Source organism: Oncorhynchus kisutch, unplaced genomic scaffold, assembly GCF_002021735.2.
Source record: "Oncorhynchus kisutch isolate 150728-3 unplaced genomic scaffold, Okis_V2 scaffold978, whole genome shotgun sequence".
Classification (NCBI taxonomy): Eukaryota; Metazoa; Chordata; class Actinopteri; order Salmoniformes; family Salmonidae; genus Oncorhynchus; species Oncorhynchus kisutch.
Window position 1 is genome coordinate 8,694 of NW_022262923.1, and position 71,850 is coordinate 80,543.

At 41.4% G+C, this 71,850-nt stretch overlaps 5 protein-coding genes across 9 annotated transcripts in view; 1 reads left to right on the forward strand and 4 right to left on the reverse strand.

Annotated features, from left to right (window-relative positions):
• Positions 1–1,341: 1,341 nt before the first annotated feature.
• LOC109884071 (type-2 ice-structuring protein-like) lies at positions 1,342–9,886 on the reverse strand. The gene is made up of 6 exons (XM_020476067.2): positions 9,573–9,886; positions 8,624–8,719; positions 8,043–8,321; positions 6,828–7,024; positions 5,689–5,801; positions 1,342–3,231 (listed from the first exon to the last, which is right to left on the reverse strand). The coding sequence occupies exons 1-6, from the start codon at positions 9,673–9,675 to the stop codon at positions 3,084–3,086; spliced, it is 936 nt and encodes a 311-aa protein (XP_020331656.2). The 5' UTR covers positions 9,676–9,886; the 3' UTR covers positions 1,342–3,083.
• Positions 9,887–12,987: 3,101 nt separating this feature from the next.
• On the reverse strand, positions 12,988–15,258 carry LOC116363972 (CD209 antigen-like protein A). The gene is made up of 3 exons (XM_031817293.1): positions 14,862–15,258; positions 14,602–14,705; positions 12,988–13,760 (listed from the first exon to the last, which is right to left on the reverse strand). Exons 1-3 carry the CDS (start codon positions 15,045–15,047, stop codon positions 13,619–13,621), a joined length of 432 nt encoding a protein of 143 aa, XP_031673153.1. The 5' UTR covers positions 15,048–15,258; the 3' UTR covers positions 12,988–13,618.
• Positions 15,259–22,432: 7,174 nt separating this feature from the next.
• LOC109876712 (C-type lectin domain family 4 member M) lies at positions 22,433–37,855 on the forward strand. Its single transcript, XM_020469111.2, has 6 exons — positions 22,433–22,821; positions 23,886–23,981; positions 31,265–31,759; positions 32,442–32,608; positions 32,749–32,852; positions 37,078–37,855. The coding sequence occupies exons 1-6, from the start codon at positions 22,719–22,721 to the stop codon at positions 37,235–37,237; spliced, it is 1,125 nt and encodes a 374-aa protein (XP_020324700.2). The 5' UTR covers positions 22,433–22,718; the 3' UTR covers positions 37,238–37,855.
• Positions 37,856–48,796: 10,941 nt separating this feature from the next.
• On the reverse strand, positions 48,797–69,705 carry LOC109876711 (C-type lectin domain family 4 member F). Of its 4 annotated transcripts, none has more exons than XR_004207914.1 (7): positions 57,565–57,954; positions 56,408–56,503; positions 55,605–55,739; positions 55,130–55,175; positions 54,778–54,974; positions 53,267–53,379; positions 48,797–50,445 (listed from the first exon to the last, which is right to left on the reverse strand). XR_004207914.1 is itself a non-coding variant. In XM_031817292.1 (7 exons), the coding sequence occupies exons 2-7, from the start codon at positions 57,665–57,667 to the stop codon at positions 50,298–50,300; spliced, it is 777 nt and encodes a 258-aa protein (XP_031673152.1). In that variant the 5' UTR covers positions 57,668–57,848; positions 68,857–69,705; the 3' UTR covers positions 48,797–50,297. The 4 variants fall into 4 exon arrangements, 3 of the variants coding, with proteins under 3 accessions (XP_031673152.1, XP_031673151.1, XP_031673150.1); XM_031817292.1 differs by lacking the exon at positions 55,130–55,175 and adding an exon at positions 68,857–69,705 and having other exon boundaries at positions 53,267–53,364; positions 57,565–57,848; XM_031817291.1 differs by lacking the exon at positions 55,130–55,175 and adding an exon at positions 68,857–69,705 and having other exon boundaries at positions 53,267–53,376; positions 57,565–57,848.
• Positions 69,706–69,830: 125 nt separating this feature from the next.
• Positions 69,831–71,850, reverse strand: part of LOC109877341 (CD209 antigen-like protein C) — a 13,555-nt gene continuing 11,535 nt past the window's right edge. For both annotated transcript variants that reach the window (XM_031817288.1, XM_031817289.1), the window contains exon 6: positions 69,831–70,387. In XM_031817288.1, the coding sequence (XP_031673148.1) occupies positions 70,228–70,387 (160 nt within the window). In that variant the 3' untranslated portion in view covers positions 69,831–70,227. The remainder of the gene's footprint in view (positions 70,388–71,850) is intronic.

Consider the following 71,850-nt stretch of genomic DNA (forward strand, 5'->3'; position numbering starts at 1 on the left):
GGAGTATTTTAAACAGACTAGTCTCAGTGTTGTTATCCCCACAGAGGGAGGGTGATGGAGTATTTTAAACAGACTAGTCTCAGTGTTGTTATCCCCACAGAGGGAGGGTGCTGGAGTATTTTAAACAGACTAGTCTCAGTGTTGTTATCCCCACAGAGGGAGGGTGATGGAGTATTTTAAACAGACTAGTCTCAGTGTTGTTATCCCCACAGAGGGAGGGTGATGGAGTATTTTAAACAGACTAGTCTCAGTGTTGTTATCCTCACAGAGGGAGGGTGATGGAGTATTTTAAACAGACTAGTCTCAGTGTTGTTATCCTCACAGAGGGAGGGTGATGGAGTATTTTAAACAGACTAGTCTCAGTGTTGTTATCCTTGCAGAGGGAGGGTGATGGAGTATTTTAAACAGACTAGTCTCAGTGTTGTTATCCCCACAGAGGGAGGGTGATGGAGTATTTTAAACAGACTAGTCTCAGTGTTGTTATCCCCACAGAGGGAGGGTGATGGAGTATTTTAAACAGACTAGTCTCAGTGTTGTTATCCCCACAGAGGGAGGGTGATGGAGTATTTTAAACAGACTAGTCTCAGTGTTGTTATCCCCACAGAGGGAGGGTGATGGAGTATTTTAAACAGACTAGTCTCAGTGTTGTTATCCCCACAGAGGGAGGGTGATGGAGTATTTTAAACAGACTAGTCTCAGTGTTGTTATCCCCACAGAGGGAGGGTGATGGAGTATTTTAAACAGACTAGTCTCAGTGTTGTTATCCTCACAGAGGGAGGGTGATGGAGTATTTTAAACAGACCAGTCTCAGTGTTGTTATCCTTGCAGAGGGAGGGTGATGGAGTATTTTAAACAGACTAGTCTCAGTGTTGTTATCCTCACAGAGGGAGGGTGATGGAGTATTTTAAACAGACTAGTCTCAGTGTTGTTATCCTCACAGAGGGAGGGTGATGGAGTATTTTAAACAGACTAGTCTCAGTGTTGTTATCCCCACAGAGGGAGGGTGATGGAGTATTTTAAACAGACTAGTCTCAGTGTTGTTATCCCCACAGAGGGAGGGTGATGGAGTATTTTTAAACAGAGGTGACAATAATGTTGACCCTTTTATCTTCTTGCGATTTATATTTATTTAGATGTTTTATTTTTTTCAAAGTATTTTGGCAAAATTTGGATGTGACTTTATATACCTCTTGGTAAAGGTAGGCTAAGAGTGATGGTATGGCTCAGACCATGTGGGGGTAAAGTACAGTAATTGTGTCTGTGACTAGACCTACCTTCTGTATGCTTAGTACCAGATCAACAAGTTTGAAAGCCTAAATGGTAATTCACTGAGTTCACATGTTAAAAAATACATATTTTTAATCAAAGTATATTTCTTTAAGTAATTTTTTCAATGTTAAAAAACATACAACCACATTTTGTCATTAATTTTACAAATACTTCCTGGAGAGATACCCTCCAGTAAGTTTTAACGCCAACCATGTTCTTGGAGACCTACCCTCCAGTAGGTTTTAACTCCAACCCTATTCCTGGGGAGATACCCCTTTACGTTTGAACTCCAAACCTGTTCCTGGAGAGATACCCCTTTAGGTTTTAACTCCAACCCTATTCCTGGAGAGATACACCTTTAGGTTTTAACTCCAACCCTGTTCCTGGAGAGATACCTCTTTAGGTTTTAACTCCAACCCTGTTCCTGGAGAGATACCCCTTTAGGTTTTAACTCCAACCTTGTTCCTGGAGAGCAACCAGGTCTCCGCTGCAACCTCAGTTTTAATTGACCTGATTCATTTTTTCATCAGCTAATTATTGTAGTCAGGTGCTCTACATTATTAGGATTGGAGCTAAAACCTACAGGACAGTAGCTCTCCAGGAACAGGGTTGGAGTGAGAACCTACAGGACGGTAGCTCTCCAGGAACAGGGTTGGAGTGAGAACCTACAGGACAGTAGCTCTTCAGGAACAGGGTTGGAGTGAGAACCTACAGGACAGTAGCTCTCCAGGAACAGGGTTGGAGTGAGAACCTACAGGACAGTAGCTCTCCAGGAACAGGGTTGGGGTGAGAACCTACAGGACAGTAGCTCTCCAGGAACAGGGTTGGAGTGAGAACCTACAGGACGGTAGCTCTCCAGGAACAGGGTTGGAGTGAGAACCTACAGGACAGTAGCTCTCCAGGAACAGGGTTGGAGTGAGAACCTACAGGACAGTAGCTCTCCGGGAACAGGGTTGGAGTGTGAACCTACAGGACAGTAGCTCTCCGGGAACAGGGTTGGAGTGTGAACCTACAGGACGGTAGCTCTCCAGGAACAGGGTTGGAGTGAGAACCTACAGGACAGTAGCTCTCCGGGAACAGGGTTGGAGTGTGAACCTACAGGACGGTACTTCTACAGGATTAGGGTTGGAGAGCTCTGCTCCACAGCAGGGGTAGTCAATTCTTACCCTTACTAGGTCTGGAATCTGCTGGTTTTCTTTTCTACCTGATAATTAATTGCACCCACCTGGTGTGCCAGGTCTAAATCAGTCCCTAATTAGAAGGGAACAATGAAAAATTGCAGTGGAACTGGCTTCGACATCCAGAGTTGAGTTTGAAGGCTCTTCAGAAAAATGATTGGGCAACCCTGGCATAGATGCTGCTATAAAACTGAAACTTTACTGAGGTTTAAATGCGTGCGTGCATGCTTGTGTGCGTGTCTGATTGCGTACATGTGTTTGTGTGTGTCGGGCCGATTCCAGGCATAAGCAACATAAGCAGTAGATCTGTCTTATGCTCTTTTACTTTCGGTTTTGGACACCAGATTGAAACAGATGAAAATAGATCTCACAGTGGATTAGATGGTACAATACCATTTCATAGAAGTAATATGGATAAATTGTTTAGAGGGAAAAGGACAAAGCTGAAAACAATACAGTATTGTGACTGATCCAAAAGGTTGCCAATAATATATTGCCAAAAATGAATTACAGCTGAAAGACAGAAAGATAATACCATGTACCATGCAAATGCATGTGCTCAGTTAATTACACAATCTTAGGGAAAATGTTAATGTGCAAACACATTTAAACAAGATGTGGATTTGACCTATGTAGCTATTTCTGTAATTTCTCACAGATCCAATGCAGCATGTGGCTGCATGGTGCATCGTTCCAGTTGGCCAAAACGTTGTCCCGATGGTTGACCTCGACACAATCCTTGTTGTTGGTACCACCATGGTCCGGTTTACCACTCTTCCAGTACCTAGAAACAACACACACAAGCTGTGTTCGACTACTCATACTAACAGCACCATTATTGGTCATAGTATGGATAGAGTTAGTATGCCAAAAGTTCCCGGAAGTCGTACTAAATTCGCCAAAATACGTAGAATACAATCTGTTTCTCTACTTTTAGGGCCCATAATGCAATTCTTTAGAAAATGGTCGTGGCTTCACAACGTTTTCAGATAAGAAAAAATGGCAGAAAATATTTAGCCAATGTCCGAAGAGAGTAGATACTAATTCATTACTTTAACTAATTATGAAAAATGTTAAGAAAATGTTGAGCAATGTATTAAAGTAATGACTTTTCAAATAAGTTACGTTACACGTTATGTTGGCTGACAATTTATTTGCTACGCTATCCTTACATATCGCATAGCAATACAGCAGTATGTACCGGTATGTTAGCTATCTAAATAACGTTAGTTTGCCACTAGTACATCGAACTTACCAGTCAGTATAATCACTATCTGACTACCCAACGTTTATTGACTTGATTATTCACATCATTCTTAAATAAGTGGTATAATCGTTGTGCGTTTCAATGGACCTTGTTAATTCTAATTTATCTACTCTGATTTTAGAGCACTCTCGCGCAGAATAACTGATGAATTTATGTAAAAACGCTCAACACCCTTTGAATATGGCCGGTTGTCAGTAAACGTTGGCAAAAAGCGTAATTAAATTGTTACGATCAGTCACCAACACTCTGGATAACATGAAAACAGCCTAACCAGTTCTGCTAGGGCGAGTAAAACGGTCAAAGTGAGGTGTTTCTCATAGCTAGCCAATGTTAGCCAGTTAGCTTGGGTGCTTGACTGCCGTTGAACGCTCGGATCAACCCTAGTCCTTTGCCAGAGCAACCAGTGTGCGCTTTGAACTCTCCGAGAGCGAAACGTTCTGGATTTACGAATGCCCAGAGCACACGTTGCCATTCCAAATGTAATTTACGAACACACCAAAAATCGTAAAAAGTTTAGCTACTCATTAGTTATGCTAATAAGCTAGCAAGAGGTTGCATAGCAACAGCCTCAACTTCCGATAAACAGACAACGCTCTGTCTAGTACGCTCAACTGAAACGATACTGTTCGTTTACAGTATACTACAATTAACTACTAGTATATAGTATATACTCATTAAGTATGTAGTATACAGTATGTTAGTATGGGTATTCGAACACAGTTACAGTGTCCGCTATATTGGTTTTTCAAATATTCAGATCTGAGTTGCGTTCCAATAATCTCTCCTTTCTCCTGAAGTGTGAGCTCTTCCACAACTTCCTACAAATCTAAAATAATTGGGTTGGTGTAGGGATGCGCACTAGAGGGAACTTCCATGTTCCAGGTATACAGGTGTTTCAGCATAGCTCAGGGCTTTCTGTGGTGGAGGGGCAGCCAGCGGAATATACCGGGTGTAGGGGTTGGTAGAGTTCTTTAATTGTGCCGTGATTGGCTCAGTGTTCTGTCACTCATGGGGACACTACCTCACAGCAGAATCTACAGAGAAAGCTTGGCAGTTCAAGCCCCCTTGGATGCTGCCTTAGATTTACATTAAAGTGCCCATCCAAGATAGCTCAAGGTCATTGGCCACAGATAAATGACAAATCACATTACATCTACCGTAGCTTTGATTGGACATCATACTTTCAAAATCTTATCTATCAAGCTGGACAAGCAGTCATCATCATGAATCACGTCCACAATCTACTGGCAATTCCTTTTCAATCCTTGTCATACGAAGAGAAATTATAGATAAAACGTATCGGTGATCATCGGCCATTGGACATAAACATTCCACAGCAAATCAGAAATCGCAAATTCAACAAGGAGTGGTTTGTAAGGAAACAATGGCTAACTGCAAGCGTTGCAAAGCAATCCCTATTTTGTGACCGCTGCCTGCTATTCGGTGGAGAGGGTGTGAAAAATGTCTTATATGGTGCTGCATAAATGATGTAATATGCCAGGGAGATGTGTAGAATGAAGCTAAGAAAGTAATACTACGTGGGTGTTCTGTAGTAAGCTGTTAGTAGTCCATGTGTCACATCCTAATACTTTGGTCCCTTTCCCCCTCATAATTTAGCCTACTGTTCTGACTTGGTGATGCACATGTAGCCTATAGCTTGTTTTAGAGAAATGTCATCATTGAATATTGTAAGAGTTTTCATTGTCTGCTTGAATGCTTATTTGATTATATGCCCCCGGTTCTGACTTGGTGTACAGGGAGAATACTGTAATAATGTCCCATGCCAGCATTGCTGGCATTCATCCCAAAATAATTTTTGAGTTTTCCCCACCAAGATTTACATGCTAAAATCACCACTGAGAACAGGACACATAAGTGAAATTGTCAGACACTGTCAGATACTGTGGTAGAAACATCATCCTAAATGCTATCCAGATGTTAGAGCCGTATTATAAAAGTAGTAATTTCTCTTACGATGTGGTCAGTGGTGTGCCGTCCACCCATTTCCAGGTCCCCTCATTAACGGTGTCAGTCAGACCAATCCAGACCAGGAGATCTGCATCACCATGCAGCTGGTACAACAACTTCTGTTAGGATTGAATAAAGTTATTCTAAACATCATGACACACACACACTCTCTCTCACAATCTCTATCAATCACTCTCTCTCTCACAACCCCCCCCCTCTCTCTCTCTCCCTCTCTCACAATCTCACAATCTCTCTCTCACAATCGCACAATCTCTCTCTCACAATCTCACAATCTCTCTCTCACAATCTCACAATCTCTCTCTCACAATCTCACAATCTCTCTCTCACAATCTCACAATCTCTCTCTCACAATCTCTCTCACAATCTCTCTCTCTCTCACAATCTCTCTCTCTCACAATCTCTCTCTCTCTCACAATCTCTCTCTCTCACAATCTCTCTCTCTCTCACAATCTCTCACAATCTCTCTCTCTCTCACAATCTCTCACAATCTCTCTCTCTCTCACAATCTCCCACAATCTCTCTCTCTCTCACAATCTCCCACAATCTCTCTCTCTCTCTCTCTCTCTCTCACAATCTCTCACAATCTCTCTCACAATCTCTCTCTCTCTCTCTCTCTCACAATCTCTCACAATCTCTCTCTCTCTCTCACAATCTCACAATCTCTCTCTCATAATCTCTCTCACAATCTCTCACAATCTCTCTCTCACAATCTCTCACAATCTCTCTCTCTCTCACAATCTCTCACAATCTCTCACAATCTCTCTCTCTCTCTCTCTCTCTCTCTCTCTCTCTTTTCTCTTCTCTTCTCTTCTGTCTCTAACTGAGCAAACCAGAAACCTTACAATATATACATTTAACCAATACTTTAAACCATTTAAATATAATACATAGGGAAGTTGTGCAGGACTATGGTAGATGAGGAATCAATCTATCTTTTTAGACTGTTACAGTATTTATCTGGTCAATATGTTAGTGTATTATGTCTGTTTGTAACAACGTGTTATATGTGAAAATGTGATCGTAATATAAATGGTAATTTCATGTTTAAGGACTCTTGGAAGATTAGTCCAAATGAAGACTAAAAGAGATCCACATCAAATCTCTCCCCCCCTCCCCTCTCTCACCTGTTCCTGTCTGCTGTTTATGATCACCAGGTCTGCTCCTCTCGCCAGACAATCCAGTTTGCTCTCCTCCCAGGTTTTCCTCTCAGTAGACAGGAAGTAACAGTTGGATCCCAACATCCTCCATCGTTTAGGACACTTTAACACAGTCCTCATCGTTTGGACTGCCATGCCACTCCCTTCCACCACTCTTCCAGTACCTAGAGACAACACAGGCAGTGTCCGCAATATTGTTTTTCAAATATTCAGATCTGGGTTGCGTTCCAAAAATCTCTTCTTTCTCTTGAAGTGTGCGCTCGTTCCCTACATCATACAAATCTAAAAGCAGTGTTGTAGACATGGGTGCTAGAGAGAATTCCCATATACCAGTGTTGGATTCAACATTTTGAACATCGAGATCTTAAAGACATGATAGATCAGACACATAGTATAATAAAAGAGACTGGGTCTCTGTAGAAAGACAGATAGCTGTGGAATGTGTTGGATGGAGAAGAGGAGAGCAACATGTTGATACGGGGGAGACAGATGGACATCTGTGGATTAGATGAAGGAGGGGTTGAGGTCAGGAGGTGAGGACAGATTCTCATAATGGAGTAATAAAGGTTTGGTATCCTGTTACCCTCTTTACTCTCTTCCTGTTGGACCATAAAATGTAAGGATTGGAGAGAGGGAGTGTCTTAAGTGAGATATAAATATCTGGATGGAACAAATGTTGGTTTGTCTGAATACAGCTGTACAGAACCTTTGGGAAGAATTAAACTTGGTTGAAGCTTCTCTAGTATCCGTGGGTTATTTAGCCTGAAAAATAAGAACCTTACACCAGTCATTTATTTTAAATCCATGAAGGGAAGTGAACAAGTGCACACATCTGGAGAAAGGAGAGATTATTGGGACAGATTTCCTTCAAGTCAGGTTTTCCAGATTTTCTGATAAATGTTTAGCTCTGTCAGAGAAATACTGTACAGTATACTGTATGTAACAAGTCTTAAACAACACATTCTAACATTGTCATTAACTATTTGTAAATCCATAACGAGGGTGCACACAGGGGTTAAATTCCAATGCTAAACCCTTCTCCTGAAGTGTACACTTCCACATCGATTTAAATGAATATGCTTGCACCAATGCATTTAAATTCATGACTGAACAAGTATACACTTCAGGAGAAGGAAGGGTAGAGAATGGGACGCAGCCCTAGTGACTGACTTGACAACTTACCACAGATAGAGAGCACCACCTTCTCATTGGTCAGAAGACTGACCCTTTTTCTCAACCTGTCCCGTTCTGTAGTCAGGGCAGTGTAACGCTCCAGTAACTGTTTTTTGTCCATTTTCTCTTTGTCTCTCTCCCTCTCTAGCTGGTTTCTGTTCATCCGGCACTGGTCTCTCTCTGTACACAGATCCATGATAGTACTGGTATCTGGCTGGTCTCCAACCTGCGCCAAGCCAGTGGTGTTGTAACAGCCGTTTAACTGCTCTCTCTCTCTGTTGGAGTGGACTGAAAGACAGGGAATTGGGTCCCAAATGACAACCTATTCCTTCCTTAGTGCCCTATGTGCCCTGGTCAAAGAACATAGGACGCCATTTGGGACATAATGGTTGTGGTGTTGTCATTCTTTTAGTTTGTGTCAACAATACTGTCAAACTACGGGTCCCATAAGCTATGGGCTAATGTCTGTACGTCTGAATTGTGATCCTTGTTTTGTGAGAACAGAAAGATGGTGTGACAATGACATTCATATCTGTCCTATCGGCCCTGTTCAAATGTAGTGCATTATAAAAGAGGATAGCCTGACTCACAGAAATCCAGTCTCAGGAAGATGTTGAGAGTGACTTGTAGAACACACAGCACTCCAAAACACACAGCAGCCAGCCTGTAGAGTCTTAGTCTTCCATCTGCAGAGGAACACACACACGGCAACAGACACACACGCACACACACACACACACACAAACACCATCGTCATTAATGATTCAGATTTAAACAGAACACACATCATCCCACAGATCCCTTACTAATTCTGAGAACCAAACATTTCCAACGTGTCATTGGTTTTTCAGCAGCAGTTTGCTCAAGAGTGTCTCACATCAGACAAACAGGAAGCTACTGTATGAAGAAATGACTAAAGTTACACAATATAGACGTAGCATGATTTAAAGGGTCAATCTGTGATTTTTATATCCATTTTTTAAACATTAATTTAAATGAATGATATTTACCAAATTGATTCTTGAAAAATGTAACACAGAAATACCTCATGATCTTAGTTGAACTGTCTAACCCCATCAGAACCCAAATATATACTTGTTTTACCATGGAATTATAAACTATGTAAATGTAAACTAACACTGTGTAGCCTCAAATGGTTCAAACTATCATTTTTTATCATGAATGGTCACTCCTTGCAGACATACTGTAGCTCTCTCTATGAATTTGAGAGTGATTACATTTCTCCAGCTTTTCAGGCTGGAGAAATAATATCATCAATCTTATTTAAATAGTTCCAAATAGTTCTAAAAACTGAAGTAAAAAAATACATTGAATTGATACATTTTGGTGTACGTGACCCCAGCAGGTTTTGAACACCCTGCTCCATTCTAACTGAGCCACCCAGAAGACAGAACAATACAAATGTACAAGTGTTTTTCTAGTGTGTGGTATTAGTGTGTGAATGCGTTCAGTTTGTACGTGCAGACCTGCCTGCGTGCCTCAGCTACTGTGTGAGACACTAAGATACTTAGTTCTTACCTGAGAGATGGGTCTCAGTCTTCACGCTCCTCGATAATCTGTTCCGGTTTTCTTCAGTAACTTCATTCAATTCAATCACCTGTTTGTTGACGTAGTTTGCCATCTTAACTAACCGTACCGAATATCAATGATTACCCCAATCAATGAATGAATCAACTAATTCAGTCTGTCTGACCTCTTATTGTAATATGTATGATTCTAAGTTACTTTTACTTACTGTATTAACTTACTGTATGATTACCTTTCTAACTGACTCAGTAGTTGGTCTAATGTGTCTAAATCCTGTACTTCTCTGTTCTCTGTCTGTGGGCCCACAGCTGGTGACAGGATGTGTCAAGTCTCTATCCACCAATAAGAAGGCTGTAGGTGTTATAATGTGTCAAGTCTCTATCCACCAATAAGAAGGAGACTATTGCGATGTGAAACAAATGGCACCATATTCTCTTTTTCTGCACTACATAGGGAATAGGATGCCATTTGGGATTCAGCCTTGTGGACCAGACAGTTGTGTGTAACTTCCTCTTCATTCCTTGTTCATTCTGTTCTGTGCTTTATTTCTTCCTCTCATTCATGTTTTTTTGGCCTAATAATATACGTGATTTGTCAACCCAAACACAAGTTATTATTGGTCGACAGTAGGTCTAGATATGAATAAATTAACTAATATGATGCTGTTTACTATGTTTATGGATTTGGGTCAAAAACAAGACGTCTAAATACATTTTCAAATAGAAGAATTAAACAAATTAAACTTTTTACAATGAAACATTTTCAGAAATCTCTCCTATTTGTCATCACGTGTGTTCTGAGCCCTCTCCTGTACTCCCTGTTCACCCACGACTGCATGGCCATGCACGCCTCCAACTCAATCATCAAGTTTGCGGATGGCACTACAGTGGTAGGCTTGATTACCAACAACGACGAGACGGCCTACAGGGAGGAGGTGAGGGCCCTCGGAGTGTGGTGTCAGGAAAATAACCTCACGCTCAACGTCAACAAAACAAAGGAGATGATTGTGGACTTCAGGAAACAGCAGAGGGAGCACCCCCCTATCCACATCGATGGGACAGTAGTGGAGAGGGTAGTAAGTTTTAAGTTCCTCTGCGTACACATCACGGACAAACTGAATTGGTCCACCCACACAGACAGCGTCGTGAAGAAGGCGCAGCAGCACCTCTTCAAGCTCAGGAGGCTGAAGAAATTTGGCTTCTACAGATGCACAATCGAGAGCATCCTGTCGGGCTGTATCACCACCTGGTAGGCAACTGCTCCGCCCATAACCGTAAGGCTCTCCAGAGGGTAAGGAGTGTAAGGAGTTATTCAGAAGTGTGTGACATCAGTGTAAGGAGTTATTCAGAAGTGTAAGGAGTTATTCAGAAGTGTGTGACGTTAGTGTGAAGAGTTATTCAGAAGTGTGTGGGGTAAATCTATGTCAGCATCTTTCTCCGAATTTTAGTGTGTGTGTGTGTGTGCTCTCAGTACTGTTCCGCCTTCTGTGTGTGTGTGTGTGTGTGTGTGTGTGTGTGTGCTCTCAGTACTGTTCCGCCTTCTCTGTGTGTGTCCAACTGCAAGTCACACTGTTTTATGAAAACATTTATTTTTAACTAAGCATAAGCTGATGGCGATGTTGCTAATAAATATAATGAAGAAGCATTTTCCAGAGTACAGTATGACTACACACTCTCCTCTAAATCTAAACACAACTATTATTTGTATTTTTTTTCCTCCTTTCCTCATTCTCCTAAAATTATTATTTTTCCTCGATGTCTCTCTCTGAAACTAAGGCTCTATCTCAATTAGTCTTTTCTAGATTCCTCTCCTCCTATCTCCTCTCTTCCTATCTCCTCTGCTATATCTTCTACTCCTTCTCCAGCTGATCTATCTCTTTAATTTGGTTGTTGTAATAGGTCTGTAGCATGTCTCTCCCTTTAGTCAGGGTGTTGTAATTATTCTATTTTTTTTTAAAATACATTTTTACTCCGTTTTTCTCCCCAATTTCGTGGTATCCAATTGTTTAGTAGCTACTATCTTGTCTCATCGCTACAACTTCCGTACGGACTCCGGAGAGACGAAGGTTGAAAGTCATGCGTCCTTCGATACACAACCCAACCAAGCCGCACTGCTTCTTAACACAGCGCGCATCCGACCCGCACCTGGCAACCTTGGTTAGCGAGCACTGCGCACGGCCCGCCACAGGAGTCGCTGGTGCGCGATGAGACAAGGATATCCCTACCGGCCAACCCCTCCCTAACCCGGACAACGCTAGGCCAATTGTGCGTCGCCCCACAGACCTCCCGGTCGCGCCCGGTTACGACAGAGCCTGGGTGCGAACCCAGAGTCTTTGGTGGCACAGCTGGCGCTGCAGTACAGCGCCCTTAACCACTGCGCCACCCGGGAGGCCCAGGGTGTTGTAATTGTTGTGTAAAAGGTCTCTCTCTTTAGTCAGGTTGTTGTAATTGGTCTGTAGCTGGTTTCTCTCGTTAATCAGGTTTTTGGAACTGGTCTGTAGCTGGTCATTCTCCTCAGTCAGGTTGTTGTTACTGGTCTGTAACTGATCTCTCTCTTTAGTCAGGTTGCTGTAATTGGTCTGTAACTGTTCTGTCTCCTCAGTCATGTTGTTGTAATTGGTCTGCAGCTGGCCTCTCCTCAGTCAGGTTTTTGTAATTGGTCTGTAGCTGGTCACCTTCTGCTACTTCTTTTCACCTTTTTTCTGATTCCTGAGAAACTTCCTGGTGTACTTGGGGAAGTGACTCCTCATGGTAAAATCTACTGTATGATTACCTTTCTAACTGACTCCTAATGGAAATATCTACTGTATGATTACATTTCTGACTCCTAATGGTAATATCTACTGTATGATTACCTTTCTAACTGACTCCTAATGGTAATATCTACTGTATGATTACTAGTAGTTGAGTAGTTACTCTGATGTGTGTCTCCACTGGTACCTCTCTGATGTCTGTCTGTCTGTAGTGCACTTCAGTTGATAGAATGTCTTAAGTATCCAATCACCTTCAAGCAGGATGTCATATTTTGCAAGTCCTGCTTGTGTCGTTGTTCATAAGGAAGACACGTTATGGCTTGCACTCCGTGACTGGCCATCGATGGCCATATAGGGGCCTTTTGTCCTATCTATGCTGTGTGTGTGTGAAATCAGTGTGAGAAAATATTCAGAAGTGTGTGTAAGAAATCTGTCTGCATCTTTATCAGAGGTTTAAAAGGGGAACTTCACAGCGTGCGTTCGTGCATGTGTGCGTGTCTGCCTGCACACAGAGTGTGTCCTCTAAGTCCTGTTCTGTCATCTGTGTCCAACTGCAGGTCACACTTAAACGATCCAATCACATTCAATCAGGAAGCTGGTAGACGTCAGGGGACATTGTTCATTTATTTATTAATCTGTGCCTTTGTTCTTCTCATTATAAAAGGGATTGATGATAATAATCGAAAAATGATTAATGAACTTAGCGGAAGCATGGCAAATCACATGACATGTTGCTAATAAAAACAATGAATACAAGCATTTTAGAGTGTGGTGTGTCTACACACTCATCTAAATCTTAACATAAAATCCTCTCCTCCTCACCAGTATTAGAGGAGAAGGTCCCTCCCCGAGGAATGTATTCTCCAATGTGTTTTGAGAAGGAGGGGAGGAGAGAGGATGCGAGGAGTAATCGAGGAAGGATGAATTGAGGAAAAGCCAGTAGGCCAGTCTGTAATACCACTTTTTCAACTCTATGGTGAGTCCATCTCTCACGTTAACCACTAGGTGGAATCATCACGTAACCTTTCAACAGTGTAAACAACCATCATCATGAGAAAGGTAGCGGTAGAGAGAGAGAATTGTGTACAACCTACATGCAATGCTGCATAATGAACTGTACATTTAAACATTGACAGCAGCTATTGGGTGATATATACCTCATTTGTTTTGTATGTGTTCATGCTTGTGTGTGTGTGTGTGTGTGCCTTTCTTTCCAACGTCTAGTTCAGAGTGCCATTCTAACAAAATATAGAATCCGTCTTCAGAGTTCCTTAAACAGCAGTACCTACAAGAGGCCTTTTTCACAGATCCAGAACTGTGGATTTGAACACTGATAGTCCGACCGTTTTCTGTATCCTGATGACCAGTAACGTACCACCACACAGTTCTCCACTCCACCACCATAAGGGCCTCCACTCCTCCAATAGCTGCAGTAGAAACAACAGAGTTACACTGATCACTCTCTCAGAACCCAGAGTATGAACACCACAGAGTTAGACTGGCCTCTCTCTCAGAACCTAGAGTATGAACACAGAGAATCAGTCCAACTCCTTAAACTGTGGTCAGTGTTATCAGAGAGCAGTAGTCTGTATCACATCCGGCCGAGATTGGGAGTCCCATAGGGCGGCGCATAATTGGCCCAGCGTCATCCTGGTTTGGCCGGGGTAGGTCATCATTGTAGATAAGAATTTGTTCTTAACTGACTTGCCTGGTAAGTGTTATTATAGAGTAGTAGTCTCTTACCTTGGGGTGGTCAGTGTTATTATAGAGCAGTAGTCTCTTACCTTGGTGTGGTCAGTGTTATTATAGAGCAGTAGTCTCTTACCTTGGGGTAGTCAGTGTTATTATAGAGCAGTAGTCTCTTACCTTGGGGTGGTCAGTGTTATTATAGAGTAGTAGTCTCTTACCTTGGGGTGGTCAGTGTTATTATAGAGCAGTAGTCTCTTACCTTGGAGTGGTCAGTGTTATTATATATCAGTAGTCTCTTACCTTGGGGTGGTCAGTGTTATTAGAGCAGTAGTCTCTTACCTTGTGGTGGTCAGTGTTATTATAGATCAGTAGTCTCTTACCTTGGGGTCGTCAGTGTTATTATAGAGCAGTAGTCTCTTACCTTGGGGTGGTCAGTGTTATTAGAGCTGTAGTCTCTTACCTTGGGGTTGTCAGTGTTATTATAGAGTTGTAGTCTCTTACCTTGAGGTGGTCAGTGTTATTAGAGCATTAGACTCTTACCTTGGGGTGGTCAGTGTTATTAGAGCATTAGACTCTTACCTTGCCGTGGTCAGTGGTGTGCCATGCATCCATTTCCGTGTCCTCCCAGTAACGGAGTCAGTCAGACCAATCCAGACAATCTTGTTGAGGCCACAGAGAAACTTCTGTTGTTGAGAAAGATACTGATATTGTCAAATACTATAGACTGCTTGTGTTAAGTACTGGAAGATACATTACTGACCAGTTACATTGATTCTCACTCACTCACTCACTCACTCACTCACTCACTCACTCACTCACTCACTCACTCACTCACTCACTCGTTCCTCCTCGCTGTTTATGATCATCAGGTCTGCTCCTCTGTTCAGACAGTCCAGTCTGCTCTGTTCCCAGGTTTTCCTCTGAGTCGACAGGAAGTAACAGCTGGATCCCAACAGCATCCAACCCTCCGGACAACAATTGCAGATTTTCGGACAAATATTTAGCTCTGTTGAAGGAATGTACATAATATGTGATATATAGAACACGTGTTTATTGTACTGAATATTTTCATTCACATTGTCATTTAACTATTGGTGAATCCATGATTGTGTGCACAGCACACAGTGTTGTTCCACCCTGATCTCAGCAACAAATGTAACATGGTAAACGTTAGTATGATATGTAAAATCTCACATAGTATGTATTAATTTGTAGATGTCCATCGTCAATTTTGTATGATATGTTATGAATTTCACTTTGTTGTGGCTAATGTTAGCTATGTGGGTCGGATGCTAACATTATCTAGGCTAGGTTTTAGGGATTAAGTTTAGTGTTAGGGGTTACATTAAGGTTATGGGAATGGTTAGCTCACATGTTAAGTTTATAGTTACAAAGTAGATAAAAAGTAGTAAGTAGTTGCAAAGTTGCTAATAAGTAAAAAATACTGATGTCGTCCATGATGTGATTCGAACACACAATCTTTGAGTTGATAGACAGTTCCATCATATGGCCACCCATCTTCCCTTGTCACGTTCTGACCTTTATTTCCTTTGTTTAGTCATTATTTAGTATGGTCAGGGCGTGAGTTGGGGTGGGCAGTCTATGCTTGTTTTTTCTATGATTTGGGGATTTCTATGTTTCGGCCTAGTATGGTTCTCAATCAGAGGCAGGTGTCATTAGTTGTCTCTGATTGAGAATCATACTTAGGTAGCCTGGGTTTCACTGTTTGTTTGTGGGTGTTTGTTTCCGTGTCTGTGTTTTTCACCACACGGTACTGTTTTGGTTTTCGTTCGTTTCACGTTTATTGTTCTTTGTATCAGTTGTGTTCATGTTGAGTATTTCTCATTAAAATAACCATGGACACTTACCATGCCGCATATTGGTCCTTCGATACTTCTCGCCTCTCCTCTTCAGAGGAAGAGGAGGAAAACCTTTACATCCCTTCTTTTTTTGCCTTAAGTAACCTTCTCTCTTTTGTAACTATACCAAACGTAACATATCACAGTAATTTGAGTGCCACAGATTTACTTTTACTATGTTACGTCTAGTATTTGAGGTCAGACTGTAAATTCACCCTTCAGGAGAATGAAGGGTAGAGAAGAGGGATGCATCCCTAGTGTCTGACTTGACTACTTACCACTCACAGAGAGCCTCTTCTCCAGCGCCACCTTCTCATTGGTCAGAACACTGACACTGTCTCTCAACATGTCCCTGTCTTTAGTCAGGGCATTATTACGCTCCTGTAACTGTATTTTGTCATCTGTTTTCTCTGACTGGTCTCTCTCACTCTGTAACTGGACTCTCTCACTCTGTAACTGGTCTCTCTCACTCTGTAACTGGTCTCTCTCACTCTGTAACTGGTCTCTCTCCTTAAGTAACTGGTCTCTCTCCTTTAGTAACTGGTCTCTCTCACTCTGTAACTGGTCTCTCTCCTTTAGTAACTGGTCTCTCTCCCTCAGTAACTGGCCTCTCATCCTCTCTAGCTGGTTCATGTTCTTCCGGCACTGGACTCTCTCCTTCTGCAGCTGGTCTCTTTCTGTACACAGGTCAATGACACGACTACTGGTATCTGACTGGTCTCTGTCTTGCGGCAGGCTGGTGGTGTTGTAACAGGTCTCTAACTGGTTTCTCTCGTCATTAGAGCCGGCTGAAAAACAAAGACGTTCCTGCATGTGATGCATCCCAAATGACACCCTATTCCTTCTATAGTGCAGTACCGAGGACCAAAGCCCTATGTACCCTGGTCAAAAGGAGTGCCCTTTAAAGAGGATAGGGTGCTATTTGGACCACAGACCTGGTTGTGGTGTTTACATTGTTCACCATTTTCAGTGACGTACACAAGGCCAAGTGTACCAGTTACAGTAGATACTACTTTTTCCATGGACCATGTCAACATAATTGTTTTGTGTCAACAATATTGAAAACTACCATTCCCACAAGTTATGTATCATCAAGTCTGAATTGTGATCCTTGCACTGTAAGTACAGAACTATGCTGTGATAATAAAATACATATCTGTCCTATGGGCCCTGGTCAAAAGTAATGCACTACACATGGAATAGTGTCCCAAATGGGAATAGTGTCCCAAATGGGAATAGTGTCCCAAATGAGATAGAGTCCCAAATGGCACCCTATACCCTATATAGTGCACTACGTTTGACCAGAGTGCTAATAGGGTGTCATTTGAGACACAGCCTCACTCACAGAAAGCCAGCCTCAGGGAGATGTTGAGAGTGACTTGTAGAACACACAGCACTCCTAAACACCCAGCAGCCAGCCTGTAGAGTCTTAGTCTTCCATCTGAAACACAGGCAGACACGCACACACACACACACACACACACACACACACACACACATACACACACGCCGACAGACACACACACACCATCATCACTAATGATTCAAATTAAAAGAGAACACACATCCCTAACTAAACATTTCCAATGTGTCATTGGTTTTCCCCCAATTTGAGGGTTGGCAGCAACAGTTTACTCAACCTTGCGGTCATCTCCAATCTGATAAACAGGAAGCAAATGTATGAAGAAATTACCAAAGTAACACAATATAGTCATAGCATGATTTAAAGGGTCAATTTGCGATTTCTGTATTTACAATATTTTACACATTTAAATTTATAATATTTACTGAATTGATTCCTTAAAAATGTAACTTAGAAATACCTCATGAGCTTAGTTTAATTGTCTAGCCCCATCAGAACCCAAATATAAACTTGTTTTACCATGGAATTATAAAACATGGAATTGTAAACAAACACTGCACAGCCTCAAATGGTTCAAACTATCATTTTGATCATGGATGGTCACTCCTTGCAGACACACTGGGGTGGCAGGTTAGCCTAGTGGTTAGAGCGTTGGACTAATAACTAAAAGGCTGCATGTTCAAATCCCTGAGCTGACAAGGTACAAATCTGTTGTTCTGTCCCTGAACAGGCAGTTCCTAAGCCATCATTGAAAATGTGTTCTAAACTTGCCTTGCCTAGGTAAATAAAGGTGAAATACTGTAGCTCTCTCTTTGATTTTGAGAGTGATTATATTTCTCCAGCTCCTCAGTCTGGGTTTCCAATGTGTTGTTGTTTAAAAAGGTTTTTTTCAATGAATCATATTTAAATAGTTCCTAATACTTTCAATAGCTGAAGAAAACAAATACATTGAATTGATACATTTTAGTGTACGTGACCCCAGCAGGTTTTGAACATCTTATTGTAATATTTATGATTCTTACTTACTTTTACTTACTGTATTAACTTACTGTATGATTACCTTTCTACCTGACTCCTAATGGTAATATCTACTGTATGATTACCTTTCTACCTGACTCCTAATGGTAATATCTACTGTATGATTACCTTTCTAACTGACTGAGCAGTAGTTGGTCTGATGTGTCTAAATCCTGTACTTTTCTGTTTTCTGGGAAATCACTCTGTCTGTGGCCCACAGCTGATGACAGGATGTTTCAAGGCTCTATCCACCAATAAGAAGGAGACTATTGGGATGTGAATCAAATGGCACCATATTCTCTTTATCTGCACTACATAGGGAGTAGGATGCCATTTGGGATTCAGTCTTGTGGACCAGACAGTTGTGTGTAACTTCCTCTTCATTCCTTGTTCATTCTGTTCTGTGCTTTATTTCTTCCTCTTTTTCATGTTTTTTTTACCCAATAATATAAGTTATTTGTCAACCCAAACACACGTTATTATTGGTAAACAGTAGGTCTAGTAAATTAATAAATGAACTAAGATGATGCTGTTTACTATGTTTATTGATTTGGGTCGAAAACAAGACATCTAAATACATTTTCCAATAGAAGAATTAAACAAAATAAACGTTTTACAATAAACAAATATTCACACTCTCTCCTATTTATCATCATGTCAATTATCAATCTATTACACACTGCTTCAGCATACCATAGTGATTCATTAGTCCTTTATCAACTAGATGTTACTCCATACCATAGTGATTCATTAGTCCTTTAACAACTAGATGTTACTCCATACCATAGTGATTCATTAGTCCTTTAACAACTAGATGTTACTACATACCATAGTGATTCATTAGTCCTTTATCAACTAGATGTTACTCCATACCATAGTGATTCATTAGTCCTTTAACAATTAGATGTTACTCCATACCATAGTGATTCATTAGTCCTTTAACAACTAGATGTTACTACATACCACAGTGATTCATTAGTCCTTTAACAACTAGATGTTACTACATACCACAGTGATTCATTAGTCCTTTAACAACTAGATGTTACTACATACCATAGTGATTCATTAGACCTTTATCAACTAGATGTTAGTCCATTCCATAGTGATTCATTAGTCCTTTAACAACTAGATATTACTCCATACCATAGTGATTCATTAGTCGTTTAACAACTAGATGTTACTACATACCATAGTGATTCATTAGTCCTTTATCAACTAGATGTTACTCCATACCATAGTGATTCATTAGTCCTTTAACAACTAGATGTTACTACATACCATAGTGATTCATTAGTCATTTAACAACTAGATGTTACTACATACCATAGTGATTCATTAGTCCTTTATCAACTAGATGTTACTCCATACCATAGTGATTCATTGGTCCTTTATCAACTAGATGTTACTACATACCATAGTGATTCATTAGTCGTTTAACAACTAGATGTTACTACATACCATAGTGATTCATTAGTCCTTTAACAACTAGATGTCCTTAATGTTAAATTACAACATACTGTATTACAGTAACTGGTCTGTAGCTGGTCTCTCTCCTCAGTCAGGTTGTAGTAACTGGCCAATAACTGGTGTGTGTGTGTGTGTTTGTGCGTGTGTGTTCGTGCGTGTGTGTGTATGTGTGTGTGTGTGTGTGTGTGTGTGTTTGTGCGTGTGTGTGTGTGTATGTGTGTGAAACTTACTCCTCAGCCTGAAGTGTCCTCACTTGCGCCAGCGAATAGCTAACTTTTCACGTGGCATTGACTGGTAAGACTCTTCAGGAGGGCTCAGTATAAATGTGCTCAGACATTTCCAACAACATACTGTGTTTCAGTCTAACAGCTCTAAGTTAAGACTACCCAGGTTCTTGTGACATCATTACCTCTGTCCTGTGTCTGTCCCTGTGCCTTAATGTAAGTGACATTGTTTTAACAGAAACTGTCAAATCAACTCATCACTTTTCACCACCTGACTTCCCACACTTTAGCTTCAAACGAAAACATTTTTGTTTCCCACCGTGCATATGATTTAAACATATGATTCAGGTAATATTTGAAGTAATATTTTTGTGGATAAAATAAATGTGACCCTCTGAGGTCACATCTAGATCATATAGTATTACTGAGGCTTTGACACCCCGACCTTCAAACTGAGGTCACGTCATGGCTTGTATTCTGTGGCCAGCCACCTATTTCATCACATACATCACCAATGGCCTGATGACATATAGGGGGGCCTTTTGTCTTTCTATACTGTCTGTGTGTGACGTCAATGGGAAGAGTTATTCAGAAGTGTGTGACATCAGTGTAAGGAGTTATTCAGAAGTGTGTGGGGGAAATCTACGTCGGCATCTTTCTCAGAATTTTCAAAGGGAAGTGTTTATATGTGTGTGTGTGTGTGTGTGTGTATGTGTGCTCTCAGTCCTGTTCTGCCTTCTGTGTGTGTGTGTGTGTGTGTGTGTATGCTCTCAGTCCTGTTCTGCCTTCTGTGTGTGTCCAACTGCAAGTCACACTGTTTTATGAAAACATTTCTTTTTAACTAAGCATAAGCTGATGGCGATGTTGCTAATAAATATAATGAAGAAGCATTTTACAGAGTACAGTATGACTACACACTCTCCTCTAAATCTAAACACAACTATTATTTGTCTTTTTTCCCTCCCTTCCTCAATCTCTTAATGCTCTTCTACCTCCTCTATGTCTCTCTCTGACACTAAGGCTCTATCTCAATTAGTCTTTCCTAGATTCCTCTCCTCTTATCTCCTCTACTATCTCCTCTCCCCCTATCTCCTCTGCTATCTCTTCTACTCCTTCTCCAGCTGATCTCTCTCTTTAGTCAGGTTGTTGTAATTGTTCCGTAGCTAGTCTCTCTCCTTAGTCAGGTTGTTGTAATTGTTCTGTAGCTGGTCTCTCTCCTTAGTCAGGTTGTTGTAATTGGTCTGTAGCTGGTCACCTTCTTCTACTTCTTTTCACCTTTTTATGATTCCTGAGTAACTTCCTGGTCTACTGTTGGAAGTTTGTCATGGAAATTCAGTACTTAGAGACACTTAATTGAATAAGTGATTTATTCAAACAATTTATTCAAACAATCATCTTAATTTAATATTGATTAATTATTGCAATAATGAAACCGTCAGCCCAACAGTCTTGACTGACTTTCAGAATGAGAGCTTATCCGTTACAGACAATGCACAGTTTATATAGCGAATACCTAGAATGCTTGGATCCACCCCCCCCATATAGATTGAGGGGCACCATAAACCACTTTGGGCTCATCCTGTCTTTATCTGCACCTGGTGTCTTGTAGACCAAACCTGTCCTGAAGGCTGGCAGAAGTTTGAATCCAGTTGGTACTTCCTGTCTACTGAGACTGAAACCTGGAAGGAGAGCAGACAGGACTGTCTGGAGAGAGGAGCAGACCTGGTGATCATAAACAGTGATATGGAACAGGTGACAGAGAGAGAATTTGAACAAAAGCACAGATTAATAAATAAAGGAACACTGTCCTTTAACATGGTCTACCAGATTCCTGATCAAATGTGATTGGATCTTTAAAATGTGACCTGCAGTTGGACAGAACAGAACGCTGCACAGACAGAGCTGCACGCTGCACACAGGCAGATCCGCACGCTGCACACAGGCAGATCCGCACGCTGCACACAGGCAGATCCGCATGCTGCACACAGGCAGATCCGCACGCTGCACACAGGCAGATCCGCACGCTGCACACAGGCAGATCCGCACGCTGCACACAGGCAGATCCGCACGCTGCACACGGGCAGATCCGCACGCTGCACACAGGTAGATCCGCACGCTGCACACAGGCAGATCCGCACGCTGCACACAGGCAGAGCCGCAAGCTGCACACAGGCAGATCCGCAAGCTGCACAAAGGCAGATCCGCACGCACGCACAAACGCACGCACGTCTGTAAAGTTCCACTTTTAAACCTCTGATAAAGATGCAGACAGATTTCTTACAAACTTCTGAATATTTCCTCAAACTGATGTCACTCACAGACAACATAGAGAGGAAAATAATCCCCTATATGGGCATCGATTGCCAGTCATGGAGTATAAGCCATAATATCAGTTCCTTATGAACAATGCCACAAACAGGCCTTGCGAAATACGACGTCCTGCTTGAAAGTGATTGGGTACTTACAACATTCTCTCAACTGTAGTGGACCACAGACAGAGAGGTACCAGTGGAGATGCATATCAAAGCAACTACTCAACTACTAGTAATCATACAGTAGATATTACCGTTAGGAGTCAGTTAGAAAGGTAATCATGCAGTAGATATTACCATTAGGAGTCAGTTAGAAGGGTAATCATAAGTAAGTTAATACTATATGTAAATGCTACAATAATTTATATTACAATAAGAGGTCAGACAGACTGAATTTGAAGTTGATTCATTGATTGATTTGGGTAATCATTGATATTCGGTACGGTTAGTTAAGATGGCAAACTACGTCAACGAACAGGTGATTGAATTAAATGAAGTTACTGAAGAAAACAGGAACAAAGCAACGAGGAGCGTGAAGAGTGAGACCCAACTCTCAGGTAAGGACAAAGAATTCTGTGTATCTTATTCTCTCTCACACACACTGTAACACACACCTAACAATGCAAACACACACTGTAACACACACCTAACAATGCAAACACACACTAATACCACATAATAGAAAAACACTTCTTCTTCTTCTTCTTCTGGGTGGTTCAGTTGGTACGGAGCTTCGGGTTCAAAACCTGCTGTTGACCACAACAGCAGGTTTTGAACCCGAAGCTCCGTACCAACTGAACCACCCAGAAGAAGAAGAATAAGTGTTTTTCTATTATGTGGTATTAGTGTGTGTTTCACCAAAATGTATCAATTCAATGTATTTTTCACTTCAGTTTTAAAAATGAGGAACTATTTATGTACGAATATTTGAAAAGAACCATTTTTAAACAACAGCACAGTGGACACCCGCCGGGGTTGTAAAAATGTAACCACTCTCAAATTCATAGACAGAGCTCTCATAGACAGAGTTTTCAAGGACTGATCACCCTGGAGACTAAAATTATCGTTTCAAACATCTGAGGCTACACAGTGTTTGTTTACAATTCCATGGTAGAACAAACTTATATTTTGGGTCCTGATGGGTTTAGAAAGTTAAACTAAGTTCATAGAGCATTTACGTTTTAAGTTACATTCTTCAGAATCAATGGGGAAATATAATTCATTTAAATGTTAAAAAAAGAAGTGATTTACGCAGATTGCCCATGTAAACCATGCTACAGCAATCGCAGATTGCCCCTTTAAATCATGCTACAACAATCGCAGATTGCCCCTTTAAATCATGCTAAAGCTGCATGTAATTTCTTCACACAGTAGCTTCCTGTTTTCAGAATTGAGATGACAGCACTCTTGAGGAAACACTTGCTGCCAACCCTAAATCAAGGAAAAACCAATGGCGCAATGGAAATGTTTGTTTCTCAAAGTTCGAATCATAATCGTTAGTGATGTAGGAGGATGTGTGTTGTGTTTTAATCATAGTCATTAGTGATGTAGGATGTTGTGTGTTGTGTTTTAATCATATTCATTAGTGAAGTGGGACAATGGTGTGCGTGTTCCTTTGCAGATGGAAGAACAAGACTCTACAGGATGGCTGCTGTTTGTTTAGGAGTGCTGTGTGTTCTACAAGTCATTCTCAACATCTCCCTGAGACTGGCTTTCTGTGAGTGAGGTTGTATCCAAAAAGACACCCTACTAGGGGAATGGTCAATAGCAATGCTTTTAATAGTGATTTGGGATGCATTTGGAAAGTATTCAGACCCCTTGACTTTTTCCACATTTTGTTACGTTACAGCTTTTCTCTAAAGATGTATTTTTATCCTCATCAATCCACAAAACAACACAATAGCCAAAAATGACAAAGAAAAAGCCAAAAATGACAAAGAAAAAACATGTTATTAGAATGTTTTACAATTTATTAACAATGAAAAACTGAAGCACCTTTGGCAGCGATTACATCATCAAGTCTTCTTTGGTATGGCATTCAGGCCAAAAAGTTCATTCTTGGTTTTATCAGAGCAGAGAATCTTGTTTCTCATTGTCTGAGAGTCCTTCAGTTGTCTTATGGCAAACTCCAAAAGGGCTGTCAAGTACGTTTTACTGAGGAGTGGCTTCAGTCTGGCCACTCTACCATAAAGGCCTGATTGGTGGAGCGCTGCAGAGATGATTGTCTTTCTGGAAGCTTCAAAAGAGGAACTATGGAGCTCTGTCAGAGTGACCATTGGGTTCTTGGTCACCTCCCTGACAAAGGCCATTCTCCCCCGATTGCTCAGTTTGGCCGGGGGGCCAGCTCTAGGAAGAGTCTTGGTGGTTCTAAACTTAATCCATTTAAGAATGATGGAGGCCACTGTGTTCTTGGGGACCTTCAGTGCCGCAGAAATGTTTTGGTACCCTTCCCCAGATCTGTTCCTCGACACAATGCTGTCTGGGAGTTCTAATAATTCCTTTGACCTCATGGCTTGGTTTTTGCTCTGACATGCACTCTCAACTGTGGGACCTTATATAGACAGGTGTGTGCCTTTACAAATCATGTCCAATCAATTGACTTTACCACAAGTGGAGTCCATTCCAGTTGTAGAAACATCTCAAGGATGAACAATGGAAACAGCATGCACCTGAGCTCAATTTCGAGTCTTATAGCAAAGGGTCTGAATACTTTTTTTTTCTATTTTATTTTAAGTTAAATTAAATTAAACAAAATTGTGTTAGTCACATGCGTTGAATATACAACAAGTGTAGACCTTACAGTGATATATGCTTACTTACGAGCCCCTAACCAACAGGGCAGTTAAAAAAAATACAGATAAGAATAAGAGATAACAAGTAATTAAAGAGCAGCAGTAAAAAAATAACAATATATGCAGGTGTGTGCCGGTACAGAGTCAATTCACAGGGGCACCGGTTAGTTGAGGTAGTATTTACATGTAGGTAGAGTTAATTAAGTGACTATGCATAGATGACAACAGAGAGTGGCAGTGGTGTGGAGAGGGGTGGGGTGGGGGGAGGGGGGCAATGCAAATAGTCTGGGAGGTCATTTGACTTGATGTTCAGGAGTCTTATGGCTTGGGGGTAGAAGCTGTTTAGAAACCTCTTGGACCTAGACTTGGTGCTCCGGTACCGCTTGCAGTATGGTAGCAGAGAGAACAGTCTATGACTAGGGTGGCTGGAGTCTTTGACAATTTTTAGGTCCTTCCTCTGACACCGCCTGGAGGTCATGGATGGCAGGAAGCTTGGCCCCAGTGATGTACTAGTCTGGTCGCACTACACTCTGTAGTGCCTTGCGGTCGGAGGCCGAGCAGTTGTCACACCAGGCAGTGATGCAACCAGTCAGGATGCTCTCGATAGTGCAGCTGGCCCCCGTGTTGAGGATCAGCGTGGCAGATGTGTAGTTGCCTACCCTCACCACCTGGGGGAGGCCCGTCAGGAAGTCCAGGATCCAGTTGCAGAGAGAGGTGTTTAGTCCCAGGGTCCTTTGCTTATTGATGAGCTTTGAGGGCACAATGGTGTTGAACGCTGAGCTGGGGTCAATGAATAGCATTCTCACATGGGTGTTCCTTTGTCTAGGTGGGAAAGGGCCGTGTGGAGCATCATCTGTGGATCTGTTGGGGCAGTATGCAAATTGGAGTGGGTCTAGGGTTTCTGGAATGATGGTGTGTATATGAGCCATGACCAGCCTTTCAAAGCACTTCATGGCTTCAGCAGGATGGAATTATGGTCAGATTTGCCAAATGGAGGGTGAGGGAGAGCTTTGTATGCATCTCTGTGTGTGGAGTATAGGTGGTCCAGAGTTCTTTTCCCTCTGGTTACACATTTAACATGCTGATAGAAATTTGGTTAAGTTTGCCTGCATTCAAGTTCCCGGGTACTAGGAGCACATTCTCTGGATGAGTGTTTTCTCGTTTGCTTATGGCGGAATACAGCTCAGTCAATGCTATCTTAGTGCCAGCCTCTGACTGTGGTGGTATGTAAACAGCTACAAAGAATATAGATGAAAACTCTCTCGGTAGGTAATGTGGCCTGCAGCTTATCGTGAGAAACTTTACCTCAGGCCAGCAATAGCTCGAGACTTCCTTAGATATATTGCACCAGTTGTTGTTTTGCAAAATACATAGACCGCCGCCCCTTGCCTTACCAGATTCCGCAGTTCTATCCTGCTGGTACATCGTATAGCCAGCCAGCTGTATGTTGATATTGTCTTCATTCAGCCACGACTCCGTGAAGCATAAGATGTTATACATTTACAAAAATGTACAAAACCTGTTTTTGTTTGTCATTATGAGAATTGTGTGTAGATTGATGAGGAAAATTTTAGCAAAAGGCTGTAACAAAATGTGGAAAAATGAAACGGTTCTGAATACTTTCCGAATGCACTGTACTGCACTACGTTTGACCAGGACCCATAGGACAGATATGTTTTTCATTATCACACCATAGATCTGTACTCACAAAGCAATGACTTTACAAAACATGTGGGACCAGTAGTTTGACAATATTGTTGACACACAAAAAAAATATTGATTTCATTATTACTGAAACAGGATCCAAGTGGTGTATATAAAGATCCAGTAGATTTGGAAAATTGGAGGCCTATTACACTTCAGTGTTGTGATGCAAATATTCTAGCTAACTGCTTGGCGCATAGAAATAAAAAAGGTTTTGACAGTTACTATTCATCCTAATCAGACAGGTTTTTTACATGGACGATACATTGGAGATAATATAAGACCAGTGCTGGAAACAATAGAATACTATGAAATGTCGGAAAAACCAGGTGTGCTTTTCATAGCTGATTTTGAAAATTCTTTTGAAAAAGTACGACCGGAGATTTTATATAAATGCATGGAATATTTTGATTTTGGAGAATAAAATGGGTTAAAGTTATGTATAGTAACCCTAGGTGTAAAAGAGTAAATAATGGCTACATCTCAGAAAGTTTTAAACTGTCAAGAGTAAAACAGGGTTGTCCACTATCGAGCATATCTATTTATTATTGCCATCAAAATGTTAGCTGTTAAAATGAGATTCAACAACAGGGATTAGAAATTCATGGCTTAAAAACAAAGGTGTCATTGTATGCTGATGATTCATGCTTTATTTTAAAACCAGAAATAGAATCCTTCCACAGCCTCATAAACAATCTAGACACTGTTTCTTTCCTCTCTGTATTAAAACCAAATGATGATAAGTGTACTATATTATGTATTGGATCACTAAAAAATTCAACTTTTATATTACCGTGTAGTTTACCAATAAAATGGTCTGACGGGGATGTGGACATACTCGGTACACAAAACCCAAAAGAAAGAAATCTCACTCCAATCAATAGGAAATTAATAGAAAGTTAGCAAAAATAGATAAGATCTTGTTATCATGGAAAGGAAAATACCTGTCTATTTGTGGAAAAATCATCCTGATGAACTCTTTAGTCATATCACAGTTTAACTATGATATTTTATTTGGAATGGCAAGCCAGACAAAATTAAAAGGGCCTATTTATATCACGAACATCAATTTGGAGGGCAGAAATGATTAAATACAAAAGTTATACTTAAATCTGAAATGGTTGTCCAGCAAATTACTGTAGTAACAATGTCTCACCCCATGTTCAAGAATGGCCTTTTCCCTTTATTCAGATAGCAGCTGCTCACTTCCGGTTATATTAAAGTGTAATCATCTCCAAATGATCATTATTTTTTAATTAAGCCTTAGAAGGTTGGTTGCAATTTCAGTTTAATCCATCTGAAAAGAAAGACAAATAAATCAAGCAATATTGAGGTTAAATTCAAATATACTAACTAATTTAAAAAAACATATTTTTTGATAAAATGTTAAAAAAAGGTATAATCTTTGTAAATGCCGTCATGAATAGGACTGGTGGAGTTATGTCACACATGCAGATAACACAGACATATGGAAATGTCTGCTCTAACCAAATGTACATACCAACTGATTGCAGCATTGCCACAAAAATGGAAGAGGTAAGTTGAAGGGGGAAAAAGTACAGAACTTGTCTGTCGGCCCTGGATTAAAAACACAAAAATGGTTAAAGAAGTTTGTGATAAATAAAGTAAAAGGACCAAAAAACAGCTGTGCATATAAATGACAAAATAGTGGGGAAGAGACTTTCAATGTACCGATTCCATGGCACACGGTTAATGAATTGACAAACAAAACAATGCTGGATTCAAAACTCTACTGTTTCAATTTAAATGATGATACAACATTTTTGCAACCAATATAATGTTATTTATATGGGGGATACAATCTTCCCAGCTCTGCAGATTTTGCTGCAAGGAGGCAGAGTCATTAGATCATTTATTTTGGTACTGTCCATATGTAGCTTGTTTTTGGTCACAGGTCCAGGAATGGCTGAAGAATGGCAAAATGTACCTAGAACTAACGCTGCAGATAGCAATACTGGGTAATTTGAATCGATTGAGTCAATCGATCAATACTATAATTATAATTTTAGAAAAAATGTTTCTTTAATTTACAATCTCTAGAAACTATGAGAATAGAAAGGTTCCGTACTTTTGTGAAGCATCACAGCACAGTTGAAAAATATATTGCAAATAGAAATCCCTAATGGATGGTTTTAAGAGATTGATGGGAGAAGTTGAATGGAGCTGAAGGGTGGGACCAATAACAACAAGATAACAAACGTAAAACATACAGGGTCTGTAAAATGTAAATAGGTTCAGAAATGTTGTGAAATAGAGCAGGTACAAATATACAGTGGGGCAAAAAAGTATTTAGTCAGCCACTAATTGTGCAAGTTCTTCCACTTAAAAAGATGAGGCCTGTAATTTTCATCACATCATAGGTACACTTCAACTATGACAGACAAAATTAGAAGAAGAAAAATCCAGAAAATCACATTGTAGGATTTTTTATTTATTTTCAAATTATGGTGGAAAATAAGTATTTGGTCACCTACAAACAAGCAAGATTTCTGGCTCTCACAGACCTGTAACTTCTTCTTTAAGAGGCTCCTCTGTCCTCCTCTCGTTACCTGTATTAATGGCACTTGTTTGAACTTGTTATCAGTATAAAAGACACCTGTCTACAACCTCAAACAGTCACACTCCAAACTCCACTATGGCCAAGACCAAAGAGCTGTCAAAGGACACCAGAAACAAAATTGTAGACCTGCACCAGGCTGGGAAGACTGAATCTGCAATAGGTAAGCAGATTGGTTTGAAGAAATCTACTGTGGGAGCAATTATTAGGAAATGGAAGACATACAAGACCACTGATAATCTCCCTCGATCTGGGGCTCCACGCAAGATCTCACCCCGTGGGGTCAAAATGATCACAAGAACGGTGAGCAAAAATCCCAGAACCACACGGGGGGGACCTAGTGAATGACCTGCAGAGAGCTGGGACCAAAGTAACAAAGCCTACCATCAGTAACACACTACGCTGCCAGGGACTCAAATCCTGCAGTGCCAGACGTGTCCCCCTGCTTAAGCCAGTACATGTCCAGGCCGGTCTAAAGTTTTTGGAGAGCATTTGGATGATCCATAAGAAGATTGGGAGAATGTCATATGGTCAGATGAAACCAAAATATAACTTTTTGGTAAAAACTCAACTCGTCGTGTTTGGAGGAAGCATGGGGGTGGAGGGTGGAAACGTCATGCTTTGGGGCTGTTTTTCTGCAAAGGAAGCAGGACGACTGATCCGTGTAAAGGAAAGAATGAATGGGGTCATGTATCGTGAGATTTTGAGTGAAAACCTCCTTCCATCAGCAAGGGCATTGAAGACGAAACGTGGCTGGGTCTTTCAGCATGACAATGATCCCAAACACACCACCCGGGCAACGGAGGAGTGGCTTTGTAAGATGCATTTCAAGGTCCTGGAGTGGCCTAGCCAGTCTCCAGATCTCAACCCCATAGAAAATCTTTGGAAGGAGTTGAAAGTCTGTGTTGCCCAGCAACAGCCCCAAAACATCACTGCTCTAGAGGAGATCTGCATGGAGGAATGGGCCAAAATACCAGCAATAGTGTGTGAAAACCTTGTGAAGACTTACAGAAAACGTTTGACCTCTGTCATTGCCAACAAAGGGTATATAACAAAGTATTGAGATAAACTTTTGTTATTGACCAAATACTTATTTTCCACCATAATTTGCAAATAAATTCATAAAAGATCCTACAATGTGATTTTCTGGATTTTTTTTCTCATTTTGTCTGTCATAGTTGATGTGTACCTATGATGAAAATTACAGGGCTCTCTCATCTTTTTAAGTGGGAGAACTTGCACAATTGGTGGCTGACTAAATACTTTTTTGCCCCACTGTAAATCTAACTGGATGGACATCAGAAATAGAGGAAGGACTGAAAACAAACTAAATATAACTTTTGTCAAATAGATTGTGTCTGTAAAATATGTAGAAACTTAAGGTAGAAACCTACGTGTTAATGTGTATTAGTTTACTCCAATTGGGGGAGGGGTGATAGGATCTGTGGGGAATAATAAAGGTGTATTCTACAATGTGTATATGTATGTACACATGTTTGAATGTTTATGTATATTTTTATACGTGTATATGGGCATGTGTTTGTATATATGTAGATAGGTGTATATTTACCAAAAACATATATGGCGGATTGGAAATGATGCAGACAATTGCATTGATGGAAGCAATTATCTGTCCTCAATAAAAAAGCTGATCCCCCCCCCAAAAGTATTATAATAATGTTGACATTGTCCACAGAGATTTGAGTAACTATAGTAACTGGTGCCCTTGGCCTTGTATAAGTCACTGAACATGGTGAACAATGTAAACACCACAACCAGTACTGTGTTCCAAATAGGACCCTATCCTCTTTAAAGGGCACTACTTTTGACCAGGGTACATAGGTCTTTGGTCCTCAGTTCTGCACTACAAAAGGAATAGTGTGGTATTTGGGACGCATTACATGCAGGATCCTCTTTGTTTTTCAGCTGACTATAACGAAAAGAGGAACCAGTTAGAGAACTGTTACAACACCACTGGTCTGGTGCAAGACAGAAACCAGCCAGATACCAGTAGTGGTATCATTGACCTGTGTACAGACAGAGACCAGCTGCAGAAGGAGAGAGACCAGTGTCAGACGAACATGAACCAGCTAGAGAGGGAGAGAGACCAGTTACTGAGGGAGAGAAACCAGTTGCTGAGGGGCAGAGACCAGTCAGTTAGCAGTAGTGGTATCATTGACCTGTGTACAGACAGAGACCAGTTGCAGGAGGAGATAGACCAGTGTAAAAATAACATGAACCAGCTAGAGATGGAGAGAACCCAGTTATTGAGGAACAGAGACCAGGCACAGAATACAGATAGCAAAAACCAGTTACAGGAGCGTTATAATGCCCTGACTAGAGACAGGGACATTTTGAGAAACAGGGTCAGTGTTCTGACCAATGAGAAGGTGGCACTGGAGAAGAGGCTCTCTGAGCATGGTAAGTAGTCAAGTCAGTCACTAGGGCTGTATCCCTCTTCTCTACCTTTCATTCTCCAGTCTGACTTCAAAGATAGTAAATGTAAATCTGTGACACTCAGAATAGTATGATATGTTACGTTTGGTATGTTTACATAAGATAGAAGGTTACTTACTTGCAAAAACAAAAGGAGGAAGGATGGGTGGCCATATTATATTATGCAACCGTCTAGCAACCCAAAGGTTGCGTGTTCGAATCACATCATGGACGACTTCAGTACCTGCAACTTATTAGCAACTGTGCAACTACTTGACACTTTTGAACTACTTTGCCATAATATACTTAGCATGTCAGCTAACCATTCCCTTAACTCTAACCCTAACCCCGAACCCTAACCTTTTTATCTTACCTAGTTTAGGTTAGCAACCTAGCCACATAGCTAACATTAGCTACAACAAAGTGAAAACATTTCATAAGTAACTGATGATTGACATCAACAAAATAAAACACACCATGTGAAATGTAACATATCATACTAAATGGAAGGAGACAGATTTATGTTTACCATGTTACGTCCAGGGTGGAACCTGCAGTGCACACCAATCAAGGATTCACCAATAGTTAAATGACAATGTAAAAAAAATATTCAATACAATAAACAAGTGTTTATATATTTCACATATTATTTACATTTCTTCATCAGGGATAAACATTTGTCAGAAAATCAGAAAAACCTGTCCAGACGGTTGGAGGCTGTGGGGATCCAGCTGTTACTTCCTGTCTACTGAGATGAAAACCTGGGAAGAGAGCAGACTGGACTGTCTGAACAGAGGAGCAAACCTGGTGATCATAAACAGCAAGGAGGAACAGGTGAGTGAGTGAGTGAGTGAGTGAGTGAGTGAGTGAGTGAGTGAGGGAATCAAACATCTCTTGGTCAGTAATGTATCTTACAGTATTTAACACATGTGGTCTTTAGTAGTTGACAATATCAGTATCTTTCTCACGAACAGGAGTTTCTCTTTGGCCTCAATAAAGGAGCCTGGATTGGTCTGTCTGACTCTGTTACTGAAGGGACCTGGAAATGGGTGGACGGCACCCCACTGACCACCCCAAGGTAAGAGACTACTGTTCTATAATAACACTGACCACCCCAAGGTAAGAGACAAATGCTCTAACAACACTGACCACCCCAAGGTAAGAGACTACTGCTCTAGTAACACTGACCACCCCAAGGTAAGAGACTACTGCTCTAATAACACTGACCAGAACAAGGTAAGAGACTACTGCCTATAATAACACTGACCACCCCAAGGTAAGAGACTACTGCTCTAATAACACTGACCAGAACAAGGTAAGAGACTACTGCTCTATAATAACACTGACCACCCCAAGGTAAGAGACTACTGCTCTGGTAACACTGACCACAGTGTAAGGAGTTCAAGGTGAGATTTGATCCTCCAGATGTTGAGACTTTTAACAAATGACATATTGCCTCAAATCATATTTCCATTCATAGATGTCATTCCACGAGCACTGAAGATATATCATAGAAACCAAGTACTATTTGCACATGAACATTTTATACAAAATAATACAAATAAAGTTGTGTTTGGTTCCAAGCTTGACTGTTTACTTTGACCTCTTTTTTTGTTGATTTTTGCTCTGACTATAAGCAATGGCTCTCTTGCACTGGTTGTATGTACACACTCAATAAACACTACCCACACACTCACTAGAATCTACCCACACTCACTAGAATCTACCCACACTCACTAGAATCTACCCACACACACTAGAATCTACCCACACACACTCGCTAGAATCTACCCACACACTCACTAGAATCTACCCACACTCACTAGAATCTACCCACACTCACTAGAATCTACCCACACTCACTAGAATCTACCCACACTCGCTAGAATCTACCCAAACACTCAATAAACACTACCCACACACTCACTAGAATCTACCCACACACTCAATAAACACTACCCACACACTCAATAAACACTACCCACACTCAATAAACACTACCCACACACTCAATAAACACTACCCACACACTCACTAGAATCTACCCACACACTCAAAACACTACCCACACACTCGCTAGAATCTACCCACACACTCAATAAACACTACCCACACACTCACTAGAATCTACCCACACTCACTAGAATCTACCCACACACTCGCTAGAATCTACCCACACACTCAATAAACGCTAGCCATTCACTCACTAGAATCTACCCACATTCTCAATAAACGCTACCCACACACTCTCGCTAGAATCTACCTACACACACACTCGCTAGAATCTACCCAAACACTCGCTAGACTCTACCAACACACACACACTAACATCCACCCACACACTCACTAACATCTACCCACACACTTGTTAGAATCTACCCACACACTCACTAGAATCTACCCACACACTCACTAGAATCCACCCACACACTCACTAGAATCCACCCACACTCACTAGAATCCACCCACACTCACTCGCTAGAATATACCCACACATTCACTAGAGTCTACCCACATTCTCAATAAACGCTACCCACAGACTCACTAGAATCCACCCACACACTCACATCTACCCACAATCTCGCTAGAATATACCCACACTCAATAAACGCTACCCACACACTCACTAACATCTACCCCACACACTCGCTAGAATCTACCCACACACTCACATCTACCCACAATCTCGCTAGAATATACCCACACTCAATAAACGCTACCCACACACTCACTAACATCTACCCCACACACTCGCTAGAATCTACCCACACACTCGCTAGAGTCTACCCACACACTCGCTAGAGTCTACCCACACACTCAATAAACGCTACCCACACACTCACTAGAATCTACCCACACTCGCTAGACTCTACCAACACACACACTAGAATCTACCCACACTCGCTAGAATCCACCCACACACTCGCTAACATCTACCCACACACTTGTTAGAATCTACCCACACACACTCGCTAGACTCTACCCACACACACTCGCTAGACTCTACCCACACACACTCGCTAGACTCTACCCACACACACTCGCTAGACTCTACCCACACACACTCGCTAGACTCTACCCACACACACACGCTAGAGTCTACCCACACACACACGCTAGTCTACCCACATTCTCAATAAACGCTACCCACAGACTCACTAGAATCTACCCCCACACTCACTAGAATCTACCCACACACAATCTCGTTAGAATATACCCACACTCACTAGAATCTACCCAAACACTCGCTAGAATCTACCCACATTCTCAATAAACGCTACCCACAGACTCACTAGAATCTACCCACACACTCGCTAGAATCCACCCACACACTCGCTAACATCTACCCACACACTCGCTAACATCTACCCACACACTCGCTAACATCTACCCACACACTCGCTAACATCTACCCACACACTCGCTAACATCTACCCACACACTCGCTAACATCTACCCACACACTCTGTAACGGTTTTGACTTGAGGTTATTATTTATAGGGGTGCCAGGTAGGTTGTGCCTACCAGAGAAAACATTGGTTTCTCCTTTTAGTTTGGGTGGGAATGAGTCCCATCTGGTCCGTCAAGTCTACACCAATACAAAGGACTTATGTAAAAGTCAGGATGGAAATAAACTTTTCATAAACCCTTAAAACATTGGAAAGAACTTCAAAAACAACTATATTCTTTTGCGTGGGTTGTATTAGCAACAACAATGATTACACACACACACATAATAATATCACAATGAGTTCTGGTTCCTCCAGAAATGTCCTGTACCTCGGGCCTAAAAAGAGTCCAGCCCGGTAAAGGAGTTCAGTGAACTCAAGTGACTTTTGTCACGCAATGATTGTCCGTTCATTCCGTGTAGCGTAAACCCAGTATTAAACATACAATCAATATAACAATTATTTTACCACAGAACTTTAAAGCGTATCGACTCTACTAAGTCCTCAACTACAACTAACTACATAAATCACAGTATACATCACATCAAAACAAATGAAATACCGTATACAAAAAAGGTGGTAGTCAGTCGGTCAGTCAGACAATCCAATCCGCCAATAGATCTCCAGCGGAGAAAGGCAACGAAGAACGGAGAGGTGTAGTCCACGGACGCAAAGAGTGGATACGATCCTGGGTAAACTCTCTTAGGCTACAAAACACACGTTTAACGGCAACAAAACAAACGGAATAGAGAAGTTTCGGCACTGAGGGTTAAACACATCCTCATTCACGTCTCCATCACAACCCCACTTTTGCGCAGCTGATGCTGGCTATTTAATTGGGAATTAAAGGGAAAGCGCCCTATTGGAAGGAGCTGCACTGAGACGGTTCAGAATAATTCAGGGCCGTCACAACTCGCTAGAATCTACCCACACACTCGCTAGAGTCTACCCACATTCTCACTAGAATCTACCCACACACTCGCTAGAATCTACCCACACACTCACTAGACTCTACCCACACACACACACTAGAATCCACCCACACACTCACTAACATCTACCCACACACTCGCTAGAATCTACCCACACACTCGCTAGAATCTACCCACACACTCGCTAGAATCTACCCACACACTCGCTAGAATCTACCCACACACTCGCTAGAATCTACCCACACACTCGCTAGAATCTACCCACACACTCGCTAGAATCTACCCACACACTCGCTAGAATCTACCCACACACTCGCTAGAATCTACCCACACACTCGCTAGAATCTACCCACACACTCGCTAGAATCTACCCACACACTCGCTAGAATCTACCCACACACTCGCTAGAATCTACCCACACACTCGCTAGAATCTACCCACACACTCGCTAGAATCTACCCACACACTCACTAGACTCCACCCACACACTCACTAGACTCTACCCACACACTCAAACACTCAGACATCCTACATTGATACTCCCACACACACACACTACACACACACACACTCAAAACACACACGCATATTGATGCCACACACTCACACATACACAGCTTCACACTTTTCACATGCAGTGCTGCTACTCTGTTTATTATCTATCCTGATTGCCTAGTCCCCCTTAATGACCTCAACTACCTCGTACCCCTGCACATAGACTCGGTATTCCTTGTTGTTGTTATTTTATTGTGTTACTATTTCCTTTTTCTATTTAGCTTTTTATCTCACATTTTAACTCTGCATTGTTGGGAAAGGACCCCTAAGTAAGCATTTTACATTCAAGTCTACACCTGTTGTATTCAGAGCATGTGACAAATCAAAATGTTTATTCATTATTTTCTCTGTCTTCTTTACCCTGTAGTTACTGGTACTCACAGCAACCTGATAATGGTGGTGACAACCCAGCAAATGGGGAGGAGGACTGTGTTGAGCTGAACACAGAAACCTGGCTTCCTGTAAAGGCATGGAAGGACCAGTCATGTTTTAACAATCGTTACTGGATCTGTGAGAAAAGGGTTTAACATCACCATGACAACAGAGGAGACTGGTGGGAGGGCAGGCGGGCTCATTTTAATTGCTGAATGCAATTTATGGACCGGTATCAAATGCGTCAAACATATTTTAAACACATGTTTGGCTCCTTTTCCTGAATTCCATTCCATCCATTACAATGAGCCTGTCCTCCTACAGCTTCTCCCACCAGCCTCTTCTACATGACACCATACTGTAACACAGATACAGATACCTGCACGGTCTAAATGAAGTGGCTTGCACTCTTGGCCTCGCACGCTAGCAGTGAAAATTTGTCAGAAACATAACACTGTGTCTCACATCTTACTGCTTACTGTGCTCTCCTCACACCAAATAATCAACACTTTTTAATATTCATTCAATGAATTCGTGATTGCATTGTCAAAGAAAGCCCAGTTCGAGTGGCGTCAATTTTCTCTATAGTTTAAGAGTCTGTAGACATACTGTAATCTGTAAAATAATTGTATTCAATGTTTTTAATATAAACATGTTATGTGATTTGCCATAGGCTTGTGATTTTTCCATGATCAATTATTACATAAATTGCTTTAATAAGAAGAACTAAGGCACAGATGAAAAAATAAAGGAAAAATGTCCTTTACAAGGTCTTCCAGCTTCCTGATTGAATGTGATTGGATTGTTAAAACAGTGTGACCTGGACACACACAGAGGGCAGAACAGTACTGAATTGGCACACACACACACACACACACACACAGTGTTCTGTGAAGTTCACCTTTTAAACCCCTGATTAAGATGCAGACAGATGTTCTTCATACACTTCGAAATAACTCCTCACACTGATGTCACACACAGACAGTATTTAAAAAGGCCATCGGTGGCACAGAAAGAGATAGAGTCAAAATGTGAACTCCATTTGAAGGTTGGAGAAGCCACAAACAGGCCTGTCAAAGTGATAGGATGAAAGACTGCGCTCCTCATTACTTGTTGTCATGCATCATGTTATATCACTCTGTTTAGAATATCCTGTTAGGTCTACCAACTTCCTTCTTGAAGGTGATAGGATTCTTAATACATTCTAATCAACTGTAGTGGACCACAGACAGACATCAGAGAGGTACCAGTGGAGATGCATATCAAAGCAACTACTCAATTACTAGTAATCATACAGTAGATATTACCGTTAGGAGTCAGTTAGAAAGGTAATCATACAGTAGATATTACCATTAGGAGTCAGTTAGAAAGGTAATCATACAGTAGATATTACCGTTAGGAGTCAGTTAGAAAGGTAATCATACAGTAGATATTACCAATAGGAGTCAGTTAGAAAGGTAATCATACAGTAGATATTACCATTAGGAGTCAGTTAGAAAGGTAATCATACAGTAGATATTACCGTTAGGAGTCAGTTAGAAAGGTAATCATACAGTAGATATTACCATTAGGAGTCAGTTAGAAAGGTAATCATACAGTAGATATTACCATTAGGAGTCAGTTAGAAAGGTAATCATACAGTAGATATTACCGTTAGGAGTCAGTTAGAAAGGTAATCATACAGTAGATATTACCATTAGGAGTCAGTTAGAAAGGTAATCATTAGTAAGTTAATACTATAAGTAAAAGTAAAAATCATATATATTACAATAAAAGGTCAGACTGAATTAGTTGATTGATTGATTGGGGTCATCATTGATATTCGGTACAGTTAGTTAAGATGGCCGACTACGTCAACAAACAGGTGATTGAATTAAACAAAGTTAATGAAGAAAACCGGAACAGAGCAACGAGGAGCGTGAAGACTGAGACTCATCTCTCAGGTACAAAGAATTATCTTTCTCTCTCTCACACACACACAGATGCAGACAGGTATGAACGCACAAACCGAAAGCACACACGTATGCTGGCATGTGCACAAACATTAATAGCACATCATAGAAAAACACTTGTACGTGTTTGTATTGTTCTGTCTTCTGTGTGGTTCAGTTGGTACAGAGCCTGGGGTTTACAACCTGCTGGGGTCTCATACACTAAAATGCATCAATTCAATATTGGAACTATGTAGAACTATTTAATAAGATCAATTGAAAATAATCTTTCTAACAGCAACACAGTGGATACCCCATCACTGTTTTCAATATCCGATTGGAAAATATGTTTATGAACAATAAGTATTTGAAACATTTCATACAAATGAACTGTGTCATTACTGTGCAGCCCAGATATAAGTTAATTTCCAATTCCACTGGGTAATATTCCTGGGTAATCATGGCAATGCGGGTGAGCGTCACCCCATCTAGTTGGAAGTCCTCTATCATTCTTCTTGGACTGAACCGAGTCATCTATCTATCTATACACACACACACGCGCGCGCGCGTGTAAATACGAGGCAACAGATGAAAGGTTAAAAAACAACTTCAGGAGATGAGATAAGGGCTTGAACCCCAGCCCTCTAGTACTTTCGAAGTTGGCAACACCAAGAGTAGCCAAGCCAGAACTTCTTCCCAGGGGCTTTGTCAGGATGCGATCCACCAGCCTGTTTTCAATATTTCCGCAAGGTGGCGCCAACTCTCCATTTTTTGTAAATCCTCAATACAACGCTCTGATACTTTCAAAGTGGTCCTGATATTCTTCCGGTAACCAGCGCTTGACTTGGGCAGGATCTCACCGGAGCAGAGTACCGGCACCTCAAATGTTCTACTGCTTGAGCTCCTGTTCCTCTATATCAGATCAAACATAGTGTGGAGCTCCTACACCTAAATATGAAACAGTACCGGAATCCAAAATGAGTACCAGAACCTATTTCAGTCAAAGTCAAGCACTGCCAGTAATGAAACCATTAATGCTCAAATGTATTTATTTTTCAAAAAATGTGACAAAAAAAAAAAAAAAACTGCATCAGCTCTACTTGACTACACAAGCCAAGTGCATTCAAAAAGTATTCAGATGCCAGACAATTTTCTCACATTTTGTTACAGACTTATTAAAAAATTGATAGAATCATTTTTCCCCTCATCAATCCACACACAATACAACACAATGACAAAGTAGAATTTTTAGCAAATGTATAAAAAAAAAATCATAAACAGAAATACCTTATTTACATAGATATTCAGACTATTTGCTAAGAGACTTGAAATTGAGCTCAGATGCATCCCGTTTCCATTAATAATCCTTGAGATATTCTACAACTTGATTGGAGTCCCTGCTCAGTAAAAGGCGCGTGGCAGTCCGCTTGGAATGCTGCAGAGATTTTGGAGACACCAAAAGACTCTCAGACCATGAGTAACAAGATTCACTGGTCTGATGAAACCAAAATGGAATGCTTTGGCCTGAGTGCCAAGCTCCATGTCTGGAGGAAACCTGGCACCATCCCCACGGTGATGCATGATGGTGGCAGCATCATGCTGTGGGGATGTTTTCAGCAGCAGATACTGGGAGACTAGTCAGTGTAACGAGTGTCGTCGGGAGAAGGAGAAGAGGACCAAAGTCCAGCGTGGTACGTATTCATAATACTTTTAATAAAGATGAATACTGGAACAAAACAACAAACCGACAAACGAACAGTTCTGCAAGGTGCAACAAAAACCCTAAACAGAAAATAACTACCCACAACCCATAGTGGGAAAACAGGCTGCCTAAGTATGGTTCTCAGCTGCCTTTGATTGGAAACCATACCAGGCTAAACACAGAAATACAAAACCTAGAATACAAAACCTAGAATATCCACCCATACTCCTACTCACGCATACTCACGCGGAACTAAGGTCAGGACGTGACAACTCATCTCATATGAATATACTGTACTCAATACCATCTATACCATCACACACTCACTAAGGTCAAGACGTAACAACGTGACAGTCAGGATAGAGGTATAGATGAACGGAGCAAAGTACAGAGAGATCCTTGATGAAAACCTGCTCCAGAGAGTTCAGGACCTCAGACTGGGGTGAAGGTTCACCTTCCAAAAGGGCCCTAAGCACAAAGCCAAGACAATGCAGGAGAGGCTTCAGAACAAGTTTCTGAATGTCCTTGATTGGCCCAGCCAGAGCCCGGACTTAAACCAGATTGAACACCTCTGGAGAGACCTGAAAATAGCTGTGCAGCAATGCTCCACATCCAACCTAACAGAGCTAGAGAGGATCTGCAGTGAAGAATGGGAGAAACACCCCAAATACAGGTGTGCCATGAATGTGGTGTCATACCTAAGGCATCTCAAGGCTGTAATTGCTGCCAAAGGTGCTTCAACAAAGTACTGAGTAAAGGGTCTGAATACTTATGTAAATGTAATATTTACATTTTGTAATATTTAATGAAGTTGCAAAAATGTCTAAAAACCTGTTTTTGCCTCATTATGGGTTATTGTGTGTAGATTGAAGAGGGGAGAAAACAATTTAATCCATTTTAGAATAAGGCTGTAACATAACAAAATATGAAAAAAAATCAAGGGGTCTGAATACTTTCCAAATGCGCTGTATAAGCCTGGGATATCAAGCACTAAAATTGATTGGCCATATTGAGTAAAATATTTTCCATCAGCCTATGTCCTTCAGCAAAAACATTCCCACTGGTCATCAATAGTTAACACAGCTACAAAGTCATAATTATGGCTAAGCCCTGCCCATTTCCATAACTTCTCTTCTTAATTAAAATGTGCTTTTAAATCTAACCTAACTAATGAAGGCCAAGTTTTATGCATTGGTCCACCAGACCTTCCGAGCATTTGGGCGGAAGTGTCTGGGAACAAGATTAAGTGTAATGTGACTAAAATGACTTAACTTTAGAGCTTCATCCTTCAGCACAACATGTCACCCTTTACACGTTTATATCATATTCAACATAGTGGGTTATGTCACACTTGACATGGGAGATATTGTCACACAGTTATGCCACGTTTATGAACCCTTTATATAGCATGACATACACTTAGATGCTTAATAACACATTTATGTAGTGCTTATGACTACATTATGAAGGCTTTATGAAGCCTTTGATATGAAGGCTTTATGAAGCCATTATAAGCTGAAGGTCAGACCATGAAGATCAGGCTACATTATGAAGTTAATATTTGAGAGCATTGAAGATTAAATCCTATCCGATGTCAATCATGTCTTTTGTAAACAGTGGTGGAGTGATACTTGTTTAGGTGAGGGAGTACAAAAAATAGTTTATGACATCATTATTTCTCAATCAAAGTATGTACCGACAGATGGCATCTTATGAATCTCTTTATAGAATATACATCAAATGCATCCTCAGATTACAACGTCTGACTATATCCACATTGTCTCAAGAAAATGTTCTTTGTCCTTCACCAAGTCAGGAACAGCTCATTTCAAAATAGACTAAACATCCATGTCAATCTTGAATGATAATTCATCACATTTTACTGGTGAAATGTAAACACCGCATGCCAATCATCTCAGTCGTTGTCATGGGAATATGCATTTAGATTTCTTGAATTACTGTTTCGTGAGTGAATTAACCAGGAGCTACATGTATCAACCCTTTCCAGATAACATAGGCAATGAGACTACAGAGAAAGACCTGCTACAGACCAGTTACAACACTATGACTGAAGAGAGAGACCAGCTACAGACCAGTTACAACACCCTGACTAAAGAGAGAGACCAGCTACAGACCAGGTACAACACCCTGACTAAAGAGAGAGACCAGCTACAGACCAGTTACAACACCCTGACTAAAGAGAGAGACCGGCAACAGAAGGAGAGAGATGATCTTATGACAAAGTTCTCAAATCTGAGTGAGTTTACCTGATAAATGATTTGATTTTAACAGCACATATCTAGTATGCAGTAAACTTGTGTTTGTATTCTTCAATAATAGATGCAGAATAATGAGATGGAAAATAATATTTCTGTCTTGTAGAACAAACCTGTCCTGAAGACTGGCAGAAGTTTGAATCCAGTTGGTACTTCCTGTCTACAGTGAAAAAACCCTGGGGGGAGAGAAGACAGGACTGTCTGAAGAGAGGAGCAGACCTGGTGATGTAAACAGTGATAAGGAACAGGTGAGAGAATCAAACATCTCTTGGTGAGTAGTGTATCTTCCAGTATTTAACACATGTAGTCTATAGTAGTTGACAATATCAGTATCTTTCTCACCAACAGGAGTTTCTCTTCAACCTCCACCTGAGCGCCTGGATTGGTCTGACTGACTGTTACTGAGGGGGCCTGGAAGTGGGTGGACGGCACCCCACTGACCACAGGGTGAGAGATTTGACCATTTTACCTTGTGATATGGAAATAAAAAACAACAATGATATATTGCTTCCAATCATGTTCATAAAAAGTTTCCACTCAGAAATGTCATTCTACATGAACTAAAGATATATCTTAAAATGTAATTAAAAAAATACACATTGACCCCTTTTTGTTGTTTTTTTGCACTGACTCTCTTGCACTGACTATGCACACTCCCTAGACTCTACCCGCACACTCACTAGACTCTGCCCGCACACTCACTAGACTCTGCCCGCACACTCACTAGACTCTGCCCGCACACTCACTAGACTCTGCCCGCACACTCACTAGACTCTGCCCGCACACTCACTAGACTCTGCCCGCACACTCACTAGACTCTGCCCGCACACTCACTAGACTCTGCCCGCACACTCACTAGACTCTGCCCGCACACTCACTAGACTCTGCCCGCACACTCACTAGACTCTACCCGCACACTCACTAGACTCTGCCCGCACACTCACTAGACTCTGCCCGCACACTCACTAGACTCTGCCCGCACACTCACTAGACTCTGCCCGCACACTCACTAGACTCTGCCCGCACACTCACTAGACTCTGCCCGCACACTCACTAGACTCTGCCCGCACACTCACTAGACTCTGCCCGCACACTCACTAGACTCTGCCCGCACACTCACTAGACTCTGCCCGCACACTCACTAGACTCTGCCCGCACACTCACTAGACTCTGCCCGCACACTCACTAGACTCTGCCCGCACACTCACTAGACTCTGCCCGCACACTCACTAGACTCTGCCCGCACACTCACTAGACTCTGCCCGCACACTCACTAGACTCTGCCCGCACACTCACTAGACTCTGCCCGCACACTCACTAGACTCTGCCCGCACACTCACTAGACTCTGCCCGCACACTCACTAGACTCTGCCCGCACACTCACTAGACTCTGCCCGCACACTCACTAGACTCTGCCCGCACACTCAACTCACTAGACTCTGCCCGCACACTCACTAGACTCTGCCCGCACACTCACTAGACTCTGCCCGCACACTCACTAGACTCTGCCCGCACACTCACTAGACTCTGCCCGCACACTCACTAGACTCTGCCCGCACACTCACTAGACTCTGCCCGCACACTCACTAGACTCTGCCCGCACACTCACTAGACTCTGCCCGCACACTCACTAGACTCTGCCCGCACACTCACTAGACTCTGCCCGCACACTCACTAGACTCTGCCCGCACACTCACTAGACTCTGCCCGCACACTCACTAGACTCTGCCCGCACACTCACTAGACTCTGCCCGCACACTCACTAGACTCTGCCCGCACACTCACTAGACTCTGCCCGCACACTCACTAGACTCTGCCCGCACACTCACTAGACTCTGCCCGCACACTCACTAGACTCTGCCCGCACACTCACTAGACTCTGCCCGCACACTCACTAGACTCTGCCCGCACACTCACTAGACTCTGCCCGCACACTCACTAGACTCTGCCCGCACACTCACTAGACTCTACCCGCACACTCACTAGACTCTACCCGCACACTCACTAGACTCTACCCGCACACTCACTAGACTCTACCCGCACACTCACTAGACTCTACCCGCACACTCACTAGACTCTACCCGCACACTCACTAGACTCTACCCGCACACTCACTAGACTCTACCCGCACACTCACTAGACTCTACCCGCACACTCACTAGACTCTACCCGCACACTCACTAGACTCTACCCGCACACTCACTAGACTCTACCCGCACACTCACTAGACTCTACCCGCACACTCACTAGACTCTACCCGCACACTCACTAGACTCTACCCGCACACTCACTAGACTCTACCCGCACACTCACTAGACTCTACCCGCACACTCACTAGACTCTACCCGCACACTCACTAGACTCTACCCGCACACTCACTAGACTCTACCCGCACACTCACTAGACTCTACCCGCACACTCACTAGACTCTACCCGCACACTCACTAGACTCTACCCGCACACTCACTAGACTCTACCCGCACACTCACTAGACTCTACCCGCACACTCACTAGACTCTACCCGCACACTCACTAGACTCTACCCGCACACTCACTAGACTCTACCCACACACTCACTAGACTCTACCCACACACTCACTAGACTCTACCCACACACTCACTAGACTCTACCCACACACTCACTAGACTCTACCCACACACTCACTGGACTCTACCCACACACTCACTGGACTCTACCCACACACTCACTGGACTCTACCCACACACTCACTGGACTCTACCCACACACTCACTAGACTCTACCCACACACTCACTAGACTCTACCCGCACACTCACTAGACTCTACCCGCACACTCACTAGACTCTACCCGCACACTCACTAGACTCTACCCGCACACTCACTAGACTCTACCCGCACACTCACTAGACTCTACCCACACACTCACTAGACTCTACCCACACACTCACTGGACTCTACCCACACACTCACTGGACTCTACCCACACACTCACTGGACTCTACCCACACACTCACTGGACTCTACCCACACACTCACTGGACTCTACCCACACACTCACTAGACTCTACCCACACACTCACTAGACTCTACCCACACACTCACTAGACTCTACCCACACACTCACTAGACTCTACCCACACACTCACTAGACTCTACCCACACACTCACTAGACTCTACCCACACACTCACTAGACTCTACCCACACACTCACTAGACTCTACCCACACACTCACTAGACTCTACCCACACACTCACTAGATAAATAGATTTGATAGAGGACTGAGGGTCCTCCAAATATTGAAAGTGTGTAAATAGTTACCCATGTTACTGTGTAAATGTATATATATATTTTTTTTCTTAACATTTAAAAAAAAGTTTTTTTCCCCCCAAATTTTTTTGCCAAATTTTTCACAATTTTTGTGGGGGGGGGGGGGGGGGGTGGTTTAAAGTGCAGTTGCATAAACCATCAAGCGCTATGATGAAACTGGCTCTCATGAGGACCGACACAGGAAAGAAAGACACAAAATTACCTCTGTTTCAGAGGATAAGTTTATTAGTTACCAGCCTCAGAATTAGTAGCCCTAGTAAATGCTTCACAGAGTTAAAGTAACACACATCTCAACATCAACTGTTCAGAGGAGACTGTGTGAATCAGGCCTTCTTGGTCAAATTGCTGCAAAGAAACTACTACTAAAGGACACCAATAGTAAGAAGAGACTTGCTTGGGCCAGGAAACACGAGCAGTGGAAATCTAGTGTTTGGTCTGATGAGTCCAAATGTTTGATTTTTGGTTTCAATCACTGTGTCTTTGAGACGCAGAAACACAGATGATTTCTGCAGTAGCGTGCCGTGGGCCTGGGGCCTGGGCCTTCAGTGAAGTCCTACACAGTCCCACCCGAATTAATCCACCTCTTATTACCATCATTATAGTAATCATGGCTCTAGACACTATACATTTAGACAGAAACGCAGTATAACTAGGCATTGCGTCACCTTGAAATTGACATTTTTATTCAGAGAATTGCAGGGGAAGAGTACAATACCTTTTCATTGTGCAGCTTCGTTGCCCTGCGCGCTTGTTCGTTGAGCTGTAGATCCACTCGGGGGTCCCCAAAAGTTTTCAAAAGCACCATTGCTTGTAAAAGCCCAGCCGTACTTTGGTGTCGTTGCTGCCTTGGTTAGACAACTCAAGTTTGCAAAGCCAGTGTGGCTCCAAACACCAAATCGATCACTTGCAAATAATAGGCATTCCCAGCAGTACAGTTTGCAGTGCTTCTCGGAGCCTGTGAGCCATTGATAGCGCTCGTAGTTGGAACTTTGAAAGTGGCGAACGAACCCCTTTCCCGCCTGTGACAGGCTTTGTACCGTCGGCGTCGACCTCTCCTGACAATGTCTAACTTTTCTCGAAAAGTTTGTCTTGAGAATGGCGTTATAATTATATCCTCGACCAAATCGATATCTTCTCCTTCCGCCATTGTGGGTTGAAAAAACAGCTTAGTAGTACGCAAATTAATTTGTTTATCAAATTCAGTTTCCTAGTTCTGAGATTCTGCATAGACCTGCCCATATAGGACCTGCCTCTCAATATTGGTAATCCAATCAAAAGACGTGTACGCACTACGCCTGCTAGCTGGCTCCTGTGTAACACTGGAGCCAGCCAGCAGGCGTACAATAGCCAACTCTAAAGCTGATTGGTTGACACAAAATTTTAATTTCCATTCACTTTAAGCTACAAGCGCCCCCACTGTTGATTCTGAAGGCCTGGGGGCAGATTTTAGACCCCTGGCAACACATGATGGCTGAATATGATTGGATAAAAGATCATAAACATAAAGACCAGCCATAAAGACATAAAGACCAGCCCTCCAAATCTCAACCTGGGGCTGGAAGCAGTGCAACCAAGAGGAAAGCTATGAAATGAAGAGTATAACTCTTACTCTGGGGAATAATTTAATACATATTTGTGGGAAAATATATTATATAATATATATATATAAAATCATATTCTGATGATGTTTAGGCCAGCAGAGAAGGCCTTGCTGGCCTTGGCGGCCCAACACTGGATTTCTGCATGTGTGGTTCCCACCGTGGAGCATAGAGGAGGAGGTGTGATGGTGTGTGGGTGCTCTGCTAGTTACACTGTCTGTGATTTATTAAGAATTCAAGGCTCACTTAACCAGCATGGCTATTCTGCAGCGATACGCCATCCCATCTGCTTTGCGCTTAGTGGGACTATCCTTTGTTTTTCAACAGGACAGTGACCCAACCCACCTCCAGGCTGTGTAAGGGCTTTTTGACCAAGATGAAGAGTGATGGAGTGCTGCATCAGATTACCTGTCCTCCACAATCCCCCGACCTCAACCAAATTGAGATGTTTTGGGATGAGTTGGACCACAGAGTGGAGGAAAAGCAGCCAACAAGTGCTCAGCATATGTGGGAACTCCTTCAAGACTGTTGGAAAAACATTCCAGGTGAAGCTGGTTGAGAGAATGCCATGAGTGCCATATGAATATTCCTTATTTAGTGCACAAATTTTGACCAGGCCCCATAAGGCTGTCGTCAAATGTAGGGCAGGAGGAGGGCTGTACTTAATTAATGTGGTCAGTGTGAAAACGATGATTGATATTAGACCAGAAATATTGTTAGTAAGACTAGCTAAGCATTGGCACCAAGTGTAGAGTTTGCACATGTTTTTTTCAGATTAGTCCGAAAGCAAAGCTAAAACATTTCCATATTACCTTAATGTTTTCTTCTTTCTGTTAACCTAAGTTTAAATGTTAATGTGTTATAGTCTCTATGGCCAATACACAGAACACAACACAGTATCCTCATATTTTTTATTTCATAGAAGCAATGCCATTTCATTCCATTTCATAATTTCATAGAAGTAATACTTAATTAATAAACTGTTTAGAGGGAAAAGGACAAAGCTGAAACTGATAAAGTATTGTGACTGATTCTAAAGGCTGCCAATAATCTATTGCCACAAATTAACTACAGGTGAAAGCAAGAAAGATAATGTCAGGTACCATGTAAATGTACTCACAGTTAATTTCACAATCTTAAGGAAAATGTTAATGTACATCAAACATTTGTAGGTAATGAAATAATAAACACATTTAAACAAGATGTGGATTTGATCTATATGTACACTACCGTTCAAATGTTTGGGGTCATTTATAAATGTCATTGTTTTTGAAAGAAAAGCACAGAACAGTGCAAACTGGTTCTAACTAGAATAGAATGAGGAGTGGGAGGCCCCAGTGCACAACTGAGCAAGAGGACAAGTACATTAGAGTGTCTAGTTTGAGAAACAGACACCACACAAGTCCTCAACTGGCAGCTTCATTAAATAGTACCCGCAAAACACCAGTCTCAATGTCAACAGTGAAGAGGTGACTCTGGGTTTGCTGGACTTCCTATAGTTTGGGTCATCTGGAAAAAAGCTTGTCCGGAGAAGACAAGGTGAGCCCTACCATCAGTCCTGTGTCATGCCAACAGTAAAGCATCCTGACACCATTCATTTGTGGGGTTGCTTCTCAGCCAAGGGAGTGAGTTCACTCACAATTTTGCATAAGAACGCAGCCATGAATAAAGAATGTTACCAACAAATCCTCTGAGAGCAACTTCTCCCAACCATCCAGGAACAGATTGGTGACGAACAATGCCTTTTCCAGCATGATGGAGCACCTTGCCATAAGGCAAAAGTGATAACAAAGTGGCTCGAGGAACAAAAAATCAATAATTTGGGTCCATGGCCAGGAAACTCCCCAGACCTTAATCCCATTGAGAACTTGTGGTCAATCCTCAAGAGGCGGGTGGACAAACAAAACCCCACAAATTCTGACAAACTCCAAGCATTGATTATGCAAGAATGGGCTACCATCAGTTAGGATGCGGCCCAGAAGTTAATTGACAGCATGCCACGGCGGATTGCAGAGGTCTTGAATAAGAAGGGTCGACACTGCCAATATTGACTCTTTGCATCAACTTCATGTAATTTTCAATAAAAGCCTTTGACACTTATGAAATGCTTGTGATTATACATCAGTATTCCATAGTAACATCTGACAAAATTATCTAAAGACACTGAAGCAGCAAACTTTATGAAAATTAATATTTGTGTCATACTCAAAACTTTTGGCCACGACTGTAGATATTACATAAGAAATCTGCCGTTTCCAGCTACATTAGTCATTTACAACATTAACAATGTCTACACTGTATTATTGATCAATTTGATTTCATTTTAATAGACAAAACATTTTATTTTCTATAAAAAAAGGACATTTCTAAGTGACCCTAAACTTTGAGGTATATGTAGCTATTTCTGTAATTTCTCACAGATCCAGTGCAGCATGCGGTTGCAGGGTGCATCGTTCCAGTTGGCCAAAACGTTGTCCCGATGGTTGACCTCGACACAATCCTTGTTGTTGGTACCACCATAGTCCGGCTTACCACTCTTCCAGTACCTACAGATAACACACACACATAACACACACACATAGAGTCCACCATATTAGTTTTCTAATATTCAGATCTGTGTTGCGTTCCAATGATCTCTCCTTTCTCCTGAAGGGTGCGTTCATCCACTACTTCCCACAAATATAAAGGCATTGGGTTGGTGTAGGCATGTGGGCTAGAGGGAATTACCATATACTGGTGATTACCTTCCGAATCCATAAATGGAAGTGAACAAGTGTACACTTATGGAGAAAATATAGAATATTTGAATGCACCCCTTGGTTCTTTCTGAATTCACCTTCCCTCAATTCCTTCTGTCCTCTCTCCTCACCTCATTCTCAAAATGCATTGGGAGAGAATATCCAAGGTCCCTCCCTCCAAAGTTTTTTCCTTTTTGTTTTCTTGAGTAAGACAGCTGCAAAATGCAGGTGTTTCAGCTTTGCTTAGTGCTTTCTGTGGGGGTGTTTTCAGCCAGCGGAATATACAGGGCGTTCGGGTTGGTAGAGTTCTTTAGTTGTGCTGTGATTGGCTCAGTGTTCTGTTACTAATGGGGACACTACGTCACAGCAGAATCTACAGGGAGAGCTAGGCAGTTCAAGCCCCCTTGGGTGCTGCCGTAGATTTACATTAGAAGATCCCATCAAGAAGACTCAAGCCCATTTGCCACAGATGAAATGACATCAAATCACGTTATTCATTGCATTCTGAAAGTAATCAGACCTCTTGACTTTTTCTACATTTAGTTACGTTAAAGCATTATTCTAAAACTGATTAAATAGTTTTTTCCCTCATTAATCTATTTAATTTACTGCATAATGACAAAGAAAGAAACAGCTTTTTAGAAATATTTCCAAATGTATAAAATTTTAAAAACGGAAATTACATTTACTTAAGAATTCAGACTGTTTATGAAGCTACAAGCTTGGCACACCTGTATTTGGGAAGTTTCTCCCATTGTTCTCTGCTGATCCTCTCAAGCTCTGTCAGGTTGGATGGGGAGTGTCACTGCACAGCAATTTTCAGGTCTCTCCAGAGATGTTAGATCGGGTTCAAATCCGGACTCTGGCAGGGCCTCTCAAGGACATTCAGAGACTTGTCCCAAAGCCACTCCTACGTTATCTTGGCTGTGTCCTTAGGTTCGTTGTCCTGTTGGAAGGTGAACCTTAGCCCCATTCTGAAGTCCTGAGCTCTCTGGAGCAGGTTTTCAACAAGGATCTATCTGTACATTGCACTGTTTATTTTTACCTCGATCCTGACTAGTCTCTCAGTGCGAGCCGCTGAAAAACATCCCCACGGCATGATGCTGCCACCACCATGCTTCACCGTAGGGATGGTGCCAGGCTTCCTCCAGACATGACGCTTGGCATTCAATCTTGGTTTCATCAGAGAATCTTGTTTCTCGTGGTCCGAGAGTCCTTTAGGTGCCTTTTGGCAAACTCCAAGTGGGCTGTCATGTTCCTTTTACTGAGGAGTGGCTTCGGTCTGGCCACTCTACCATAAAGGCCTGATTGGTGGAGTGCTGCAGAGATAGTTGTCCTTCTGGAAGGTTCTCCCATCTCCAGATAGGAACTCCATAGCTCTGTGAGAGTGATCATCGGGTTCTTCACTTTCTTCACTTTCCTGACCAAGGCCCTTCTCCCCTTATTTCTCTGTTTGGCCAGGCGGCCAGCTCTAGTAAGTGTCTTGGTGGTTCCAAACTTCTTCCATTTAAGAATGAGGGAGGTCACAGTGTTCTTCGGGACCTTCAATACTGCAAAAATAGCTTTCTACCCTTCCCCAGATCTGTGCCTTGACAGAATTCTGTCTCAGAGCTCTATGGACAATTCCTTCGACCTCACGGCTTGATTTTCGCTATGATATGCACTGTCAACTGTAGGACCTTATATAGACAGATGTGTGCCTTTCCAAATCAAATCCAATAATTTGAATTTACCACAGGTGGTCTCCAATTAAGTTGTAGAAAGATCTCAAGGATGATCAATGGAAACAGGATGCACCTGAGCTCAATTTCGAGTCTCATAGCAAAGGGTCTGAATACTTATGTAAATAAGGTATTTCAGTTGTTTATTTGTAATACATTTGTTTCACTTTGTCCTGATGGGGTATTGTGTGCATATTGATGAAGATTTTATTTCATTTGATCCATTTTAGAATAAGGCTGCAACATAACAAAATGTGGAAAAAGTCAAGTGGTCTGAATACTTTACGAATACACTGTAGCTTTGATTGGACTGATCATGTTACTTTCAAAATCTTAGCTAGCAATCTAGACAAGCAGCCATGCTCATGAATCATGTCCACAATCTACTGGCAAATCCTTTTCAATCCTTGTCATATGAACAGAAATTATAAATAAAATGGATCAGTGCTCATTGGCCATTGGACATGAACATTACACAACAAGTTGTAAATCGCAAATTGAACAATGAGTGGTTTGGAAGGAATCAGTGGCTAACTGCAAACATTGCAAAGCAATCACTATTTTGCTTCCCCTGCCAGCTATTCGGTGGAGAGGGTGTGTGGTTTAAGGATTTAAACATCTGTCTGAAATGTTTTCTTTTCCAAGCTTAAAAAGATAAACATTCACTCGCAACACCATGGGCCAGAAAATGGTAAATAAATTGGCCATGCTGTCCAGTGACGATTTTAGCATTTAAATCTTGGTGTGGCAAACTCCCCAAATGTTGTTTATGCATTCCACTGAGGACAGGACACACATTAGACACACAGGTGAAAATGTCAGACACTGTCAGATACTGTGGTAGAAACATCATCCTAAATGCTCTCCAGATGTTAGAGCCGTATTATAAAAGTAGTAATTTCTCTTACGATGTGGTCAGTGGTGTGCCGTCCACCCATTTCCAGGTCCCCTCATTCACGGAGTCAGTCAGACCAATCCAGACCAGGAGATCTGCATCACCATGCAGCTGGTACAACAACTTCTGTTATGGTTAGTTTAGTTTAGTTTATTATTTCGACCATTTCAAAAAAACAAGCAGACATAAAACTTAAAAGCCATAAATGCACATGAATACCTGATCTGGTGCTGTGATTGTGTGCATCCCTACCACGAGGAAAGTAATCACTTAAATATCTGGGTGCAGGACCATAAATACTCCTGTAAACCAAACTTAGTCTCATATTGGACACCCTAGCCTCATCAGGCAGCCAGTTTAGTTCCTGAAAGCAGCTCCTGCCTATGTGAGTATGTGGACTCACCTTCAATACTACCACGATCAGCTTATTCTGGGCTATCTTGAACTTCCCCTACATAAGTTTAGATAAGCCCCCAAACCAGGAAGTACAAGCATAGTCAAAATGGCATTGAATGAGGGCAGTAGCTAGCACTTTCATGGAGTCCTTATCAAGCAGCTTGGACATTCTAGACAAAAACTTAGTCCTGGCATTAACCTTCCCTAGCACCTTATTGGCCATGCTCACACCATCCAAGCTTCCATCAAGGATACATCCCAAGTAGCTAACAGAGGTTTTAGTAGTCAGCACCTCACCCCCTAACTCCACTCTGATTTCAGACAACCTACACAATTTACGCCTGGATCCAAAAATAATTGCTTCAGTTTTCCCTAATTGCAGAGATAGCTTGTTATCTCCAAGCCATTTGCTAATGTTAGTAAGCTCTGTGCTCTCTCCAACATAGTTTAACTTTTGTGAGACACCAGTAGTGTAGAGTCATCCTCATAAAGAAAAAGACGGCAAGAACAAGCATCTTTCATATCATTAAACAATAAAAACAGCAGAGGCTCATTGGTTTTGCCTGAGACAGTGAACCATTAACCTCTACTACTTCCTGATAAATAGGACTTTACCCAGCCTAGAGGGATACTGCTTAAGCCTCCAGTTTGGAGATTAGGAGACAGTGGTTAACTGTATCAAAGGCCTTCTGTAGGTCCAGCAGTACCATTCCACACAGATTCCCCTCATCAATCTCTTTCCTGATGAAGTCAAGTAAAGTAGACATGAATCAGTGGAGTATGTTTTTATAAAACCAGACTGAAAGTCATACATTCCATCCTGTTTGTTAACATATTCATACATTTGCTCATGTACAATTCTCTCCAGTGAGGTCTCCCTCGCTCTCCTCTCTTGTCTCCCTCGCTTTCTCCCTTGCTCTCCTCTCTTCTCTCTCTCTCAATTCAATTCAATTCAATTCAAGGGCTTTATTGGCATGGGAAACATGTGTTAACATTGCCAAAGCAAGTGAGGTAGATAATATATAAAGTGAATATATAAAGTGAAATAAACAATAAAAATTAACTCTCTCTCTCTCTCTCTCTCTCTCTCTCTCTCTCTCTCTCTCTCTCTCTCTCTCTCTCTCTCACCTTTTCCTCTTCACTGTTTATGATCACCAGGTCTGCTCCTCTCTCAAAACAGTCCAGTCTGCTCTCCTGCCAGGTTTTCATCTCAGTAGAAAGGAAGTAGCAGCTGGATCCCAACATCCTCCATCCTTTAGGACACTTTAACACAGTCCTCATCATTGGGACTGCCATGTATCTCCCTTCCACCCCTCTTCCAGTACCTACAGACAACACACACACACACACACACAGCGTCCACCATATTGTTTTTTAAATATTCAGGTCTGGGTTGCGTTCCAGTAAACTCTTCTTTCTCCTGAAATCTAAAAGCATTTGGTTGGTGTAGGCATGGACGCTAGAGGGAATTCCCATATACCTGTCATGTCTGTTTAAATCCATGAAGGGAAGTGAACAAGTGCACACTGCTGGAGAAAGGAGAGATTATTGGGACAGGTTTCCTTCCCGTCAGCTTTTCCAACAACTGTTTAGCTCTGTCAGAGAAATACATTATACTTTATGGAACAACATATTCTAACATCGTAATTAACTGCTAGTAAATCCATAACGAGGCTGCCCACAAGGGTTAAATTCCGATGCTATGCCCTTCTCCCGAAGTGTACACTCATACACTCTCACTCATGGATTTAAAGGAATATGGTGAAAACTCCTTCTAGCCGTGCTTACACCAATCCAATGCATTTAAATGTATGACTGAAATGTGCACACTTCTGGAGAAAGTTAGAAAATCGGAACACTGCCAGTGTCGGAGTGCACACTACAAGTGCACACTTCAGGAGACGGAAAGGTAGAGAATGGGGACGCAGCCCCAAGTGACTGACTTGACAACTTACCACACCCAGAGAGCCTCTTCTGCAGAATCACCTTATCATAGGTCAGAACACTGACCATGCCACTCAACCTGTCCCTTTCTGTAGCCAGGGTGTTGTAACAGGCCTCTAACTGGTTCCTCTCTTCGTTAGAACCGGCTGAAAAACAAAGAAGTTCCTGCATGTGATGCATCCCAAATGACACCCTATTCCTTCTATAGTGCAGTACCGAGGACCAAAGCCCTATGTACCCTGGTCAAAAGTAGTGCCCTTTAAAGAGGATAGGGTGCTATTTGGGAGATAACAATTGTGGTGTTGTCATTCTTTGTGTGTTTCTCAAACATATTGTCAAACTACTGGTCCCACAAACTATGTAACGTCTGTAAGTCTGAATTGTGTTCCTTGCTTTGTGAGAACAGAACTATGGTGTGACAATGACATACATATCTGTCCTTTGGGCCCTGGTCAAAATGAATCCATTAAACATGAAATAGGGTCCCACAAGGAACAGGTTCCCAAATGGCGCTCTGTTTCCTATAGAGTGCATTACTTTAGACCAGAGGGCAATTTTTTTAAAATTTGACCTTTATTTAACTAGGCAAGTCAGTTAAGAACAAATTCTTATTTCAATGACAGCCTAGGAACAGTGGGTTAACTGCCTGTTCAGGGGCAGAACGACAGATTTGTACCTAGTCAGCTCGGGGATCTGAACTTGCAACCTTCCGGTTACTAGTCCAACACTCTAACCACTAGGCTACCCTGCCGCCCCAATAGTGTGTCATTTGGGACTCTGATATAGTGTAATGATTAGATAACAATACACTCACAGAAAGCCAGCCTCAGGGAGATGTTGAGAGTGACTTGTAGAACACACAGCACTCCTAAACACCCAGCAGCCAGCCTGTAGACTCCTGTTCTTCCATCTGCAGAGGAACACACACACGGCAACAGACACACACGCACACACACACACACACACACACACACACACACACACACACACACACACACACACACACACACACACACACACACACACACACACACACACACACACACACACACACACACACACACACACACACACACACACACACACACACACATACACACACATACCATCATCATCATTAATGATTAAGATTAAAACATAACACACATCATCCCACGTCCCTAACTAATTCTGAGAACCAAACATTTCGAATGTGTCATTGGTTTTCCCCCAATGGAGGGTTGGCAGCAACTGTTTGCTCAAGAGTGTGGTTTATCTCAAATCTGATTACCAGGAAGCTGCTGTATGTAGAAATTACACAATATAGCTGAAGCATGATTTAAAGAGTAGATCTGCGATTGCTATATCAATTTTTTTAACATCAATTTAAATGAATGATATTTACCTATTTGATTCTTGAAAAATGTAACTGAGAAATACCTCATGAGCTTAGTTTAACTGTCTAGCCCCATCAGAACCCAAATATAAACTTGTTTTACCATAAAATGATAAACTATGGATTTGTAAACAAACACTGTGTATGTAGCCTCATGGTTCAGCATCATGGTATCATTTTTTATCATGAATGGTCACTCCTTGCAGACATACTGTAGCTCTCTCTATGAATTTGAGAGTGGTTACATTTTTCCAGCCCCTCAGCTGTTTACCAAAAACTTTGGTGGGGTGTCCACTGTGTTGTTGCTAAAAAAAGGTTATCATCAATTTTATTTAAATAGTTCCAAATAGTTCTAATACCTGAAGTAAAAAAATACATTGAATTGATACATTTTGGTGTACGTGACCCCAGCAGGTTTTGAACACCCTGCTCCATTCTAACTGAACCACCCAGAAGACAGAACAATACAAATGTACAAGTGTTTTTCTAGTGTGTGGTATTAGTGTGTGAATGCGTTCAGTTTGTACGTGCAGACCTGTCTGCGTGCCTCAGCTACTGTGTGAGAAAATAAGATACTTAGAATACTTAGTTCTTACCTGAGAGATGGGTCTCAGTCTTCACGCTCTTCGTTAATCTGTTTCGGTTTTCTTCAGTAACTTCATTCAATTCAATCACCTGTTTGTTGACGTACTCGGCCATCTTAACTAACCGTACCGAATATCAATGATTAAACCAATCAATCGATAAATCAACTAATTAAGTCTGTCTGACCTCTTATTGTAAAATCTATGATTCTAAGTTACTTTTACTTGCTGTATTAACTTACTGTATGATTACCTTTCTAACTGACTCCTAATGGTAATATCTACTGTATGATTACCTTTCTAACTGACTCAGTAGTTGGTCTAATGTGTCTAAATCCTGTACTTCTCTGTTCTCTGTCTGTGGCCCACAGCTGGTGACAGGATGTGTCAAGTCTCTATCCACCAATAAGAAGGCTGTAGGTGTTAGAATGTGTCAAGGCTCTATCCACCAATAAGAAGGAGACTATTGGGATGTGAGACAAATGGCACCCTATTCTCTATTCAGTGCACTACATGGGTGAATAGGAAGCAGTTGTGTGTAACTTCCTCTTCATTCCTTGTTCATTCTGTTCTGTGCTTTATTTCTAACTCTCATTCATGTTTTTTTGGCCTAATAATATAAGTGATTTGTCAACCCAAACACAAGTTATTATTGGTCAATAGTAGGTCTAGTAAATGAATAAATTAACTAAGATGATTCTGTTTAATATGTTTATTGATTTGGGTCGAAAACAAGACATCTAAATACACTTTCCAATAGAAGAATTAAACAAAGGAAACTTTTTACAATAAAAAAATCTCAACAATATGTCATATTTGTCATCATGTCAATTATCAATCTATTACACACTGCTTCACCATAACATAGTTATTAATGAGTCCTTTAACAACTAGATGTTACTCCATACCATAGTTATTAATGAGTCCTTTAACAACTAGATGTTACTCCATACCATAGTTATTAATGAGTCCTTTAACAACTAGATGTTACTCCATACCATAGTGATTCATTAGTCCTTTAACAACTAGATGTTACTCCATACCATAGTTATTAATGAGTCCTTTAACAACTAGATGTTACTCCATACCATAGTGATTCATTAGTCCTTTAACAACTAGATGTTACTCCATACCATAGTTATTAATGAGTCCTTTAACAACTAGATGTTACTCCATACCATAGTTATTAATGAGTCCTTTAACAACTAGATGTTACTCCATACCATAGTGATTCATTAGTCCTTTAACAACTAGATGTTACTCCATACCATAGTGATTCATTAGTCCTTTAACAACTAGATGTTACTCCATACCATAGTTATTAATGAGTCCTTTAACAACTAGATGTTACTCCATACCATAGTTATTAATGAGTCCTTTAACAACTAGATGTTACTCCATACCATAGTGATTCATTAGTCCTTTAACAACTAGATGTTACTCCATACCATAGTTATTAATGAGTCCTTTAACAACTAGATGTTACTCCATACCATAGTGATTCATTAGTCCTTTAACAACTAGATGTTACTCCATACCATAGTTATTAATGAGTCCTTTAACAACTAGATGTTACTCCATACCATAGTGATTCATTAGTCCTTTAACAACTAGATGTTACTCCATACCATAGTGATTCATTAGTCCTTTAACAACTAGATGTTACTCCATACCATAGTTATTAATGAGTCCTTTAACAACTAGATGTTACTCCATACCATAGTTATTAATGAGTCCTTTAACAACTAGATGTTACTCCATACCATAGTGATTCATTAGTCCTTTAACAACTAGATGTTACTCCATACCATAGTTATTAATGAGTCCTTTAACAACTAGATGTTACTCCATACCATAGTGATTCAGTAGTCCTTTAACGACTAGTTGTTACTCCATACCATAGTGATTAATTCGTCTTTTATCAACTAGATGTTAGTCCATACCATAGTGATTCATTACTATGACATATGACACTGTTCATTACTACCTGACATGATGACTCCTTGCTGTCCCCAGTCCACCTGGTCGTGCTGCTGCTCCAGTTTCAACTGTTCTGCCTTATTATTATTCAACCATGCTGGTCATTTATGAACATTTGAACATCTTGGCCATGTTCTGTTATAATCTCCACCCGGCACAGCCAGAAGAGGACTGGCCACCCCTCATAGCCTGGTTCCTCTCTAGGTTTCTTCCTAGGTTTTGGCCTTTCTAGGGAGTTTTCCTAACCACCGTGCTTCTACACCTGCATTGCTTGCTGTTTGGGGTTTTAGGCTGGGTTTCTGTCCAGCACTTTGAGATATCAGCTGATGTACGAAGGGCTATATAAATACATTTGATTTGATTTGATTTGATTAGTCCTTTAACAACTAGATGTATACCATAGTGATTAATTAGTCCTTTAACAACTAGATGTTACTCCATACCATAGTGATTCATTAGTCCTTTAACAACTAGATGTTACTCCATACCATAGTGATTCATTAGTCCTTTAACAACTAGATGTTACTCCATACCATAGTGATTCATTAGTCCATTAACAACTAGATGTTAGTCCATACCATAGTGATTCATTAGTCCATTAACAACTAGATGTTACTCCATACCATAGTGATTCATTAGTCCTTTATCAACTAGATGTTACTCCATATCATAGTGATTCATTAGTCCTTTAACAACTAGATGCTACTCCATACCATAGTGATTCGTTAGTTCTTCATCAACTAGATATTAGTCCATGCCATAGTGATGCATTAGTCCTTTAACAACTAGATGTTAGTCCATACCATAGTGATTCATTAGTCCTTTAATTAACCTATTAAAGCTAGGGGGCAGAATTTTCACTTTTGGATAAATAGCGTGCCCAATTTCAACTTCCTGCTACTCATGCCAAGAATATAAGATATGCATATTATTCATAGATTTGGATAGAAAACACTCTGAAGTTTCTAAAACGGTTTGAATCTTGTCTGTGAGTATAACAGAACTTGTGTAGCAGGCAAAACCCAGAGGACTAACTGTTCAGAATTATTATTTTTTCCCCTCTCTGTTCCCTATATTGTCTTTGCCATTGGATATTTAATAGGAACCTATTTTCAGTTCCTACCGCTTCCACTGGATGTCGGCAGTCTTTGGAATATGGTTTAGGTTATTCCTTTGTGCTATGAAGAAGTAGGCCAACTCGGAACTGGGGACACTTTGTGAGTTGCGCAAGACTTGAAAAGCAGTGCTGGTTTCTTTTCTTTCCTGTATTGAATACAGATTGCCCCGTCAACCATTTGATCGATTATTAACGTTTAAAAATACCTAACGTTCTATGACAAAAGTAGTTTGAAATATTTTGGCAAAGTTTATCGGCAACTTTTGAAATATTTTGTAGTGACGTTGCATTTTTGTAAGCTGTTTCTTTCTGGATCAAACATGCTTTATAAAATTTTTTTATTTATTTTTTATTTCACCTTTATTTAACCAGGTAGGCTAGTTGAGAACAAGTTCTCATTTGCAACTGCGACCTGGCCAAGATAAAGCATAGCAGTGTGAGCATACAACAAAGAGTTACACATGGAGTAAACAATTAACAAGTCAATAACACAGTAGAAAACGAAGGGGGGGTCTATATACAATGTGTGCAAAAGGCATGAGGAGGTAGGCAAATAATTACAATTTTGCAGATTAACACTGGAGTGATAAAAGATCAGATGGTCATGTACAGGTAGAGATATTGGTGTGCAGAAGAGCAGAAAAGTAAATAAATAAAAACAGTACGGGGATGAGGTAGGTGAAAAGGGTGGGCTATTTACCAATAGACTATGTACAGCTGCAGCGATCGGTTAGCTGCTCAGATAGCTGATGTTTGAAGTTGGTGAGGGAGATAAAAGTCTCCAACTTCAGCGATTTTTGCAATTCGTTCCAGTCACAGGCAGCAGAGTACTGGAACGAAAGGCGGCCAAATGAGGTGTTGGCTTCGATATATACGGACGGAATTAATCAAACAAAAGGACCATTTGTGATGTTTATGGACATATTGGAGTGCCAACAAAAGAAGCTCGTCAAAGGTATTGCATGTTTTATATTTTATTTCAGCGTTTTGTGTAGTGCCTGCTCCTTTGTTTACTGCTGGTGCAGATGGTGCAGGCTATCAGATAATAGCTTCTTATGCTTTCGCCTAAAACCATTTTTTACATCTGACATGTTGGCTGTATTCACAACGAGTGTAGCTTTAATTGAGTATCTTACATGTGTGATTTCACGAAAGTTAGAATTTTATAGCATTTTATTTGAATCTGGCGCTGTGCATTTCCCCCAGCAATTAGCCAGTTGAGACGTCTCCCTTATCCATAAGAGGTTTTAATTATATATATATATATATTTTTTTTTTTTTACATTAAACAGTGTGACTTGCAGTTGGACACAAACACTGAAGATTGAGAGCACACACACACACACACACACAACTCCCTTTTTTCTGAGAAAGATGCAGAGATTGATTTCCCACCGACGCTTCTGTCTAACTCTTCACACCGATGTCACACACAGACAGTATAGATAGATAAAAGGCCCCTCCCTATATGGCCTCAGACCATTGGTGATGTATGTGATGAAATAGGTGGCTGGTCACAGAATACAAGACATAACGTGACCTCAGTTTGAAGGCTGGGGTTTCAAAGTCTCAGTAATACTATTTGATCTATATGTGAACTCAGGTCACATTTTGTATCTACTAAAATATATGTTTAAAACATAAGCATGGTCGGAAACTAAAACTTTTCTGTTAGAAGCTAAAGTGGGGGAAGTCAAGTGGTGGCCAGTGACGTGTTGATTTGACAGTTTCTCATCAGTTAAAACTGTCACTTACAGTTAAGCATAAGCTGATGGCAATGTTGTTAACACAAATAATGAAGAAGCATTTTACAGAATACAGTATGACTACACACTCTCCTCTATATCTAAACAGATCAATTATTTGTTCACTCTTCCTCATTCTCCTAATGTTCTTCTTCTTCCTCTATGTCTCTCTCTGACACTAAGGCTCTATCTCAATTAGTCTTTCCTAGATTCCTCTCCTCTTATCTCCTCTCCTCCTTCTCCAGCTGATCTCTCTCTTTAGTCAGGTTGTTGTATCTGGTCTGTAACTGGTCTCTCTCTTTAGTTAGGTTGTTGTAACTGGTTTGTAGCTGGTCTCTGTCCTCAGTCAGGTTGCTGTAGCTGGTCTGTAACTGGTCTCTCTCTTTTGTCAGGTTGTTGTAAATGGTCAGTAACTAGTCTCTCTCTTTTGTCAGGTCAAAGTGAATGGTCTGTAACTGGTCTCTCTCTTTAGTCAGGTTGTTGTAACTGGTTAGTAGCTGATCTCACTCCTCAGTAAGGTTTGTCTTTGGTTAGTCTCTCTCTTTAGTCAGGTTGGTGTAGCTGGTCGGTAGCTGGTCTCTGCAGTTGTATTAGTCTTGTAAACGTAAAAACTCCTTCACAAGTTGTTCCTTTTATCCTCAGAGTATAAATACATAGTTACTAGCTAAAACATCATGTAAGTAGTAACCATCTCTTATAACTAAGGGATAAGCAATGAACATATAGCAAAACTATTAAACTTACAGTGACAGACAGGTCAATGATCCCAGCAGTGGAGGCTCCTCAGAGGAGGAAGGGGAGGACCATCCAAGGAATCATTAAAAAAGTGAAACATTAAAACAGTTATCCTCTTTAGATAAAACTATTCTAAATATTAATACAATTAGAGGTCTACAGCAGCTTACACAGCACTCTGTAGGATAGCACCATGGTGTAACCAGAGGACAGATAGTTTACCTCCTCCTCTGGGTACATTGACTTCAATACAAAACTTGGGAGGCTCATGGTTCTCACCCCCTTCCATAGACTTACAGAGTAATTATGACAACTTCAACCTATTAGGACGTCCTCAACCATTCAGAGTTCTTGCAGCATGAACTGACATTTTGTCCACCGCATCAAAGGATCAGAGAATACATCTAGTACTTACAGCATAAGCTAAAGCTAGCTAGCACTGCAGAGCATAATATGTGTTGAGTAGGTGACTCAAAGAGAGTGAAAACAATAGTTAAACAGTTTTGAACAAATAAAATTCTTTAAAAATGAAGGAGAAGTTTAGCCTTTAGCCTTCTCAAACACCCGACTCAAATAGATAGGAATAATATGTTAGCTAGCTGGCTATGGCTTTCCAACACTGGAACACATAAATGTATTGCCAGCAGGGCCCGCGGGTGTAACTGCTCAACTGCTTGCTGACTGTACACTGTACTGCATGATTGTAGTGGGTTTACTAATGCATTAGTTCTTGTAGCTATGTTGACTAGCTATGACATTAGCAAAAATGGTGACAACAATGTAGGCTGTCTGTAGTGGTTAGTGGGTATGATATGTTTGCAATGTGGTGTGCAAGGGGTGTGCAAGGAGTGTGCAAGGTGTGCAAGGAGTGTGCAAGAAAAAAAGGACCTTGTCCAATTCAGGTAATATAACAAATATATTCCAGGACAAATTAGCTAGCAAATGCAAGCTAGCTAAATGTCCATTTATTTTAAATTTATTTTTTAGTTGGATTTCATGTAATAGACATACACAAAATAGTCCAAATTGCTGATGTGAAATTTAAATAATTACTTGTTTAAATTATTATTATTATTTTTTATATTAAAAAGTGGTGCGTGCATATGTATACACCCCCTTTGCTATGAAGCCCCTAAATAACATCTGGTGCAACCAATTACCTTCAGAATTAGTTAAATAAAGCACACCTGCGTGCAATTGAAGTGTAACATGATATGTCACATGATCTCAGTGTATATATACATCTGTTCTGAAAGGCCCAGAGTCTGCAACACCACTAAGCAAAGGGCACCACCAAGCAAGAGGCACCATGAAGACCAAGGTCCTCTCCAAACAGGTCAGGGACAAAGTTGTGGAGACGTACAGATCAGGGTTGGGCTGTAAAAAAATATCCGAAACTTTGAACATCCCACCATTAAATCCATTATAAAAAAATTTAAGAACCACAACAAACCTGCCAAGAGAGGGCCGCCCACCAAAACTCATTGACCAGGCAAGGAGTTCATTAATCAGAGAGGCAACAAAGAGACCAAAGGTAACCCTGAAGCAGCTGCAACGCTCCAGAGCTGAGATTGGAGTATCTGTCCATAGGACCACTTTAAACCTCTCATGACCCTGAGAACACCATCCCCACTGTGAAGCATGGTGGTGGCAGCATCATGCTGTGGTGATGTTTTTCATATGCCAGGGACTGGGAAACTGGTCAGAATTGAAGGAATGATGCGCTAAGTAAAGGGAAATTATTGAGGGAAGCCTGTTTCCGTCTTCCAGAGATTTGAGACTGGGACAGAGGTTCACCGTCCAGCAAGACAATGACCCTAAGCATACTCCTAAAGCAACACTGAAGTGGTTTAAGGGGAAGCATTTAAATGTCTTGGAATGGCCTTGTCAAAGCCCAGACCTCAATCCAACTGAGAATCTGTGGTATGACTTAAAGATTGCTGTACACCAGTGTAACCCATCCAACTTGAAGGTGCTGGAGCAGTTTTGATTTGAAGAATGGGCAAAAAATCCCAGTGGCTAGATGTGCCAACCTGATAGAGACATACCCCAAGAGACTGCTGTATTTGCTGCAAAAGGTTTGACGTTGGGGGGATGAATAGTTATGCATGCTCAATTTTCAGATTTTTAGTTGTATTTCTTGTTTGTTTCACAAGCAACAATATTTTGCATCTTAAAAGTGGTAGGCATGTTGTGTAAATCAAATGATACACCCCCCCCAAAAAAATATATATTTTAATTCCAATTTGTACGGCAACAAAATAGTAAAAATGCCAAGGGGATGAATACTTTCGCAAGGCACTGTATATCTCCTCTCTCTTTATCCCCTCTCTTCCTTTCCCCTCTCTCTCCTCTCACACTCTTTCTCTCTCTCCCCTCTCTCTTTCTCTCTTTCCCTATCTCTCTCCTCTTCCCCACTCTCTCCCTCTCTCTCTCTTCCCCCCCTCTCTCTCCCCTCTGTCTTACTAGCCTCTGCTCTCTCCTCCTTTCTATCTCTCCCATATTTCTACCTCCCTCCCTTTCTCCACTCTCTTCCCTCGCTCTTTCTACCCTCTCTCTCTCTTCTCTCTCTCCCCCCCTCTCTTCCCATCTCCCTGTCCTCCCTCTCACTCCTTTCCCTCTTCCCTATCCTCTCTCTTTCTCCTCTCTCCATCTCCCCTCTCTCTCTCCTCCTCTTCCCTCTCTCCTCCTCTCCCCTCTCTCCTATCCCCCTTTCTCCCCTCTCTCTATCTCCCTTTCCCCTTTCCTCTCTCTTTCCCCTCTCCTCTCTCTTTCCCCTCTCCTCCATATTTAATCTCTCTCCTCTGCTCTCCCCTCTCTGTCTCACTATCTCTCCCCCCTCTCTCTATCTCTCTCCCCTTGCTCCATCTCCCTCTCTCTCCACTCTCTCTTTCTCCTCTCTCTCTCTCTCTTCCCTTCCCTTCCCATCCCTTACCTTCCCTTACCTTACCTCTCTCTCTCCCCTCTTCACTCTCCTCTTTAACTTCACTCTCCCCTTTAACTCGCCTTTCCCCTCTCATCTCCTCCTTCTCTCTCCCCTCTCTCTTTCACCTCTCTCTTCTCTTCTTTCTCTCCCTCTCTCTCTTTCCCCTCTCTCCTCCCCTCTCTCCATCTCCCTCCTCCCCTCTCTCCTCCCCCTCTCTCCCTCCCCTCTTGCCTCTCTCTTCCTCCCTCCCCCTCTCCTCTCCTCTTCCCTCTCTCTTTCCCCTCTCCCCTCTCTATCCTCCCCTCACTCGTCCACTCTTCCCTATCTCCCCTCTCTTTCCCCTCTCCCCTCTCTATCCTCCCCTCACTCGTCCACTCTTCCCTATCTCCCCTCTCTTTCCCCTCTCCCCTCTCTATCCTCCCCTCACTCGTCCACTCTTCCCTATCTCCCCTCTCTTTCCCCTCTCCGCACTCTCTCTGTATTGCGTTTCCTTCAGGAGAAGTTCCTGAGAAGTTCCTGGGATGTGTCCCAAATGACACTATTACTTATATGGTGAGCTGCTTTTGACCAAAGCCCTATGTGCCCTGGTCAAAAGTAGTGCCCTTTAAAGAGGATAGAATGCTATTTGGGACACAGAACATTTATTTTGTGTGTACGCTATGTTGATAGACTGCTGGTCTGTAATTTCTGTAAGTCTGAATTGTGATCCTTGGTTTGTGACAACAGAACTATGGTGTGACAATGACATTCATATCTGTCCTATCGGCCCTGTTCAAATGTAGTGCATTATAAAAGAGGATAGCCTGACTCACAGAAATCCAGTCTCAGGGAGATGTTGAGAGTGACTTGTAGAAAACACAGCACTCCTAAACACACAGCAGCCAGCCTGTAGAGTCTTGTTCTTCCATCTGCACACACACACACACACACACACACACACACACACACACACACACACACACACACACACACACACACACACACACACACACACACACACACACACACACACACACACACACACACACACACACACACACACACAGACACTCAGACACACAGAAACACAGACACAGAAACTCAGACGCAGAAACACACACACACACACACACCATCCTACATTATGATTAACAAACAGAATAAACATAATCCGACATCACTACTGACTACGATTAGAACTCTGAGAACCAACCCCCTCCCCCCGCCCCGATTTAGGGTTGGCAGCGACCGTTTGCTCAGGAGTGCTGTCATCTCAATTCTGATAAACAGGAAGCAACTTTATGAAGAAATTACCAAAATTACACAATATAGCTAAAGTATGACTGTAATGGCTTCTAGAAGTAGTGGGTGGAGGAGTCAGGCGCAGAGGGCAGGGTAGTACAAAGATGTGGATTGTTTATTTCCAAAAAACAGAGAGACGGTCACGCCACACACAAGGGCGCATAAAAACCCAGTCCAACAAACAAGGACGAAACTGTTCGGAAAAATGAAATCCACAAAATATTCACACACCATAAACAGAAAAACAAGCAGAAAAGCCGGCGGGCCTACCGGGTTTAAAGCCCAAAACCTAAACCTCAACACCAAACAGGTACAACTAAATCAGACACAACTAAATGAAACAGAAAAGGGGATCGGTGGCAGCTAGTAGGCCCGGCGACGAAGAGGCACCATCTTCGGCGGGATTCGTGACAATGACTTAAAGAGGATATCTGCAATTGCTGCTTACATTTTTGGGACTTTGAAATGTATGATATTTATCCATTCATTCTTCATGAATGTAACTTATAAATGCCTCATGAGCTTAGTTTAACTTTCCAACCCCATCAGGACCCAAAATATAAGCTTGTTCTACCACAGAACTGTTAACAAACACTGTGTAACCTCAGATGGGTAAAACAATCATTTTGTTCTCATGGATGGACAGTCCTTGAGTACATACTATAGCTATGAATTACATACAGTACCAGACATACATACAGTAGCTATGAATTACATACAGTACCAGACATATATAGTTCTGTCTATGAATTACATACTGTACCAGTCATATATATTGTAGTTCTGTCTATGAATTACATACAGTACCAGCTCTGTCTATGAATTTGAGAGTGGTTACATTTCTGCAACTTACATTTTTTTAAACATTTCTCTGAGCGGAAAAAGCGGGCAGGTCACCAGGTGCACAGAGCCTGTTTCAGGTTACCAGCCCCTCAGCTGTTTACCAAAAACAGTGGTGGGGTATCCACTGTGTTGTTGTTTAAAAATATTATTTTCAATTGATCTTATTAAATAGTTGTACATAGTTCCAACAACTGAAGTAAAACATAATATTGAATTGATGCATTTTAGTGTATGAGACCCCAGCAGGTTGTAAACCTCAGGCTCTGTACCAGCTGAACCACAGAGAAGACAGAACAATAAAAAATTAACAAGCGCTTTTCTATGATGTGCTATTAGTGTGTGTGCACGTGCCAGAATACGTGTGTGCGTTCGGTTTGTGCGTTCATACCTGTCTGCATCTGTGTGTGTGTGTGTGAGAGAGAGAAAGATTATTCTTTGTACCTGAGAGATGAGTCTCAGTCTTCACGCTCCTCGTTGCTCCGTTCCGGTTTTCTTCATGAACTTCTTTTAATTCAATCACCTGTTTGTTGATGTAGTCGGCCATCTTAACTAACTATACCAGATATCAATGATGACCCCAAACAATCAATTAATCAACTAATTAATTCTGTCTGACCTGTAATTGTAGTATATATGATTTTAACTTTTACTTATAGTATTAACTTACTTATGATTACCTTTCTAACTGACTCCTAATGGTAATATCTACTGTATGATTACCTTTCTAACTGACTCCTAATGGTAATATCTACTGTATGATTACCTTTCTAACTGACTCCTAATGGTAATATCTACTGTATGATTACCTTTCTAACTGACTCCTAATGCTAATATCTACTGTATGATTCTAACTTCAGTGACTAGTAGTTAAGTAGTTGCTCAGATGTGCATCTCTACCAGTTACCTCTCTGATCTCTGTCTGTTGTCCACTACAGTTTTTAAAGTATATAATCACCTTCAATCAGGAAGTTATACATTACAGGATATTCTAAACAGAGTGATATAACATGATAGCTGCATGACAACAAGTAGTGAAGAGTGCAGCCTTTCATCCTATTACTTTGACTGTTCTGTTTGTGGCTTCTCCAGCCTTCAAATGGAGTTTACATTGTGACTCTATCTCTCTCTATGCCATCGATAGGGGCCCTTTTCTTTTATCTATGCTGTCTGTGTGTGACATCAGTGTGTCTGTGTCTCTGTGTGTGTGTCTGCGTGCAGCATGTATCTTCTCAGTACTGTTCTGCCTTCTGTCTGTGTGTGTTTGCCTGCGTACAGCGTGTATCCTCTCAGTACTGTTCTGCCTTCTGTCTGTGTGTGTCAGCCTGCGTGCAGCATGTATCCTCTCAGTACTGTTCTGCCTTCTGTCTGTGTGTGTCTGCCTAGGTGCAGCATGTATCCTCTCAGTACTGTTCTGCCTTCTGTCTGTGTGTGTCTGCCTAGGTGCAGCATGTATCCTCTCAGTACTGTTCTGCCTTCTGTCTGTGTCCAACTGCAAGTCACATTGTTTTAACAATCCAATCACATTCAATCAGGAAGCTGGTAAATTGACACCTGATAGGTTCCTTTCTTACTTAATCTGAGCCTTAGTTCATCTTCTTACTAAAGTCGTTTATGCTAATAATTGACTATGAAAAAATCACATTATGGCAAATCACATAATATGTTTCTATTTAAACAATGAATACAAGCATTTTACAGATGACAGTATGTCTACACACTGTTTACCTAGAGAGAGATGCATTAGCACTGTAGCAATGCTATATAATGAGCTACTGTATAACTCTTCACAAATCCAGTTATGTTGAGAGGTAAATGATATGTCAGAATATTTATATACAGGCTCAGAATACCCAATATTAACATCAGCACAGTCCTTGTTACAATATATCCTGGTTCACAACCATTATCAGGTTGTTTGCCCCTCAGTACAGTACCAGCAGTGGGTTGGTGTGTGTGTGTCTTAGAGAGAGAGAATGAAGTTGTGTGCACTGTAAGGTGCTGTATATGTGCGCGTCCTCCCACCAGCCTCCTCTGTTGTAATGGTGACGTTAAACCACTTTCTCACAAATCCAGTAACGATTGTGTAAACATGACTGGTCATTCCATGCCTTTACAGGACGCCAGGTTTCTGTGTTCAGTTCAACACAGTCCTCCTCCCCATTTTCTGGGTTGTCACCACCATTATCAGGTTGCTGTGAGTGCCAGTAACTACAGGGTAAACAAGACAGAGAAAAAAATGAATAAACATTTTGATTTGTCACATGCGCTGAATACAACAGGTGTAAACTTGACCATGAAATGCTTAGTTACGGGTCCTTTTCCAACAATGCAGAGTTAAATAGTAAGAAATATATTAATAAAACATTTGCTAAATAAAAAAATGAAAATATTAAACACAAAATAAAAAGTGACTAGGCAATTAGGGTTAGAGTTAGTTTAGGGTTAAGATTAGGGTTAGAGTTAGTTTTAGGGTTAAGATTAGGGTTAGAGTTAGTTTTAGGGTTAAGATTAGGGTTAGAGTTAGTTTTAGGGTTAAGATTAGGGTTAGAGTTAGTTTTAGGGTTAAGATTAGGGTTAGAGTAGTTTAGGGTTAGATTAGGGTTAGAGTAGTTAGGGTTAAGATTAGGGTTAGAGTTAGTTTAGGGTTAAGATTAGGGTTAGAGTTAGTTTTAGGGTTAAGATTAGGGTTAGAGTTAGTTTTAGGGTTAAGATTAGGGTTAGAGTTAGTTTTAGGGTTAAGATTAGGGTTAGAGTTAGTTTTAGGGTTAAGATTAGGGTTAGAGTTAGTTTTAGGGTTAAGATTAGGGTTAGAGTTAGTTTTAGGGTTAAGATTAGGGTTAGAGTTAGTTTTAGGGTTAAGATTAGGGTTAGAGTTAGTTTTAGGGTTAAGATTAGGGTTAGAGTTAGTTTTAGGGTTAAGATTAGGGTTAGAGTTAGTTTTAGGGTTAAGATTAGGGTTAGAGTTAGTTTAGGGTTAAGATTAGGGTTAGAGTTAGTTTTAGGGTTAAGATTAGGGTTAGAGTTAGTTTAGGGTTAAGATTAGGGTTAGAGTTAGTTTAGGGTTAAGATTAGGGTTAGAGTTAGTTTAGGGTTAAGATTAGGGTTAGAGTTAGTTTTAGGGTTAAGATTAGGGTTAGAGTTAGTTTTAGGGTTAAGATTAGGGTTAGAGTTAGTTTTAGGGTTAAGATTAGGGTTAGAGTTAGTTTAGGGTTAAGATTAGGGTTAGAGTTAGTTTTAGGGTTAAGATTAGGGTTAGAGTTAGTTTTAGGGTTAAGATTAGGGTTAGAGTTAGTTTTAGGGTTAAGATTAGGGTTAGAGTTAGTTTAGGGTTAAGATTAGGGTTAGAGTTAGTTTAGGGTTAAGATTAGGGTTAGAGTTAGTTTTAGGGTTAAGATTAGGGTTAGAGTTAGTTTTAGGGTTAAGATTAGGGTTAGAGTTAGTTTTAGGGTTAAGATTAGGGTTAGAGTTAGTTTTAGGGTTAAGATTAGGGTTAGAGTTAGTTTTAGGGTTAAGATTAGGGTTAGAGTTAGTTTAGGGTTAAGATTAGGGTTAGAGTTAGTTTTAGGGTTAAGATTAGGGTTAGAGTTAGTTTAGGGTTAAGATTAGGGTTAGAGTTAGTTTTAGGGTAAGATTAGGGTTAGAGTTAGTTTAGGGTTAAGATTAGGGTTCGA

What these genes read in the sequence shown, in the direction of transcription:
- LOC109884071 (XM_020476067.2), bottom strand. Translation starts at nt 9,675, where the DNA reads ATGGCAAACTACGTCAACAAACAGGTGATTGAATTGAATGAAGTTACT. An exon ending in TAAACAGCAGACAGGAACAG is followed by an intron (nt 5,802 to 6,827) that starts GTGAGAGAGGGG and finishes CAATCCTAACAG; the next exon opens with AAGTTGTTGTACCAGCTGCA. An exon ending in GGCACACCACTGACCACATC is followed by an intron (nt 3,232 to 5,688) that starts GTAAGAGAAATT and finishes TGTTGTTTCTAG; the next exon opens with GTACTGGAAGAGTGGTAAAC.
- LOC116363972 (XM_031817293.1), bottom strand. Translation starts at nt 15,047, where the DNA reads ATGTACATTCCTTCAACAGAGCTAAATATTTGTCCGAAAATCTGCAAT. An exon ending in TAAACAGCGAGGAGGAACGA is followed by an intron (nt 14,706 to 14,861) that starts GTGAGTGAGTGA and finishes TCTCAACAACAG; the next exon opens with AAGTTTCTCTGTGGCCTCAA. An exon ending in ACACCACTGACCACGGCAAG is followed by an intron (nt 13,761 to 14,601) that starts GTAAGAGTCTAA and finishes TTTCTACTGCAG; the next exon opens with CTATTGGAGGAGTGGAGGCC.
- LOC109876711 (XM_031817290.1), bottom strand. Translation starts at nt 57,667, where the DNA reads ATGGCCGAGTACGTCAACAAACAGGTGATTGAATTGAATGAAGTTACT. An exon ending in GACTGAGACCCATCTCTCAG is followed by an intron (nt 56,504 to 57,564) that starts GTAAGAACTAAG and finishes GTTCCTCTGCAG; the next exon opens with ATGGAAGAACAGGAGTCTAC. An exon ending in CTCCCTGAGGCTGGCTTTCT is followed by an intron (nt 55,740 to 56,407) that starts GTGAGTGTATTG and finishes TTTGTTTTTCAG; the next exon opens with CCGGTTCTAACGAAGAGAGG.
- LOC109876712 (XM_020469111.2), top strand. Translation starts at nt 22,719, where the DNA reads ATGGCAAACTACGTCAACGAACAGGTGATTGAATTAAATGAAGTTACT. An exon ending in CTCCCTGAGACTGGCTTTCT is followed by an intron (nt 23,982 to 31,264) that starts GTGAGTGAGGTT and finishes TTTGTTTTTCAG; the next exon opens with CTGACTATAACGAAAAGAGG. An exon ending in TAAACAGCAAGGAGGAACAG is followed by an intron (nt 32,609 to 32,748) that starts GTGAGTGAGTGA and finishes TCTCACGAACAG; the next exon opens with GAGTTTCTCTTTGGCCTCAA.